We start from the raw sequence: 72,089 nt of genomic DNA, 5'->3' as shown, positions 1-72,089 counted from the left end.
TAAAAAGGGCAATGCTGCGAGCTGTTCTTTCCTAAATGTGCCTGTGAGTCAACAAGTTTAGAGATTACATTATACAAAAATTGTTTTCAGTGTTTTAAACTGGTGCTACTCTTGTGTTGTTAGCCTGTCTTTGACTCAAATTGAAGGGATATAGATGAAGATGTTTGTTTCATTGCTCTTATATGCAACTGTGTGCCTCTCAGGGTCTAAAAACATGCTTTACAGTTGTAAAAACTATTTTACAACTCGAGACTATTTTCAAAGTCATTAACAATTACTCAATAGGTTTTTTTAAGTTTTATTTAAGGAGAAAAAGAAAAAAACAGAAAAAGGGTACAAATTATACAGAATTTCAAAAAAACAGTAGGAAATCACTAGCTAATAGATTACATATTGTCATCTTAGAAATAGTTGTTCAACTTACAAAACTAAAGCATATAAAGTGGACATTCAAACAGTGAGACTGCAAACAGTCTGTTCAATGATCCAACAAAAACTCAGTAATATGGTTATCTATCTTATATGCTTAAATATACATGCAGTTATATCCTTTAGAGCACTTTCTTTTCCACTCTTTTTTACAATGACAGTTACACATTTTGGGTTTTATTACTCCCACAGTTCTTATTACTTTATTTGAGAATAAAACCAAATGTGACATAACAAAACAGTCAGTCAAATCAAAAGAATGGACATAGTACATAATGTACAAACAGAACACAAGGTGATCAACAGTGGTTACCATAATGCCTCTTGCTATCTTAAAAAGAATTGCCTATATCATCAGTTATAATAAAATTGAACAAAACAGTAAAGAACAAAACCAATAAAACCAAAACATTGTAGGCATTACCGGACTTCAAAAGAAGATAATAGTCTAATCAGAATGGGCATCGTAGTGAATCTTATTGTCTTCACAGTTGTTGCCTATACTCTCAAACTTAGTACTATCAAGCAAAACAGAATAGAATAAAATCAGTCAAAACAAGATGGTGAGAGCAACACAGGGTTTCAAATCAATTACATAGGAAATCAAAGTGGGTTACTACAATATATCCTATTTTTATTTATTTTTTTCCATTAATTAAAAAGATAAAAATAGGAGATCCAGAGAACATGGTGGACAGATAGCAGTGGCTATGCAGGCTCTCTGCAAGACCCAGCTTAGAATCCAGGAATGGTGCACAAGGAGGAATCCTAACCAAGAGGAGATATACCCTGCTGACCCAAGAATGAACGGGGCTGAGAGATACCAACTGGGAATGCAATCCTGGTGCTATAACAGGAACAGATAAAGGCTGAGCATGGAAGCTGGAGCCCATGCCATTGAAAGCCATGATTTAGGCTTCCTGCTGCTGCTGCTGCATCTGAATCAGCTCAGCATGGAGAGAGATGTGCAAAAGCACTGAGAACAGGAATCGGTGAACGGAGTTAAGAGGTGGGCGGGCGGGGAGCCATGCATCTACTCTGGTGAGCGAGGGAAACTGGGACTCTCCCATGGTCTAGGAGGTGCCAACAGAGGACATTCTGGGACCAGGCAGACTTGCTGGAATAGGGAGCTGTAGTGACTTCAGTCACATATCCCCTCTCAAGCAGGATTGGTAAGCAGTGCCTAGCCTACATGATGCTGCTGGCTGAGACCCAGTAGGCTAGCACAACCCAGGTCCCAGTGCCTGAAGGTGTACCCTAGCAATGAAGCCTTTTGGTAGGTTGACCTGGAGGGGCGGGCCCCACATGGGCTGCCCGGTCAGTAACTCCCTGGTGTGCTGCAGTGGGCAAGAACACCTAGCTGGTGCAATTCAGTCAGACTGTGGCTGACAGGGAAGGAAGCTGGGCCTCCTATATATGCTTGCATATATAAGGAACAAAGAATGTGGGAAAAGGGAACAACAAGAAATGCTCCTCAGCCCCCAATCCTGAGAAACAGGCAATAGCAGACACGCCACCAATAGACATAAAAGGCTATCTCCAGAGCCTCATAGACGAGTTCAGGAATGAAGTTATTAATGACGTGAAGCAAGATATAAGCAGAACAGTCAGAGAAATGCTAAGCACCACCCAAGAAAAAGCAGAGGGTGGAATGGAAGAACAGGAAAAGAGGGTAGAATTATTTGATGGAGAAAATAGAGAACATGTAGAATACGTGAAGCAGGTTCAAAGAGATTACCAGGAAACTAAAAACTCTATTGAAAACTGACAAAACAGCTTGAAAGAAACTAAGGACAGTTTATCTGAACTGGAAGGCAGATTTGTAATATGGGAGCATGAAATGAAAAACTTCTTAAAAATAACAAAAAAAACCAGCAACAATACAAAAACTAGAAGATGATAAGAGAATCTATAACTTAAGAGTTAAGAACATAAGAGAAGAAATGGGGACACAAACAAATGGACTACAAAAGCTATTCACAGAAATAATCCAACAGAATTTCCCTAATTTAGCAAAAGGTAAAGATCCTCAGATATATGAGGCATACAGGACTCCAGCTACCTACAACCCAAATAGACCTACACCCAGGCATATAATAATCAAAATTCCAGAAATCCAATATAAGAACAGAATATTAAAAGCTCTCAGAGACAAGAAACAAATCACTTACAAGGGAACACCCATCAGAATTACAGCAGACTTCTCGGCACAAACCATCAAATCACAAAGAGCGTGGGAGAAAATAATTCAAGCTTTGAAAGATAATAACCTCCAGCCAAGATTGAGATATCCTGCACAACTATCCCTGGAAATTGATGGAAAAACAAGGTGCTTCCAGGATAAAGAGGACCTAGGAGAATATGAAACCACCAACTCAACTCTACTCTAAAAAAGAAAAATATGAAGAATCCAGAAATAGTGGCAGAGAGGCCACAATAAATGGAGTGGAAAACAAAATGAAGAAGACAAACTGACAACTAATGACAGAAAAAGAGCTCAACAGAAATGAGGCAGAGAAGATTGGATGATAGAAACAGCTATCTTGGAGAAAACGACGTCATAATAGGTAATGCTGATTTGGTATCATCTTATTTTGAAGTCCCATCAAGCTTTTGTTCTTCTGTCTCCATAGGTCATTGTATCTTATTGGATTTTATTATATGTGATAGTATAAACAAAAACTTTATAGACAAGGAGATTATACAGAAACCATAGTTCATTATCTGTTAGTTGATTCTAAATACCCTGTAATACTGTCATTCTCTTGAATGGTTTTACATTGCATTGATATATTTGATGCTACAGTATATGAAGTTATACTCAAAGATTTCAAGGAAAGAGACAATATGGTAGCTACTTTTATGTTGGGATTATCTTGAGGGGAAACACTAATTTGCTTAAATGGTTATGTATTGATCTGCACTGTTTAGTTGTTACGCCCTCTTTCATCTCAATCTCCATTTGATTATTTACTTTTTTATTTTTATCCTTTTAATTAAAGGAAAAATAAATTTTAAAAAGCAGGATATATTATAATAACCCACTTTGATATTCTATTAACTTGATTTGAAGCCCTGTATTGCTCTCACCATCTTGTTTTGACTGATGTTCCTCTGTTGTCCTTTGCTTGATAGTACCAGGTTCGAAAGTTTAGGCAACAGCTGTGAAGATAGTGGGATTCATTATGACGCCCATACTGGTTGACTATTATCTACTTTTGAAGACCTGTAATATCTCCAATGTTTTGGTTTTGTTGGTTTCGTTCTGTACTGTTTTGTTCAATTTTATTATAATTGATGATATAGGCAATTCTATTTGAGATAGCGGGAGGCATTATGGTAACCATTGCTGATCACCTTGTATTATGTTTTTACATTACCTATTATGTCCACCCTTTTGAGTTAACCAACTCTGTTCTGTTAAGCCACATTTGGTTTTACTCTCTTCCAAAAAAAGTAGTAAGAACTGTGGGAGCAATAAAACCCAAAATGTATAATAGTCATTGTAAAAAAAGAGAGGAAAAGAAAGTGCTCTAAATGGTATAACTGCTTGTAAATTTAAGTGTATAAGATAGACAATGATATTACTGAGTTTTGTTGGATCATTGAACAGAACTGTTTGCAGTCTTACTGTTTGAATGTCCACTTTATATGCTTTAATCCGTAACTTGAACAACTATTTCTAAGATGACAATATGTAATCCATTAACTAGTGATTTCCTACTGTTTATTTTTTTCTGAAATTCTGTATAACTTGTACCCCTTTTCTGCTTTTTTCCCTTTCCTCCTTAAATAAAAAAAATAAGATAAAAATAAAAAATAAATTATAAAAAGGAGATTGAGATAAAAGAGGATATAAACAACAAAACAACACAGGTCAGAACATAACCATTTAAGCAAAACAGTGTTTAACCACAAGATATCCTGACATAAAAGTAGCTACCATAGTGTCTCTTTCTTTGAAATCCTTGAGTATAACTTTGTATACTGTAGCATCAAACATATCAAGACAATGTAAAACCATTCAAGAGAGTGACAATATTACAGGATATTTAGAACCAACTAACAGAAAATGAACAATGGTTTCTGTATTATCTCCTTGTCTATAAAAGTTTTTGTTTATATTATCACATATAATAAAATCCAATAAGATACAACATGTTAAGACTGATGCAGACAAAAGAACAAAAGCTTGATGGGACTTCAAAACAAGATGATATTAAATTAGCACTAGCTATTATGATGTCTTGTCTTTTTCACAATAGCTGTTCCTACCATCCAACCTTCTCTGCCTCATTTCTGTTGAGCTCTTTTTCTGTCATTAGTTGTCTGTTTGTCTTCTTCATGTCGCTTTCTGCTCCATTCATTGTGGCCTCTCTGCCACTGTTTCTGGAATCTTGGTATTTTTCTCTTTTAGAATGTCCTGCAGTATTCTCTGTAGACTTGAATTGGTGGTTGCAAATTCCCCTGGTTCCTCTTTATCCTGGAAGCAGTTTGTTTTTCCATCAATTTCTAGGGACAGTTGTGCAGTATATATCAATCTTGGCTGGAGGTTATTATCTTTCAAAGCTTGAATTATTTCCCCCCACGCTCTTTGTGATTTGATGGTTTGTTATTACAACAATGTCATGGAGAATTCCCTCTAGGTTGTCTTCATGTCTTACGTTCAAGTCTTTAATCCATTTTGTGTGGATTATTTTATGTGATGAGAGATGAGGTTTCTAGTTCCTTTCTTCTTCACATGGCTATCCAGATTTCTCAGTACCATTTACTGAAGAGAATTTTCTTTCTGCAATGTGTGTTCTTGGTACTTCTGTCAAAATCATTTGCATGAATTTCATTCTGAATTCTCTATTCTGTTCCATTAGTGATCACACTTTAATAATCATACAGTCAAGACAATGTTTGACAGATTTCTGCAGTGTGAAGTTGCTCCATATTCTCCCAACAGCATTTGGTGTTGATAATTCTCTAGATGTTGTCCATTTCAGTAAGTATGTTATAGGTTCTTATATTTATTAAGCTTGCATTTCCCTTTAATGTAGAGCAGGAAACTTTTATACTTTAGAGTAGCTCATTGCTCATGTGCTAATGGCCATTTGTATATCTTCTTGGATGAGGTATTTGTTCAAGTCTTTTCCTCAGATTTATATTGCTTTGCTCATTTTTAAATTGAGTTTAACAATTCTTTGTGTATTTAGGATAACACTCCCTTGTTAGCTAGGTTTTGGCAACATTTTCCCCTAGTTGTGGACTGTCTTTGGTTGCACTGAACAGCAGAAATTTTAAATATTTTTATAGTGCTTGGGATTGAGTGCAGGACCTTGCTACTGTGTTTGTCCCAAGCTTGCTTTCTCTCTCTCTCTCTCTCTCTCTCTCTCTCTCTCTCTCTCTCTCTCCGTCTCCGTCTCCATCTCCGTCTCTGTCTCTGACTCTGTCTCTCTCTCTTCCTGTTTTTATTGATATTTTAAGAAAGTTTTCTGCTAAGTCATTAAGGTACCCAGGCTTCGATTCAATTTGTAATCCTTCTGCCTCAGAATTCGGGAGTCCTGGGTTTACACGCTGATTTATATATTTTAATAAGATCCAACTACTCTACCGTTGCTTTCAGGAAACATAATTTTTATATTATCTATGTCTCAGGTAATTTTCTCCACTGCTGAGACAAAATACCCAGCACCCAAAGTTAAGGGATGAAGTTTTATTTATCTCATAGTTTATAGCGGTTTCAGTCCATAATCAGCTTATGCTAAGACAGAGTGGCATGGCAGAAAAATATCACAGAGGAGAAAAAGTTCATAGAAGACACGTGGTAGCAAAGCAAGCAAGGGACCATAGCAGCTTCTCTCTGTTTTTTTTTATATTCCATCTGAGCTACTGGGCTTAGAGAAGTTCCAAACCAATGTGTAGACAAATTTAGTAATCACACCAGCATCAGATACTCTAGATCCAGCTACCTCTGAAAATACTCCCTCCTCTCGTGACTACACGAAGCTTTGACATCTAGACATAAAGCATATTTTGTTCCTGGTCCCTCAAAGATTCACATATATTCCTTTACCCAAAAGATATTTTTCCCACCTCTACTGCTTGATAAATTTATAACACTTTCAGAATTGATGAAAAGTCCAACTCCCAAGTCTCTGAGATTTAAGGCAAACTCTTAGTTGTGAGCCCTCGTACAAACTAAAAGAAGATTAAACACTTCCAACACTCAATGCCATGAGATAGATAATTCCATTCCAAAAGTTACAAATAGGGGTGTACAAAGGAACAGGGCCAAAGTGCATCAAAAATTCAGCAGGACAAGCATTATGTCCTGTAGTTCCATGTGCAGCATCCAAGGCAATATGTTCCAAGAGGCGAACTCCAAAACGCTGCTCCAATAAGCGCTATCACCATGGCTTTTCTCTGGGGAATGCTCCCTTCATGTAGTTTTCCTCACGTGATCAATTTTTCTGGCTTCTTTAGACTTCTGGGGTCTCCAATGCACCTCTGGTTCCACACCTACAGCTCCACACACACACCTTCTCAGGGGCATGCAGCCTGGCCTCCCAGATCTTATTCTGAAATCTGAGTAAGCCTCTGGCCAAACAACTCTTGAATTCTGCATGCACTTAAACTGATGCCAAGGTCTGCTTCTACCAGACCAACATGCAGGCTTCCCTCTCTCTTTGCTATAGGAATTGAGCAGTTTGGTCACTGAGAATTCTGAATTCAACACTGAGGAACAAATTCCTCAGGAAGAAACAGCCTAGTAAATTCCCAGAAGACAATTAACAAGGCCAATATGGCTAGAGTGGAAGCATGTAGGTATAGAGAAATCTTTAAAGGTCAGAGAAGGGCAGGGGTCCAATCATGTAGGGCCTTTGTCACATGATATTTAAAAAGGCATCCAAGATTCATGAGCTTGGAAGGTGACAGGATCATAAAGGTGCCACTAGGCATGTAGCTGAATATACTGTTAGGAAGTGGGGCCTGTTCAGAAGAGGGAGTGTCACTGTTGCAGAAACTCAGTAATGAAACTAAAGACACTTGACACTGAGGAGTTCAGAAGGTGATGATTTATTATGCTAGTGGGATGGTGGGAATCAGTGCTAAAATATTAGCCCTGACAGAGACTGAAAGAGAATATATATATATATATATATATATATATATGGATATCTATATCTATCTATCTAGATCAGAAAATACAAAAGCTCATAGCAATTTATAGTATAATTAATTACATGAATTAAGTCATACATTGTCAGACAGAATAAGCTAAAGGGAATTGTTTATTATGAAGCCGGGAAATTCTAGGAGTTGGGGTGCTGAGCAGGTGGGTAGAGTTAAGTGTATCCTTGACAGGGTATCTTGTTGGGCAGTCTTTGAAAATACAATACAGAGGGTACCGGCAGTTCAGATGGATGCAGTCAGACTAAGCCAGGACAAACACTCTCCAACTTGCAGCTGGCATGGTCAGTAAAGGCTAAAAGAGACTAATAGTCTAATGTTCTACCCATGTGGTGGGTTGAGCACATCTTATCTTAGTATGGCATCAGACTGTTGATTTTTCATATTACCTTTGAGCACACAAGAGGAAGTATGTATCTCTCTCCTCAGTTTCTCTTTTCACTCTGCTTCTTAGCCACCATGAGAAAACCTTTGTCTTGTGGCAAGGCCTTCCACCATGCCTTGGAGTGAGTCAATCATGGACTGAAAGTGTGAGCCCACATAAAACTCTTCTTTAAATTCTGGATGTTGGGTATTGTATCTCAGCAAAAAGAAAATGACTAAGATAAATGAATAAGTTTGGATTTTTATGGAATGAAACATATGGATGGGTGAGAACAAAATCTTCTATATGTAAAGAAAATGTGAGCTGAGGAGTTGGGAAGTAACTATAGCTCTACTTCCTGTGAAATTTGCAAACAAAGTGGCAGAAAATAGTGTGATATAGCAGCATTAAAGATTTAGAAAGCTTCTGTAAAAGGTGGAGGTGTTCAAAGAGGTCTGTGATGATTGGTTTTCTCCCATAGATCAGTAGACGAAGATGAAGCAGAGGAGACAAGGGATATATTTGCAGAAGCAAAATTCTTGAATCAGCAATGTGATGTGGATTCCAGCATGGACATAAATATAGAAAGAGAAAGCTCTACCTAAGACAAGAGGTAAGAAGCCACGTAGCAGCTAGGGTGTGTGAGTTTAGAGTCTTGGTGGTGATTAAAGTGACCTCTTTATTCTCCGATTTATTTGACAATCTCGGTGAAATATTTGAGGCCATTGGTAGGGCAGGGCAATATCCTGACATGAAGCCATATGGTTTGGAATCCTCTGTGTGATTCTCTCAGTACAGTGTTCACTGTTTATAGAGAGTTTATCTAATGGAATACCTTCAAAGGTTACATATCTTGCTTTAGGAACTTCATGGAATGAGTTCATAAACTTTGTAAGCTTTCCTGTATTTTGTTTTGTTTTGTTTGTTTGTTTGTTTGTTTTTTGGAGGGGTTTTGTCTTTTTTTTTTGTCTTTTTCCTTTTTATCAGTACTGGAGATTGAACTCACAATTGCCTGCTTACAAGGCAGGCACTTATGCCACTGAGCTAAATCTCCAGCCCCCAGCTTTCCTGTAATATTGCATGAAAGATATATTTCTCAGTAATATAAGAAATCAGCCAGAAGTGGTGACACTGGCTGGTAATCCAAGGACTCATACAGCCAAGCAGGAGGATCACTATGAGTTCAAGGATAGCCTGGGCTTAATGGTGAATTTAAGGCCAGGATGAAAGATATACAAGGACCCCATCACAAGCAAGCAAACAAACAAAGAAGTAATAATCATAAAAGGGAATTGTAGAATGTGTTTTGTTCACTGATTTTGAGGTGATAATGAAAGGTGTTTAAAGGCAATGTAAGACAAATTCTTACATTTATTACAAGGATATTCTGTTTTTCAACTTTTCATAAGATCCTGGTGTGAAATTTGGTAATTCACATGATTTTACATTTTGTCAATTTCACTGAATTGTTGCATGAAAATAGATTTTATTTGTTACCCTATTCTTTATGAAATTTACACATCTGCAGTCAGTTTGACTTTCTCAAATTTGCAGTTGATTTTTTTATAAAAATAGAATTACAAAAATGTTATGCTATTACATACACTCTTAATATGCTCCAGGAACCAATAACTCAATGTTATAAACTAGATAAACTTTCTATTTTACCACTCTAAGAACATTATTCAGACTGACAGACAGAACAACTTTCATTCAATCTATTGACAGATTTCTGCTCCAGTAGAAGCAAAGGAGTAATTGCATTTCAAATGCCAATTTTTTTTTACTAAACTTCTCTATTAAATGTCTACCAATGTTAACAACAAATCATTAAAAAGATACTAATAAGTCATCTTAAATTGCAAGATTACTAAGATAAAAATAAAGAAAACTGTAAACCAAGTGATGCATTCCTACATTTGGAAGAATTATTGTCAATTATAAGTCGATATGGTAACTTGACGTTTAAGTAGTTCAATAATTTGATATCTGAGAAAGAAATCTTGAAATTTAAATCTGGAACCATTTAATTCTTTACAGTTTTTGTCTATTGTTCTTTCCTAAACTAATTAGGAAGAAGTTGGGAAGGCAACCTCTGATTTGCCTTTAATGTTTATCACTTCTTTGACCTTCATCTTTTAAGGAAGTCATTATTGGTACCTTCATTTCATAGTTGAGAAACTGAGGCTTTGAGAGTACTAAGCATTTTGCTAAGAGTCCAGAACTAGCAAGAGAAACAAGAGTTAGGGCTTAAACCCAAGCATGAAGGATCTTCCTTGCCTCTTAAAATCCATCAAGCTGCCCCTCTTATACAGTACATCAAAACTTAACAAACCATGGCAGAGGAAGTAGGGAGGGCCAGGATTGAGCAGCAAGTATTCTGGGGACAAGAGGCCTAGAAGGCCATGAATTTCCCTAGAAAGCAGAATCCATATATATATATATTCCAATATATATATATTAGAAACGTGGAGGACTCCTCAGGTTCAGAAACTTCCTCAGATATCTAATATTATCTTTGTTTCCCTAAAAGTACTACAACTTTAGTAAAACATGTGGTAATAACTAAAAATTTGAGCATGTCTTACAGAATTGGGGAAAGCTGGGAACAGCAGAAGCATTTCACATGACAGCAGCTCTGTGGATCCAAGAGGGAAGCTCGCTGGGGAAACCAGTGAGAAGGGGTCCTGGTGTTCTCATTTTGAGCACTTGTGGCCCTCAAAATCCAAACTACCCCTTAACCACAACGAGGGCGGTAGGGAGGGAGACAGAGACAGCAGTCAAGAAGTGCATGCTGATCATTTTATTAGGACAGTGAAGACAGGGATATGATGACATTGTCCCAAAGACATTGGTAACTGGAGGATGCCATCTTGTCATTCCTTTTCTGAAACACACAAATAAACAAACAGGTAAACAAAAGCATAAAAAGCTTTTATCTAAATGGCCATGGCAGGAAGTTTCTCACCCCTTGCTGGGCTCACTGGAACCAGATGGGTGAGAGCACATCCCTCTCCCTCTTTCCTTCCCCTCCCTTCCTTCCTACCAAATATCTTTTCTTCACTCTTCTTAGGCACCTACCAGATAATGGGTACCAACTTGTTGCTGGTAAGATGGAGGGAAAAACCTGCTCTTAGGTTGTTGATCTATCAATTTCTATCACAGATGTTCAAGTTACAAACTTGTAGAAACGCTTAGTGCAAACTGTCCTATATTGGTGAAAACTGAAAGCAGCTTAAATGTCCAGTGACAATGGATTGGTTAAAGAAAATCTGGAGTACTGCACACTGGACTAATACAGCATTGGAGAATTTAGAAAAAGTAATACACAAAATTGAAAACAAGAAGATCTGAAGCGGTCCATAAATCTATGGAGCAATGTGAACACTTTCCAAGAAATGACTTAATGTGAAGAGTAACATATACATTAGCACATAACTATGAGGTTGTTCATGATAAGAGGAGCAGAAGTACTGGTTCTGCGAGTGTGAGGAAGGGCAGGCATCAGCAAAGAGTGGGTGAGGCAGACACAAGAGGGACCTCACTAATTTCTGAGTAACAGAAGAAAGATGAAAAGGAAAATAATGATATCTTGCCACAAAGCAAAAAAACTTCAGCCGGATAATCTCTTGGAAAGTGGAAATTGCAAAACAATGATGCTTGAAGTTGAATGACCGGAACAGCTTACAAAATCGACTAGATATGGCCACACTGCCCGACAAGCCGAAGCAGAAGATTTTAGAAATGGCATCCGCATACTTTCTTGGTGATTAGCGAATTTCCACAAGATTTCAGCTGATTGGTAGTCACCCTAAATTTAGAGACAGGCAGGAAGGGCAAGGCACGCTAGAAGGTGCATGAGGAACATACCTGCCATGGATATCCAGATTACTGCAGTGATTGTCCTTAAGATCCTTGCTGGTTTGGAGGAGGAGGAGGGCGAGGAGGCCCCTGGCCTGGTGGTGGTGGTGGGCCTGGTTTCCTCAAGGAACGAGTGAGGCGATCTTGCTGCTCTCCTTCTTCAGGTGCCTGCTCACTACCAGGAGGAGGAGGAGGAGGAGGAGGAGGGCGAGGAGGCCCCTGGCCTGGTGGTGGTGGGCCTGGTTTCCTCAAGGAACGAGTGAGGCGATCTTGCTGCTCTCCTTCTTCAGGTGCCTGCTCACTACCAGGAGGAGGAGGAGGAGGAGGAGGAGGAGGAGGAGGAGGCCCCTGGCCTGGTGGTGGTGGTGGGCCTGGTTTCCTCAAGGAACGAGTGAGGCGATCTTGCTGCTCTCCTTCTTCAGGTGCCTGCTCACTACCAGGAGGAGGAGGAGGAGGAGGAGGAGGAGGAGGAGGAGGGCGAGGAGGCCCCTGGCCTGGTGGTGGTGGTGGGCCTGGTTTCCTCAAGGAACGAGTGAGGCGATCTTGCTGCTCTCCTTCTTCAGGTGCCTGCTCACTACCAGGAGGAGGAGGAGGAGGAGGAGGAGGGCGAGGAGGCCCCTGGCCTGGTGGTGGTGGTGGGCCTGGTTTCCTCAAGGAACGAGTGAGGCGATCTTGCTGCTCTCCTTCTTCAGGTGCCTGCTCACTACCAGGAGGAGGAGGAGGAGGAGGAGGAGGGCGAGGAGGCCCCTGGCCTGGTGGTGGTGGGCCTGGTTTCCTCAAGGAACGAGTGAGGCGATCTTGCTGCTCTCCTTCTTCAGGTGCCTGCTCATTACCAGGAGGAGGAGGAGGAGGAGGAGGAGGAGGAGGAGGGCGAGGAGGCCCCTGGCCTGGTGGTTTTGGGCCTGGTTTCCTCAAGGAGCGAGTGAGGCGATCTTGCTGCTCTCCTTCTTCAGGTGCCTGCTCACTACCAGGAGGAGGAGGAGGAGGAGGAGGAGGAGGGCGAGGAGGCCCCTGGCCTGGTGGTGGTGGTGGGCCTGGTTTCCTCAAGGAGCGAGTGAGGCGATCTTGCTGCTCTCCTTCTTCAGGTGCCTGCTCACTACCAGGAGGAGGAGGAGGAGGAGGAGGAGGAGGAGGAGGGCGAGGAGGCCCCTGGCCTGGTGGTGGTGGTGGGCCTGGTTTCCTCAAGGAACGAGTGAGGCGATCTTGCTGCTCTCCTTCTTCAGGTGCCTGCTCACTACCAGGAGGAGGAGGAGGAGGAGGGCGAGGAGGCCCCTGGCCTGGTGGTGGTGGGCCTGGTTTCTTCAAGGAGCGAGTGAGGCGATCTTGCTGCTCTCCTTCTTCGGGTGCCTGCTCACTTCCAGGAGGAGGAGGAGGAGGAGGAGGGCGAGGAGGCCCCTGGCCTGGTGGTGGTGGGCCTGGTTTCTTCAAGGAACGAGTGAGGCGGTCTTGCTGCTCTCCTTCTTCAGGTGCCTGCTCACTACCAGGAGGAGGAGGAGGAGGAGGAGGAGGAGGAGGAGGAGGGCGAGGAGGCCCCTGGCCTGGTGGTGGTGGGCCTGGTTTCTTCAAGGAGCGAGTGAGGCGATCTTGCTGCTCTCCTTCTTCGGGTGCCTGCTCACTTCCAGGAGGAGGAGGACGAGGAGGAGGGCCTGGAGGAGGCCGTGGTGGTCGACCTTGTGGTGGTGGACCTTGTTGCTCTACATATATGGGGACAAGGAAAAGTAGAGCTTAGAGTTTCAAGTGAGACCCTTCTTGCACTGCAGTCTGATTATGTCATTCAATGCTTTTCTCCCAGAAATTATTCTCATTTGCCAATGTGTCTCGTAGCCCCCTCTGCATTCCGGGTTTTCTAGTGTTGGTGTATTTTTTGTTACAAGGATTTATGGCTTTCACGAACACAATTCTGACATTATGTGCAGCCTAATTTGATCGTTTGCAGCTTTCCGTCTTTCGTCTTCTGCCTCTGTGTGAAGAACTCCTAGAAAGCTCTACTCCTATTGAAATCAGTGCCTGGTTTTAAGAGTCTGGAGCAAGTAGCTGTCTTTAAGTTTGCAGAAAGGAGGTTTTCAATGCTGTACCATTACTCAGAATGTCTCTGAAGATGTGAGACAAGCATCATGAAGGGATTTTTAGTGTCAATCTGCCTGCCAGCTCTAAATGAGCATATCATAAAATACTGTTTGTGAACACAAGACAGGCCACCTAAATCCTAAGTTTAAGCTGGATCTAATTTCTGAGGACCTAAATTCGTGAAGTAAGATTCTAAGAGAGAGAGAGAGAGAGAGAGAGAGAGAGAGAGAGAGAGAGAGAGCGCTAGCCACACAGGATTCATGGAAATGCTTTGATGAATTGTTACCAGCTGTAGAGACAGAGTGTAGTAGAGAAAAATGCAAAGAAAATGGCCCCAGACACACTACTGTGCATTCCATCCTAAATCCTTAGGATTCCAGAGAGGAGCATCAGGCAAAAATGAAGGCCTTGAGTGACTGTCAGTATCAAGGAGGACACAAAATCAGTACACTTGCCATTTGTGGGTCCCCTTGTGCATTTTTTTCTGCCAGGGGAAAGGACATGGCCTCCACTTTGTCACTGATGTAAGCTTCTCTGTTTTTCAGGTTGGTTGCCCTGCTTGAGGTCACTTGAATCATAGTTAATGGTAAAGTTGTTCCTGTGCATTTCAGGAAACTAACATTCACCTCTTCCATGTATAAATCAAGGGCAATATAATGATGGAGCCCTGAAAATCTCCCAAGGAAACCTGGGAAGAGAATGTTGACTGAGGATGAACTTGACCTTTCCTGCTAGTTTGGTGGAAGAAAAGTCATAGATGAGCTCTGAGAAGTAAGATTAATGCTAAATGAGTCACAAGCCTTTCAAGGTTGAAAAATGTCCTATGGGGACAGGTGACTTCCAGTTTCAGCCTGCACATTCTCTGCATGACGTCTTCTCACTTCCCCTGTTGTGCTGCTGAACACTTACCTGGGATCTGCTGTGGAGTTTCAAGGGGACCCGAGGGTTCTTGCTCTGCTAAGGGCAGCCTTAAATCCAATTGATCCTTCCTAGGATTTCTCTTGCTTCTTTGCTCTTTTGTGTTAAGTCTTCTGAGCATGTCAGTGCTCCAGATCCACTGGAGTCAGGTAGCCTGACTCTGACTTTTACTGTTGTTTTTCCTTCCTTAAAAACTAAAACATTAAACTTACCTTACCTTCTCAAAAGGAAATGCCCAGAGTAAATGTTTGGATGCACCCATGTCCATTCTGCTCAAAGAGCGAATGACATACTGCAACTGGATGATGGAAAAATGATCATCATGCGCCCTGATCTTTGTATGTGTACTGCATAGAGTCAAATTTATTATCCCAGTTTCTCTCTTGATGTGTGTTTGTCTCCCTCCTCTGTCCTTGATATAATATGTGGCAAGGGTGCCAGCTTTCTAATCTTTTTCAGAGCATGTCTCCCTGTGTCGTCCAGACTGATCTTGATCTCTTCATGAAGCCCATGTTGACCTCAGACTCACTGCAGTCCTCCTCATCAGCCTCCCAAATTGCTCAGATTACAGGTGTGGGCCACCACACCAGCTTTCACTATCCACTGTGATTCCAATCATAAGTTCACAACTGGACTTCACTGTTCAGCGTTGTCATCTATGGTTCCTTCCTTGATGTATAGCACAGAAACAATTTAGCATATTAAAATATGCTTAATTACCTTATTATTCCCCTATCCCATTTAATGGTATTAAAAATGTGCTTTAAAGAAAATCTAAGCATTGAAGAGTAACACAGACATAACTTACAACTGTTCTAAGAACTCTATAGCCCAGTGTTCCTTCTCATCTCCTGCTCTTCCTTCTCCCCTCTATTTGGGCAATGTGGTCTCCTATGTCCCAAGCATGGTCACATCACAACCTCAAGCCCAATTCTTGTACCTTGAATTGAGCTCTGAACCGAGCTCAGGGCCAGCAGGGCCGCTGTCAGCAGGACCACCAGCATCTTGCAGGAGGCTCCAGAGGCTCCCGGGTCTGTCCTGGGGAAAGGACGAAGCTGGCTTTATAAAGAGAAGCAGAACAATAGCAGCATTGGCTCTATGCTCTTTGGATTGCACATGTGACTGTCTAGGATGCTTTGCATCCCTGACTCTTCTCTGGGACCATGGCCCACCAGGATGTAGTGGGATGAAGTTTGTCACTGTCTCAGATCTATGAGATTCAATGCAAGCCAGCCCTAAAGAATGAAGGGAATAGTGCGTAAACATTAAACATGGATAGTATATTTAAACTTTAATTGATATTTGAATTTCAGGCTTTTCAGTGAGAATGTAACTCCTTTTATTCTGCTCTGTGTGTGTGTGTGTGTGTGTGTGTGTGTGTGTGTGTGTGTATGCATGTGTTTGTGTCTGATTGGAGGAGGGTCCATGTGCCCACAATATGTGTGTATTAGTAGTCACTTTGAAGCCCAAGCTGAAGGTGATCAGTATTCCTAAAGATTTTACAGTAAAACTCCATGGATCATGATATGTGTGCTCCAAAATGTATGTTTCCAAGATTTTTTTGTTACACATGTCATTTCTGTTCAACTCTGTAATGCATTCAGGTACCACACTTCGACCAATGTAACACAGGTTTGATCCCCAACCTGTTCATGCTTGTGCTCCTGAATATTTGCCAAGGTTTTCTGGTGCTCACTCTAAGCATGGAGGCCTTGTTGAAGAGACAGAGAACGTGAGTCATTTAGTTCTTAGTAGCCTTATGAGTTATTATTTTGAATACATTCATAGAAGTCCCACAGAATTTTCACAGCTGAGGAACATGAAAATACATTTCTTAGCATGAACCCTGCTATTTTGGATTTCCATGAATTTTTTCACACTCCTTTCCCCTCCCTGCATATTCTGTGAGATCGAGCTTGGGCCTTCTTTTGTGCAGGAAATATTTGGATAACTGCCACTATTTGTTGTTTGACCACAAGTATCCACTGGAATCAGGTAGCCTCACTGATTTTAAGACCTTTTTAAGACCCCACCGCATTGCCCTCCAATTCTGTTTTACTGGAGGATCCTGTGAGATTTCTCAGCTTCCGCTTCAATCCAGAGGATTTTGTCTGCAATATTCTATTCATGTTAATCTCTCCTCGTTGCTCATTGCTTTTTATTCTGAATTAATCTCTGCTCTATTTTTGTCCTCTTTTATTCGTTTGTGGGTTATTGCTTTATTTCTTTTCTCTAAATCATTTATACCATGCACATATTTGTGTGCATGAAAAGATGTGTGTAGTAGCACTAAATATTGCATCTATATACCCTGTGGTACATCCCAAGCCTTTTCCAATTTTTATTTTGAGTTAAGGTCTCACTAAATTATCCAGGCTGACCCCAAACTTGCAATCCACTCTCCTGTCCCTGGCTTTAATATATATACAAGTATTGACAGATGCCACCATGTTGAGCATTCTAATCCATTCTTATTTTAAAATTTTGATAACGTACTATGTATATTTTCTAAGGTCATTTCTGATACCTAAACTGGTAGCTCTCTTGTCAAGTGGTATTCATGCTCATAGAATCAGTGTTCACTTGTACATCCTTTCATAAAAATGTAAATAAGTCAGTAAAACTAGGTGTCTGTCATCATTGCATATCATTTGTTGGTCCTATGTAATGGTTAGCACAGGCTGTACATAACTTGAGGACAGTTTCTTTGGAGATATGGCATACAGAAGCATGTGCTTTGAAATCCTAAACATAGGTCCCTTGTACAGTGTGCATCCCATGTCTCCTGAGCCTTTCTTCAGGACTGAAAGTACTTTTCCTGGAAGTCTCTTAAAAAATGGCATTTATTGCAGAAGATGTGATTCTTGCAGGATGATAACCTGGGTATTTTTACCTGGACATGCATATGAATGTGCTCTTTTTTGTTTCAAGCAGTTTCTGACTCTGTAGCCTCATATTCATGAGGCTAACTTGAATGTCCCTAAAGGGGACCCTAAATGTCCCCAGAGGTGGGGTTTTGGGTGGGTGGCAACATGCCTTGTTGATAAGGGAGAAAACATTAGAAATTGGCAGTTCTTCTCTTGTGATTAGAACAGCAAAGAGCTCTGATTTTGTTTTGTGATTTTATGAAAGACAGAAAAGAATGAGTTGGTATTTGCATGCCACTGTACATTTTTCCATATGTGTTTTTCATTTTTGTAGACACCACAAGATCAGGAACCTGGAAATGAACACTTTGATCAGATAGCATATGGTAGAACTTCAGATAGAAAGGGAAGGTCAGAGAAAAGGCACAAAAGATAGAGTCAGGCAAATGTGTTCTTATTTTGTCTGGAGCAGCAAAAGCGGAAGTCCAGGGAAGTCAGCCTTGTCCTTGACTTACTGGTCCTTGAATAGAGCCTCTGATTCTGTGAAATGTCATCCAGTACAAGACCTTTCTCTGACAACTCAATAATGTCAGCAATGAATGATGAGATTAATACTTCATGAAAGGAAAATATCACAGTGGATTCACCAGATGCAATCATAACAGTCTAACATGACCAGAGAAGAAAACAATCAGTTGTGGGGAATGGTTTGGAAGGAATGAGAACCCTGTGGCAGGCAGGCAGCTGGAGCCCACTGAGGTGAGAGGAACACCTTCAGTCATACTTTTATTACGTATTTCAAAGTTAATATGCCACGATATGACCTTTTAATTTCCACATCATCAACTCTTCTGTCTCTCATATTAGTTTTCTGTGGCTACAAAAAAAGAGAGAGAGAAGAGCTAAAAAGAAAAAGAAGAGATTCACAGACTCTGTGGTATAAAAACCAGAAACTTACCCTAACACATGTTCAGAAGCTAGTAGTCCAACGTTCAGGTGGCAGCAGTTTCACTGTTGTCAGAAACTTCATGGCTTCCAGAATGTCACCTCCTTGCTGTGTCCAGGATGGGGTCTCTAGGGGCTGACAAGCTAAGTCAAGCTTAGCGGCATAAGTGCCTGCCTTGCAAGTGTGTGGTCGTGAGTTCGATCCCCAGTACCGATAAAAAAGAAAAAGACAAAAAACAAAACAAAACAAAACCCAAAATGGGGCCTCCTCTGGACACATAAATCCTGCCTGTCTCTCTGTGGTGTGTCCAAATGTTTTCTTCTTGTAATTATGACAGACACTAGATTATGGCTACATTTGCAGCCATGATTGGACTAAATCATCTATTAAAGTTGTTGCTTCCATGTGTAGTCCAGTTTGAACACAAATAATCCCACAACATCTCCCTGCCTTTTCTTACTTACTGCCAGTTTTTTCAACCATTTCCTAAAGAAAATACAGGATTAATTTTTGTCTTCTCTCTCATCAAGTCTTCCTTAATGTGGGCTAAATTTTGGCTCTTTAATCATTATAAATGTAGAATGCCAAGGCACATAAAATCAAAGATGTGTATATCAGAGTGTGTATTCTGTGTTACGTATGTTGCTTTCAGACTCCTTTCTGGGACCATCTCCCTGGTGTAAACAGTGGTGTTACTTCTCTAGAAGTTTCCAGTTGGAGAACTGCTCACTGTCCCATAGGAAATGATTTTAGCTCCATTTCCTTTCTTTCTTCTTTCCAGAGCAAATTTAGGTAAATTAGATGAATTTATGTATGTGTACAACCTCTTAAGATTGGCGTCATGAAGAATTAGAAAACTGGAAGAAACCAAGGACAAATAATGAGATGTAGGTAATAATAAAATTCTGACATCAAAGAAAGCCTCATTTCTGGAAATAAAGAGCAGTTGTGTGTTTTTTATCCACATACTGCCAAAGTACAACACCATGGCAAAATTGGTCACTGCTTCTTTCAAGTGGTCTAATCTTTGATTCTTTAATTCTTATATATCTAAAGTGCAAAGACACATACTGATCAAACAGTTGTATATCAAAGCATATATCTGAATATTACTTTTGCTGTTTTTGAATTCCTATATGGGAATATCTCCAAATGTCTTTGTCTCATCATTGATGCTGCTTCCCAGGAGCTGCAGTTGAAGAATTTCTCACTGTTCCATGAGAAGTAGTTTTAGCTCTATCTCACCTCTTTCTTTCTTTCTTTCTTTCTTTCTCTTTCTTTCTTTCTTCTTTCTTTCTTTCTTTCTTTCTTTCTTTCTTTCTTTCTCACAGCAAACTTAGACAAAGTAAATGAAGTTATGTATGCATACAGCATACCAAGATTGCATTACAAAAAATTAGGCACCAGGAAAATAACAATAACAAGTAAGAGATTAAGTAATAAAAATCTGTATTAATGACAGTTTCATGTCCAGATAGTGTCACTGATGAATTTTTCTCAAGCTTTTAACAATGAGCTAATATCTAACTTTCTAAAACTGTCAAAATTTGGAAGGGGAAGATTCTTAAACACACATTGTAAATTGCCACAATATACTACTGCAAACAGCAGGACACTAAAAAAACAAAAAAAACCCAACATTCCTGAAGCAAGTTGATGCAAATTTCTCAGACTATAGCAACCTTAATAAAATACCACCAAGAAAGAATTATATGCAGTAATTATAACATAGTTTTCATAAGGATGTGAGAATTGTGGAACATAGATCAGCAGACATACTGTGTCACATTAACACAATGAAGCAGACAATATGATCACCTCATTAGATTTAGGAAAAAATCATTTTTGATATTTTTAATTTTTCACTTCTTTGTGTTGGTTTATTGTATTTCACTGTTATGCATCTGTGGAGAAGCAGTGCTGAACCAAAAGTTGTTGAGATACCATGAAAGACATCAGTCATGCCTACTTTGATACTGTTAGTTTTCTGGTTCCTCATGCATAAAAATTTTCCTGCGTCCTCATATTTCTCTATTCACACCAGAAAACTCTGACTTGGTTATCCTTACCCTGTGCAGAATTGTACTTTCAGGAAGATGACAGAGTGTCAAGCAGCAGTAAGTCAGCCTCTCAACAATTGGTAGTCAAGACATGAATGTATAGAATCTTGGGGCAGAGAAGAAGGTGGGGAGCAAATTCTGAAGAGTGAATTTGAAGACTTTGAGACAAGGAAGAGTGAAGTGACAGACCTTGAGACGAACTGCTTCCTTCCTTACTCTCGACTCTTGAGCCAACTCTACATTCTCCCTCACACCTGGTTCTTTGCATGTGAGAGAAGACTCTAACCAACAGAAGTGAAGTGACAGTGAGGAACCCTGGAGGCCACTAGTGAGAAAAGTGGAGCAGAGCCCTGAATCAAGTGGGCTGCAGCAACCGGTGAGTGACTGCATGCCAAGTGTCCCAAGGACAGTGTAATTGATTCAGTGCCATTTTGAGTTGGGGCTAACTGAAGCTAGGACATGAAGCATCTGTGTGTTGGCCCCATCTCAGCGATACCAGTGTCTGTATGAGGCACAACCCTGAGAGAAATTCAGTGTCAGTGAGCCAACATGGAGCCAGAAAAAAAAAAATACCCACAGTGTTGTGGGATGAACAACCCTGGTCACATGCCCAAAGCCAGAGATCATGAAGAGCCTGAATGTCTGCAGAACTGGACTGATACTCCACACTTTTTCTCCTGCAGCCTTGTTGGGATTACACAGCAACCCACTGTAATCCTACTACAGGCTTGCTCAGATCATAAAATATGGTTCTGGAGTTTGTTTGCTGACTTTATCTGCCACTTACAGCAGAGACACACTGTGAAATGGACACACAAAACTGTAGCCTCAAGAAGATAACCAAAGTTTTGAAATCATGGAGAAATTTCTCTCTTTCTCTCTGTCTCTCTGATTATTGAGATTGTTTCTTATGGTGTATTCCTGGGTTTTGTACATTAATAACTGCATTGGTTTTGGTAGAGGGCAAAATCAGTATATCAAGGGGATATTTAATGTATATGAATTTCTGGACGGCTTTACATTTTGTTATGTAACTATAAACTTTGCATATGGTTAAGGGCGGCAAATCACTAGTTACCACAGCTTATTATTTTCTAGGTAATACTGGATTCTGTTGTTATTACTGATTGTACTGGTATAACCAAGGTGACACAGGTATTCTAATTGGTTGTTTTCCTTGTATGCCAAGACTGAGATTGTCTGAGTCTCAAAAAATACTACACTCCACACCAATGAACCAGCAGACAAATAGGCTTAACATCTCTAACACATTGAAGAGGTAGAATATGGCAACAGACTCAGAAGCAAAAATCAAGCTACCCCTGGGTTTCACTTTTGAAAATTTGGCACTTCCTTGATATGGTAATAAAACTACATACCATAAACAATTTACAAACTTAAGTACCAATAGTAAATTTTTAAAAAACAAAACAAAAAAAAAGAAGGTAGGTAAGTAAGATGTAAACCCAGACTTTCATTTTGCCTAAGCAAATGCAGGAGGTGGTGAGGTGGAATAAATCAAAAATTCATGACCTGAACTTTCTGAAACAGTAACAGTAGAAGTGACAAAACACATGAATGTGGCTCTAGGGAAAAAAAATCAGAAATACTTTTACAGATACAGAAGAGATGGCCATAATGAAAGACATGTTTAATGAATCTAGAGTCACTATAGATTAAAAAAAAGTAGAGGAGTTTAAGAAAAAGATGAAACCCATAAATGTGATACACAGGTAAAAAATAGAATCAGTGAAACAAATTCAAACAGAAATCCAGGAACTTAAATTCATTTTGAAAGTATATGCAGCAGAATGAATGTGAGGCATAATATCAGATTTAGAAGCCAGGCTTGCTGTTATTTATCATGAAACAAAACACCTCTTGAAAATAGGAAAGGCCATGAGCAATCAACCTAACAACTGCTAAATGATGCAAAGAATACCATATAATTGACCAGAATCAATGAAAAACCAGCAGTTAGTGCAAAGACATAAAAATCCTATTCACAGAAGCAATGGCAGAAAACTTTCACATACAGCTAAGTGGGACATATAAAACTTCAATTCACCATGTCCAGAACAAAATCAACACCAAAGTGTAAAACAGTCAAGGTTCCACATGTTCAACACAAGAATGCAACATTAAATGTTGTTAGACAAAAAATCCTCTGTAAAAGAAAACTGTTTAAATCACAGCAGAACATCTCAACACAAACCTTTACATCAAGGAGAGATTGACGTGAAGGTTTTGAAGCCTTAAAAGAAAACAACTTCCAACCCACATTGGTCTACCCAAAAAATAATATTTCAAAATTGATGGAGAAATAAGCTACTTCCATGAAAAAGAATTCCCGAAGATCTTCACGACCACCAAATGAGTACTCTGAAATGATCTAAAGGATATTTTAGAAGGAGGTAACAAAGACTATGATTTCATGACCTGAAATAGAATGGATCCACCAGGGAAGGCATGCAATTTAACTAGAGGAATGAAAGGTAACCGATAAGAGGAAACTAACATGAGAAGGGAAAGTCAATGCCTATCGGTTATACCCACTACTGTTAATGGTCTCAATTCACCAATCAAGAGAGACAAATTGGCAAAATGGGTCAAGAAACAAGATCTAACAATAGATGGCATATAAAAAGCAAGTTTAACTCAAAAGTCTTCATAGACTACAAGTCAAAATATTGAAAACAATAGTCCATGTGACAGGAACCTCCCCAAAAGAATGGGTAGCTCCTGTGTTTACAAATGCAAGTCTGAGGGTATAGGCAACTAATTTGAAGGCAATAAGATTCACAAAGATGCCCATTCTGGTTTGACTATTGTCTCCTTTGGAAGTCCTGTAATGTTCACAATGCCTAAGTTTTATTGGTCTTGTTCTCTACTGTTTTGTCCAACTTTATAATATCTAATGAGATAGACAATTCCGTTTAAGGAAACAAGAGACAACGGTGATAACCATTGTTGATAACCTTGTACTCTGTTCTACATCATGTGCTATGTCTATCCTTGGTTTTGACTTACAGCTTTGTTTTGCCATATTTGACTTTATTCTCTCCCCACCCCAAAAAGGTAATAAGAACTAAGGAGTAATAAAATCCAAAATGTGTAAATTTTGTTGTAAAAAAGAGAGGGAGAAAAAAAAAAAAGAGCTCTAACGGATATAACAGCAAGTGTGTTTAGGGGTGTTAAATAGCTGACTATATTAATGTTTTTGGATCATTGAACACAGCTGTTTGCAGTCTCTCTGTTTGAATGTCTACTTTGTATTCTTTGATACTGTGATTTGAGCAACTATTTCCAAGATGATAATATGTAATCTATTAACAGGTGATTTCTTACTGTTATGTTTTTTTTTTGTAGTTCTGTATTATGTGTAACCTTACACTACTTTGTTTTGTTTTGTGTTTTTCTCTTTTTCCTCTTAAATAAAAAAAAAGAAACTAAATGATGACACGAAAAAAAACCAAAAAACAAAAAACAAATAAAATAGATCTCAGTCAAAGCTTCAAGAGAGCCAAAGAAGAGCCATGGCTTGAACAAGCAGTGAGCGACCCAGGGAGAGAAACAGCCAGCCAGCATCTCCTATATCTGTGCCATGTTGGAACTTAGGGTGCTGGGCAACAAAGCAACCCACTCGCCTCCCTGGTAGGCTGCCATGAGCCTACCAGCACGTGGGCTGATAATCAAAAATCCCCCTCCCCATTAGCATATGTGAGTCAGAGGTCTGAGCATCTCTTGGCAGGGTGATCATATGCAATATAGCAAATATGGGAGATATCCTTCTACCATCTCTTTGAAGGCAAATATTGTTATCACTGTTTTGCTTTGTTTTGATTAATTGTATTACTCTATTCAAGACTCTGTTTAGATAGACTTTATGCTCTTCTGTATTTGGTTTGATCTTGCTGGACTTGATTGAAAGGACAACTATTGTGAAGATAACAAGATATACTGTGGTACCTATTACTACTATCCCAATAACCTGCTGTGAAGTTCTGTACCAATTTCACTGCTTTGTCTCAATTGGCTTTATTCTGTCTTGTTCTGCTGTGTTTTACTACCTTCAAAATAATAAAAAAGATAGAACCAAAGAAGGTCAATACATATTTGCTAAGAGAACAATTCAGGAAGGAGCGATAACAATCATTAAAAACATATGCAACGAACACTAGTGTACCCAACTATATAAAACAAACATTTAAACACATAGGCATCAGTACAGTTGTAATGGGGAAACTCTACCTCACTGTCACAAATAAATACATGAACTTGACAATAAATCAACAAAGAATTATCAGAATTTAACTAAACCTGAAAACAAATGGACGTTGGGAGACATCTAGAATGTTCTACCCACCAACATTGAAGCTTCTTAAAACTACACATGATACCTTCTTCAGTAGAGACTAGCTAGTAGTTCATTGATCATGCTTAAGCAAATGCAAAGGAATTGAAATTATGCAATGCATATTATAGACCATAGTGCAATATAATTGAACATCAATACCAAAATAAGCTGGAAAGCTTCATAAATACACGGAAATTAAATGACACCCTGAACAACAAATAGGTCACAGATAAAATGAAAAAAAAAGTTTCTACAATTAAATGACCATTCTACTATTATAGGCTCAAAGCTAATGGGATGAAATGAAAGCAAACCTATGAGAGAAATTTATGGTTGTGAATTCCTATATTAGAAAAACAGAACAAGCTCGAATAAACAATTTTGAAAATCCAGCTTTTGAAAAAATCAGAGTAAGTCAAGCTCAAAGCTCATATGAGGGATAAAGTTATAAGAATTAGGAATAATACAAAGAATCAATAAATTGAAGGCTTTACTTGAAAGATTAAATAAAATTGACACACTGTTAGCCAACCTTATGAGCAAAGGAGGGAAAAGACACAATTTCATGTAATTAGGAATGAAAATGGTGAAATCACGATACCACCAAAATTCAGAATATCTTTGATGTCTGCTTCATGAACCTGTAAACTATTTTTTTTTATTTTTTATTTTTTATTTTTTTTTTATTTAAGAGGAAAAAGAGAAAAACACAAAACAAACCAAAGCGGCGTAAGGGTACACGCAATACAGAACTACAAAACAAAACAAAACAAAACAAAACAAAAAACCATAACAGTAAGAAATTACCTGCTAGTAGATTACACACTATTTTCTTGAAAATAGTTCCTCAAATCACAGTATCAAAGAACACAAGGTGGACATTCAAACAGGGAGACTGCAAACAGCTGTGTTCAATGTTCCAAAAACATTGATAAAGTCAGCTATTTAACACCCCCAAACACACTTGCTGTTATATCCGTTAGAGCTCTTTTTCTTTTTCTTTTTTTTCCCCTCTCTTTTTTACGACAAAATTTACACATCTTGGATTTTATTACTCCTTAGTGCTTATTACTTTCTTTGGGGGGGGGGGGAGAATACAGTCAAATATGGCAAAACAAAGCTGTCAGTCAATACCAAGGATAGACGTAGCACATGGTGTAGAACAGAGTACAAGTTTATCAACAATGGTTATCAACGTTGTCCCTTGTTTCCTTAAAAAGAATTGTCTATCTTATTAGATATTATAAAGTTGGACAAAACAGTAGAGAACAAGACCAATAAAACTTAGGCATTGTAAACATTACAGGACTTCCAAAGAAGACAATAGTCAAACCAGAATGGGTATCTTAGTGAATCTTATTGTCTTCAAAGTAGTTGCCTATGTCTTCAAACTTGATACTATCATATAGAATGGAACAGAGTCTAATCAGTCAAAACAAGATCGTGGGAGTACTACAGGACTTCAAAACAAGTTAATAGGAAATCGAAAAGAGTTACTATTTATATATCCTAAATTTTTTGAATTTTTTCTTTAATTAAGACAAACATAAGAAATGACTAAATAATTTTTTTTGAAACAATAAGGGGGAGATTGAGATAAAACAGGACATAACAATATAACAATAGAGGTCACAGCATGACTGTTTCAATAACCTAGTACTTCACCACCTTATAACCTGACTTAATAGTAGTTACCATAGTGTCTTTTTCCTTGAAATATTTGGGTAAAACTTCATATACTCTAGCTTCAAATATTTTCATATCAAGAAGCCCAGAATAAAGCCTTTCTAATTAATGAGTGAAAACTTTATAAGGCTTCAAGGCCACCTAATGGGGAATCATGATTACCACATATTTTTATATATTTGAATCATTACTTACATTAGGGAAACTATTCGGTATTCACACATGCGAGATTGATTTATTTCACTTATGAGTATGGTCTCAAGCTGTGCCCATTTATTGATAAATATCTCAATGTGATCCTTCTTTATAGCTGAATAATACTCCATTGTATAGAAATACCACAACTTTTTTATCCATTCCTCAGTTGATGGGCACTTGGGTTGTTTCCAAGATCTGGCGATTACAAATTGTGCTGCTATAAACATAGGTGCACATATATCACTGTGGTATGATGCTTTCAGTTCTTCTGGGAATATGCCTACAAGTGGAATAGCTGGAATAAATGGGATTTCCAGTCCCAACTTTTTGAGAAATCTCCAGACAGATCTCCACAAAGGCTGTACCAGTCTACACTCCCACCAGCAGTGCAGGAGAGTTCCTTTTTCTCCACAGCCTCTCCAGCATTTGTTGTCGGTTTTCTTGATCCTGGCCATTCTTTCAGGAGTGAGATGGTATCTCAGTGTGGTTTTAATTGGCATTTCTCTAATGACCAATGATGATGAGAATTTTTTCATGTATTTATTTGCCATTTGCATTTCTTCATCTGAGAATTGCATATTCATCTCAGATGCCCATTTTTGGATTGGATCTTTGAATTTCGGAGGTCTGAGTTTCTTTAATTCTTTGTATGTTTTAGACAAGAGGCCCTTGTCTGAGAGAGAGTTCACTAAAATCTTTTCCCAGTTTGTGGGTTTTCTTTTCACTATGCTGGAGATTTCTTTTGACATGCAGAAACTTTTTAATAAGAAGTGGTCCCAGTTATTGATTCTGGGAAGTATTTCCCGTGCGGTTTGAGTCCTGTTCATGAATTCTTTTCCTACTCCTATGTCTCCAAGGTTTCTACCTATTTTGTCTTCCAATAGATTTAGTGTTTCTGTTTTAATATTCAGATCTTTGACCCATTTAGATTTTAATTTAGTACATGGTGATAGACATGGGTCTAGCTTTAGTTTTCGGCAAATGGAGAGCCAGGTTTTCCAGCACCATTTATTAAAGAGACTGTCGTTCTTCCAGTGAACCTGCTTGGCTCCTTTATCAAAAATAAGGTGGTTGAGTGTGTTCGTAGTTGTGGTTGTATCTTCTAATCTATTCCACTGATCTTCAGCTCTGTTTTGATTCCAATACCATGTTGATTTTACTACTGTTGCTTTGTAGTATAACTTCAAGTCAGGGATTGTGATGCCTCCTGCTTTGTCTTTGCTGCTTAGAATTGCCTTTGCGATTCTAGGTCTCTTCTGGTTCCAGATGAAATTTAGGAGTGATTTCTCTAGATCTATAAGGTATGTTGATGGTATTTCTATTGGGATTGCATTGAATCTGTATAACAGTTTTGGGAGAATGGCCATTTTCACAATGTTTGTTCTTCCTATCCATGAGCAAGGGATGTCTTTCCATTTTCTGAGATCATCTTCAATTTCCTTTTTCAGTGTATTATAATTTTCACTGTATAAGTCTTTCACTTCTTTCGTAAGAGTAATTCCTAAATATTTCATTTTTTTGCTTGCTAATGTGAATAGTCCAGTTTCTCTTATTTCCCTCTCTGTAATTTTGTTGTTCGTGTATAGGAATGCTATTGACTTCTGAGTATTGATTTTGTATCCAGCCACATTACTGAATTTATTTATTGTATCTAAGAGTATTTCAATGGAGTTTAGGGGGTCTTCTATGTAGAGTATCATGTCATCTGCAAACAATGATAATTTAACTTCTTCTTTTCCTATCTTTACCCCTTTTATTTCTCTTTCTTGCCTAATTGCTCTGGCTAGTACTTCCAGTACTATATTAAATAGGAGTGGTGATAAAGGGCATCCTTGTCTTGTACCCGATTTTAAAGTAAAGGCTTTCAATTTTTGGCCATTTAGTATGATGCTGGCTGTTGGTTTGTCATAAATGGCCTTTATTATATTGAGGTAAAGACCATTTATTCCAATTTTCTGTAAAGTTCTTATCATGAATAAGTGTTGGACCTTATCGAAGGCTTTTTCTGCATCTATAGAGATGATCATGTGATTCTTATTTTTGGCTTTATTGATATGGTGGATTACATTTATTGATTTGCGTATGTTGAACCATCCTTGCATTCCTGGGATGAATCCCACCTGGTCATGGTGTATAATCTTCTTGATGATTTGCTGGATCCTATTTGCCAATATTTTATTGAGGATTTTTGCATCTGTGTTCATTAGGGAGATCGGTCTATAGTTCTCTTTTATAGTTGGGTCTTTCTCAGGTTTTGGTACTAGAGTAATATTTGCTTCCAGGAATGACTTAGGAAGGATTGCTTCCCTTTCAATTTCATTGAATAGTTTGAGGAGTGTCGGCATTAGGTCTTCTTTATATTTCTTGTAGAATTCTGCAGTGAATCCATCTGGGCCTGGGCTCTTCTTGGTGGGCAAGGACCCAATTATATTCTCAATTTCATTAGCAGAGATTGGGTTATTCAACAGTTTTATATCCTCTTGATCTAGCTTTGGTACTTCATATGCTTCTAAGAATCTGTCTATTTCTTCTGTGTTATCAAACTTTTGAGAGTAGAGGTTTTCGAAATAGGTGTTGATGATCCTCTGTATTTCTATTGGGTCTGTAGTGATTTCTCCTTTTTCATTTCTTATTGCATGAATTTGAGCTTTTTCTTTCCTTTTTTTAATAAGGTTGGCTAGGGGCTTATCGATTTTATTTATTCTTTCAAAGAACCAACTCTTTGATTCGTTGATTCTTTGGATTGTTTTCTTAGTCTCTATTGCATTGATTTCTGCTCTGATTCTTATAATTTCCTCTCTTCTTTTGGCTTTGGGCTTGACTTGCTCTTCTTTTTCTAGCTGTTTGAGGTGTAGCATCAAGTTATTTATTTGTATTCGTTCTGTTTTCCTGATGTGGGAACTCAGTGCAATAAATTTTCCTCTCAGAACGGCTTTCATTGCATCCCACAGATTCCGGTAAGTTGTATCTGCATTTTCATTTTCTTTTAGGTATTGTTTAATTTCTTCTTTAATTTCTTCTGTGACCCACTGATTACTCAAGAGTGTGTTATTTAGTTTCCATGTGTTTGCGGAATTTTTGCAGTATCCTTTGTCATTAATTTCTAATTTCAGAGCGCTATGATCCGATAATATGCAAGGGATGATTTCAACTCTTTTGCATTTGCTTAAATATGTTCTGTGAGCTCATATATGGTCTATTTTAGAAAATGATCCATGTACTGCTGAGAAGAATGTGTATTCTGATGTTGTTGGGTGGAACATTCTGTATATGTCTATCAAACCCATTTGTTCACAGGTGTGATTCAGTTCTGTTATTTCTTTGCTCATTTTCTGTCTGGTTGATCTGTCCCTTGGTGTCAGTGGTGTATTAAGGTCTCCTGTTACAATTGTGTTACTGATAATTTGAGTTTTCATTTCTGTTAATAATTGTTTTATATAACTGGGTGCTCTGGAGTTTGGTGCGTATATATTTAAGATAGTTATCTCTTCCTCTTGGAGTTTTCCCCTTACGAGTATGTAGTGACCTTCTTTGTCCTTTATGGTCATTGTTGGTTTAAAGTTCACATTGTCTGCAAACAGAATGGCTACTCCTGCCTTTTTTTGGATTCCTGCTGCATGAAGAATTGTTTTCCATCCTTTGACTTTCAGTCTGTGAGTATCCTTCTGGGTTAGATGGGTTTCCTGTAAACAGCATATGGTTGGATTTTGTTTCTTGATCCATTCTTCTAGTCTGTTTCTTTTGATTGGTGCATTGAGACCATTTACATTAATGGTTATTACTGTTAAATGCTGGTTAATTGTAGGAATGTTATCTCTCTGCTGTTGCATCTTTATCTTTCGGTTCTGTTTAATTATTTGCTTTGCTTAGTGGTTTTTTCCTTTGTGTATCTAAACTGTCTTTCAATATTTTTTGCAGGGTTGGTTTGGTGTTCATGAAGTTCTTCAGCTGTTCTTTGTCATGGAAGTATCGTATTGCACCATCTATTTTGAATGATAGTTTTGCAGGATATATCAGTCTTGGTTGGAAATCATTTTGCTTTAGGATCTGGAATACTTCACTCCATGCTCTTCTTGACTTTATCATTTTTGCTGGGAAGTCTGCTGTGATTCTGATAGGTTTTCCTTTATAAGTGATTTGTCTTTTCTCTCTGACAGCTTTTAATAATCTATTCTTGTGTTGGATTTCTGGGATGGTGACTATTATATGTCTGGGTGTAGTTTTATTTTGGTTATGACTATTTGGAGTTCTATATGCTTCACTGATCCTGATGTCAGTTTCTGATCTCATGCTTGGGAAATTTTCAGCTATTACTTCTCTAAATACCCTCCTGACATCCTTCATGTTGTCTCCCTCTCTTTCATTATTCCCTATCATTCTTATGTTATTCTTCTTTGCATCGTCTTGCAGTTGTTGAATTGTTGTTTCCTGGTTCCTTGTTATTTTCAAAAGATCTTTCCTTTCCTGTTCACTAGCTGCAATCCTGTCTTCAAGGTCTGAAATTCTATCTTCACTTTCATTAAGGCGGTTTTTACAACTTTCAGTGGAGTTTTTTATTTCCTGTATATCTCTGTGCATCTGCATTAGGTATTCTGTTTGTTTCTTATATTGCTCGTCTAGGGATTCTATCTTTTTGTTTAGTTCCTCCAATTCTTTATCTGTGTTTTCTTTAGATATATTTAGAATCTCTTTCATTTCTTTTATCATTTCTTCTTTTATCTGGGAGATTATTTCGAGTTTGAATTTCTTTAAAGCTTCCTGGAGTTGCTTGTCAATTTCAGTGGCTATTGTGTCCGATATATGAGGTGGATGGGATATATTTTCTTCTATATACATCGCTTCTAGGGTTTCTTGAGATGGGCTGGAGGTTTTAGGTTGTAATTTGGTCTTTCGTTTTGTCATTTTCCTATATTTCTGTGTTTCAAGTGTTACTTGAAAGCTTCCTCAGGATCTGTTGAAAATCCCCTTCTATGTTTGGAGCTACTGGGACTCTGGCGCCGCGCTACTCCAAGCCATTAGGCCTACAGAACCAGTGGCCCTCCTCTGCCTGCTCAGAGCTCCGCAGTTCCAGACAAGCTGGGCCTCAGGGACACTGTGCCCTTGGACACCTGCCCCTTGGAAGCTCCACAGTTCTTCAATCGCAGCCGGGTTAGGGTACTCACCACAGGCCGCAGTGCTTCAGGAACCTGTGGACCCTCCCTGGTTGCAGAGATATCCACAGTCCTCCAGACACGCAGAGAGGCCAGTGAGGGCACCCCAGATCTGCCCAGCTCCTCCTCTGCAGACCTGTGGCCAGGCGAGGCAGCTAAACAGGCTGGGCTAGGCTGGTAGTGTGGGCCAGCCCACCTTCGGGAGCTCAGCAGGTCTCCAAATGAAGCCGGGAATGGGGAGGCTGATGTGGAAGCCTTAAACCCACCTCTCTCCTTCACTGCACCTGGAAGCCTGCGGGAACTCCAGCAGTCTGGGCGCAGAAATCCAGAGTCCTCCAGACACGCAGAGAGGCCAGTGAGGGCACCCCAGATCTGCCCAGCTCCTCCTCTGCAGACCTGTGGCCAGGCGCGGCAGCTAAACAGGCTGGGCTAGGCTGGTAGTGTGGGCCAGCCCACCTATCGGGAGCTCAGCAGGTCTCCAAATGAAGCCTGGAATGGGGAGGCTGATGTGGAAGCCTTAAACCCACCTCTCTCCTTCACTGCACCTGGAAGCCTGAGGGAACTCCAGCAGTCTGGGCGCAGAAATCCAGAGTCCTCCAGACACGCAGAGAGGCCAGTGAGGGCACCCCAGATCTGCCCAGCTCCTCCTCTGCAGACCTGTGGCCAGGCGCGGCTGCTAAACAGGCTGGGCTAGGCTGGTTGTGTGGGCCAGCCCACCTATCGGGAGCTCAGCAGGTCTCCAAATGAAGCCTGGAATGGGGAGGCTGATGTGGAAGCCTCAAACCCACCTCTCGCCTTCACTGCACCTGGAAGCCTGAGGGAACTCCAGCAGTCTGGGCGCAGAAATCCAGAGTCCTCCAGACACGCAGAGAGGCCAGTGAGGGCACCCCAGATCTGCCCAGCTCCTCCTCTGCAGACCTGTGGCCAGGCGCCGAACCTGTAAACTATTGCAATGGAAAATACAAAAGAAATGGACAGATTCCTCGATAAATATGAATTACACAAGCTAAAACAAGAATATATATAAATTTTAATAACCCAGTTCAGTCAATAAATTGTCCATGCAATTAAAACCTACCAACCAAGAAATGCTTGGGCTCTGATGGATTCACTGCTCAATCCTCTCAGAACCTGAGAGCTCTCATGGGCACTACTCCTCAAACTCTTTAATGGAATTGAAAGGGAAGCACTACTCGGAAAATTATTCCTGGAAGAAAACATTACTCTGATACCAAAATCAAAGAACTAATTGTTAATCTCATTTATGAACATAGTGCAAAAATCCTCAATAGGATACCAGCAAACAGAATGCAGCCAATCATCAAGAAACATATACAACATGATCAAGTAGGATTCATCCCAGGATATAGGGATTGTTCTACATATGAAAATCAATAAATGTGGTAAATCACATTAACAAAACTAAGTACAGAACCCATACAATCTACTCAACAGATTCATAAAAATATTTGACAAAATTCAACACCCATTTGAATTTAAAACTCTACAGAAATTGGAGTAGATAGTCTTCATCTTAATTTGATAAAGGTCATTGATGACAAATCAACAACTGAAATTTTTCACTCCAAAACCAGGACTAAGACAAGGATGTCCACTACCATCACTCTTCCTCAATATTGTTCTATAAATATTAGCCATAGTATTTAGATAAGATAAAGAAATAAAAACAATAAGGATAGGAAACTCAGAAGTTAAAGTATCATTATTTGAAGATGACCTGATACTCTTCATAGAACACTTACAAAACACCAAAAGACTTCTAAATTTAAAAAATAACTTCAATTTCATAGTGGATGCAAAGTCAACATCTTAAAATCAATAGCAATGTTGTGCACACAAAAAAAATCTCACTAGGAAGAATAAGCAAAATCACACCTTTCTCTATAGGGAAGGGAGAGAGAGGGAGAGAGAGAGAGAGAGAGAGAGAGAGAGACAGACAGACAGAGACAGAGAGAAAGAGAGAGAGAGAGACAAAGAGAAAGTATTCAGTCTAAGAAAGGAAATAAAAATTTTTACAAAGAAAACTACACTGCTCTGAAAAACGAAATTGTTGTTGGCTTTTGTGTAGATGTTCTCATAAAGCTTCATACACGGAAAGGAGGCATTTCTCATAGGTGACTGGATCTACAGCATGTGACCCTTGGATTGATTCACACTGATATGCTAGGACTAAAGGTTCTAGGATATGGGTGTGAGTGCTATGTACCATGGATAAGATATAAGTGAGAGAAAGAGGCATGTCTTATCCATTTCTGGCAGTTTTGGAATTCTTGTGTCTGTCATGAACAGTTTTTCTTCTCTGATGCCATTTTATCATGCCACCTTGCCATGAAGGCAGCTGTTTATGAACAGAAATCTTTTCATAGTGTAAGCAGAAATAAACCTTTCCTTTTCATCTTTGGGTGTCAAGTATTTCATTTTAACAATGGAAAAAGTAACTAAGACAGAGATCACAGGTATGTCAGAAGGTGGAGAGGTATCCTTAACTCTTGGGTATAATTCAGGAACATAGTCAAAATGGCCAGATTTTCAAAATGTGATACAGATTTAATGCAATCCCAATCAAAATATCAGTAACATATCTAATGAAATTAGAGAAATCAATCCTAAAATTTACTTACTACTAGAGGACACATAGAATAGCAAAAGCAAATTTGGACAATAAAGGCAAAGCAGGGGACATCACAATCCTAAACTTGAAATTATACTACAAAACTACTGTGATTAAAAATACAAGCAAGAAAACAAATAAACCACTACCAGCAACAAAAAGTCCTGGCACAGTACTCTTAAAAACAACAATGAAACCAAAACAAAACCAAACAAAACTAGACAAAGATCAGTGGAACAGATTAGAAGATGCAGAAAGAACTCCTAACACACTCAGCTAACTTATTTTTGACAAAGGTTCCAAATATCTTCACTATAAGAAAGATACTGTCTTTTATAAATGGTATTGGAAAAACTGACTCCACATGTAGATGATTAAACCTAGACTCATATCTCTTACCATGCACTTAACTAAAATTGAAATGGATCAAAGATCTAAGTATCAGAAAAGAAATATTAAATCTTTATGGAAGGTGGAGTACATATGACTCTTGAAGATATATGTGTGGGCAAAGAATTAATGAACAAAACCCAATTGCACAGGAAATATCAATCATTGGAATCTTATTTTATTCAAAAGATTTTACCCTGCAGAAGTAACCACCAACAAAGCACAGAGATAAACCAAGAGTAGGAAAAAAATTTTGTTAGCTGTTCGTTAGATAAAGGAGCAATATCTAGAATATACAAAGAACTAAAAAATAAGGCCCTATTTATTAGTGGGTATCCCAAATGAATAGACATTTCTCTAATGAAGAAATACAAACATCAAATAAATACATGAAGAAGTGTTCAACATCTCTGGTCATTTGAGAGATGCAAATTGTAACAACTCTGAGATTCTATCCCACTCCAGAAAGAACAGGTATTATCAAGAAATCAATGACAAGTGCTGGTAGGAATGTGAGGGAAAAGGAAATCTTCACCACTGTTGGTGGGAGTGTAGACTGATGCAATCATTGTGGAAATCAGTTTGGGGATTCTCCAAAATATTAAAATTAGACATTCCAACTGACCCAGCAATTCTCCTTGGTATCCTCCTGAAGAAATTAAAAGTATCATGTCTCAGAAATTCTAGCAACACAATTTGAAATAGCTAAATCTTGGACACAGCTCAAATGCCCATCAACCAATGAGTAGATAAAGAAATGTGTTTTTTTAAATTGAATTGTGGACTGCTTTGAAATACAGAAGAATATACTTGAGACATTTGTATATAAATGGATGAACCTTGAGAATATATCCTTAAGTGAAATAAATGAAACATTTATGTTTCAATATCAGATTGTCTCTTTGGTATGAAAAAGTAAAATATATAGTAGGCAATGGGAAACAGGAAGAAAATATTCAAATCAGAAGTGAAACTAGAAAGAGGGAGGGGGAAAGAAAAAAGGGAAAAAGAGTAAATAAAATAAAAGGAAATAAGGAGGGAAGGGAAAGGTTGGGTAAGAAATAAGAATCAAGTAATACTCTGTACAAATACAAATCCCTATGATGAATGTGACTGCTATGTGTATCTATTTATTTATTTATTTTTTTTGGTCTTTTTCATTTTTATCGGTACCAGGGATCGAACTCACGACTGCCTACTTGCAAGGCAGGCACTTATGCCGCTGAGCTAAATCCCCAGCCCCTATGTGTATCTAAAATGTGCCAATTAAATTAGATAATAAAAAATATATAATTTTGAGATTCTTTCAAAACTGTTATTTAAATTGATGAATAGTTTTAAAATGTTTTCATTTTCCGATCTCTATGAATTTCAGTATATTTTTTAATGTGAAATTTAAAATAATTTCATATGTTAAGAAATTTTACTTATAAATCTTTCTGTTAATGGACTTCAACCTACTGTTGTTCTTACTCAGTGAGTTTTCGTATCAGGCATAGTTTTTTAAATTTCAGTTTGCTTTTGTTGTTTTGTTTCTATCCTGTCTATTGTTAATGCACATGGCTTTGTCTTTCTCACTTCTATGCAGTATAGGTACAGAAGTATGTGAAACATGCCAGAATTAATGTGGTAACTGATATCAATAAAAATAAAAGTATTATTAAAATTTCATATTCTTTCATGCTAAACATTCTTATTTATAGATTGTACATATCTCTATATAATAAAAGATATTTATGCCAAATTTATAAGCAATAGTATATTGAATTTGGAAAAAATAAAATAATTTCTTCTAAGTTCAGTAGAAACACAAGAAGGTCTACATAGATAAAATGGGACAGCATAGAAAAGTCCAAAAGTAAAACCATGTTGTGGAGGAACCTTGTGGCTTCCTGGTATACTGGACCAGCACGGTGGGTCCTGAGTGGGCCTGCAATGGCCTCCCCACTGCAGGCAGTGCTTGGTGGACTCTGGAGTTCTGAGCAGGCAAGTGGTACCATCCATTCCTGAGGCTGGGCAGCCTGGTGTAAGTGCCCTGTGCACTTTCCCCCGACTCCAGCTAACTTGGGACTCTTGCTTGGCCCCAGACAGGGAACCTTGTGGCTTCTGGGTGCACTCGACCAGCATGGTGGGTCCTGAGCGGGCCTGTAATGGCTCCCTGCTCCCAGTCATGCTTGGCGGACTCTGAAGTTCTAAGCAAGCAAGTGGGTGCCATTGGTTTCACAGGCTGGGCTTTCCTGTCTCAATTCAGGAAACTAGGTGGCCAGAGTCCCAGGACCTGAGAGCACAGAAGAGGATTTCCAACAGAACCTGGGGAAACTTTGGAATAACACTTGAAACACTTGAAACACAGAAATATAGGAAAATGACAAAAGGAAAGACCAAATTACAATCTCAAATCTCCAGCTCATCCAAAGAAACCTTAGAAATAATTACATAGAAGAAAACATATGCCACACACCTGAAATATTGGACACAGTAGCAACTGAAATAAAGAAGCAATTCTGGGAAGCTTTAAAGGAATTCAAACTAAAATTAATCTCCCAGGTAGAAGAAGAAATGATGAAAGAAATGAAGGAGATGCTGAACATATCTAAAGAAGACACAGTTTAAAAATTGGAGGAACTGAAAAAAAGATAGAATCTCTGGATGTGCTCATCCAGAGAAGAAACAAACAGATTACATAAAGCAGATGCAAAGAGATATACAAGAAATCAAAAATTCCACTGAAAGCTGTAAAAACTGCCTCAATGAAAGTGAAGACAGAATTTCAGACCTCGAAGACAAGATTGCAGCTAGTGAACAGGAAAAGAAAGATCTTTTAAAAATAACAATGAATCAGGAAATAACAATTCAACAACTGTAAGATGATGCAAAGAAAAACAACATAAGATTGATAGGTATTAATTCAAAAGAAGGGGACAACATAAAGGATGTCAAGAGGATATTTAGAGAAGGAACAGATGAAAATTTCCCAAACATGAGATCGAAAGCAACATCAGGATCAGTGAAGCATATAGGACTCCAAATAGTCATACCCAAAATAAAACGACACTTAGACATATAATAATCACCATTCCAGAAATCCAACATAAGAATAGAATATTAAAAACTGTCAGAGAGAAAAGACAGATCACTTATAATGGAAAACCTATCAGAATCATAGCAGAATTCTCAGCAAAAACAATAAAGTTGGTGGATATCTCCGCCCAGACTGTTGGAGTCCCTCCAGGCTTCCAGGTGCAGTGAAGGGGAGAGGTGGGTTTGAGGCTTCTACATCCGCCTCCCCATCCCGGTTGCACTTGGAGAAGTGCTGAGCTCCCGACGGGTGGGCGGGCCCACACTATCACCCGAGCCCAGCCTGTTTTGCTGCCGCGCCTGGCCATCGGTGTGCAGAGGAGGGGCTGGGCAGATCTGGGCAGATCTGGGGTGCCTTCATCGGCCTCTCTGTGTGTCTGGAGGACTGTGGATATCTCTGCAAGCAGGGAGGCATCAAAGGTTCCTGAGGCTCCGCGGCCTGTGGTGAGTACCCTAACCCGGCTGCGATTGAAGAACTGTGGAGCTTCCAAGGCGCAGGTGGGCGCACAGTGTCTCTGAGGCCCAGCCTGTCTGGAACTGCGGAGCTCTGAGCAGGCAGAGGAGGGCCACTGGTTATGCAGGCCCAATGGTTTGGGGTAGCGGGGTGCCAGAGTCTCAGTAGCTTGCAAACATAGAAGGGGATTTTCAACAGATCCTGAGGAAGCTTTCAAATAACACTTGAAACACAGAAATATAGGAAAATGACAAAACGAAAGACCAAATTACAACCTCAAACTTCCAGCCCATCTCAAGAAACCCTAGGAGCGATGTATATAGAAGAAAATATATCCCATCCACCTCATATATCGGACACAATAGCTACTGAAATTGGCAAGCAACTCCAGGAAGCTTTAAAGAAATTCAAACTCGAAATAATCTCCCAGATAAAAGAAGAAATGATAAAAGAAATGAAAGAGATTCTACATATATCTAAAGAAAACACAGATAAAAAATTGGAGGAACTAAACAAAAAGATAGAATCCCTAGACGAGCAATATAAGAAACAAACAGAATACCTAATGCAGATGCACAGAGATATACAGGAAATAAAAAACTCCACTGAAAGTTGTAAAAACCGCCTTAATGAAAGTGAAGATAGAATTTCAGACCTTGAAGACAGGATTGCAGCTAGTGAACAGGAAAGGAAAGATCTTTTGAAAATAACAAGGAATCAGGAAACAACAATTCAACAACTGCAAGATGATGCAAAGAAGAATAACATAAGAATGATAGGGATTAATGAAAGAGAGGGAGACAACATGAAGGATGTCAGGAGGATATTTAGAGAAGTAATAGCTGAAAATTTCCCAAGCACGAGATCAGAAACTGACATCAGGATCAGTGAAGCATATAGAACTCCAAATAGTCATAACCAAAATAAAACTACACCCAGACATATAATAATCACCATCCCAGAAATCCTACACAAGAATAGATTATTAAAAGTTGTCAGAGAGAAAAGACAGATCACTTATAAAGGAAAACCTATCAGAATCACAGCAGACTTCTCAGCACAAATAATAAAGTCAAGAAGAGCATGGAGTGAAGTATTCCAGATCCTAAAGCAAAATGATTTCCAACCTAGACTGATATATCCTGCAAAACTATCATTCAAAATAGATGGTGAAATACGATACTTCCATGACAAAGAACAGCTGAAGAACTTCATGAACACCAAACCAACCCTGCAAAAATTATTGAAAGACAGTTTAGATACACAAAGGAAAAAACCACTAAGCAAAGCAAATAATTAAACAGAACAGAAAGATAAAGTTGCAACAGCAGAGAGATAACATTCCTACAATTAACCAGCATTTAACAGTAATAACCATTAATGTAAATGGTCTCAATGCACCAATCAAAAGAAACAGACTAGCAGAATGGATCAAGAAACAAAATCCAACCATATGCTGTTTACAGGAAACCCATCTAACCCAGAAGGATACTCACAGACTGAAAGTCAAAGGATGGAAAACAATTCTTCATGCAGCAGGAATCCAAAAAAAAGGCAGGAGTAGCCATTCTGTTTGCAGACAATGTGAACTTTAAACCAACAATGACCATAAAGGACAAAGTAGGTCACTACATACTCGTAACGGGAAAACTCCAAGAGGAAGAGATAACTATCTTAAATATATACGCACCAAACTCCAGAACACCCAGTTATATAAAACAATTATTAACAGAAATGAAAACTCAAATTATCAGTAACACAATTGTAACAGGAGACCTTAATACACCATTGACACCAAGGGACAGATCAACCAGACAGAAAATGAGCAAAGAAATAACAGAATTGAATCACACCTGCGAACAAATGGATTTGATAGACATATACAGAATGTTACACGCAACAACATCAGAATACACATTCTTCTCAGCAGTACATGGATCATTTTCTAAAATACACCATATATTAGCTCACAGAACATATTTAAACAAATGCAAAAGAGTTGAAATCATCCCTTGCATAGTATTGGATCATAGTGCTCTGAAATTAGAAATTAATGATAAAAGATACTGCAAAAATCCCACAAACACATGGAAACTGAATAACACACTCTTGAGTAATCAGTGGGTCATAGAAGAAATTAAAGAAGAAATTAAACAATACCTAAAAGAAAATGAAAATGCAGATACAACTTACCGGAATCTGTGGGACGCAATGAAAGCCGTCCTGAGAGGAAAATTTATTGCACTGAGTTCCCACATCAGGAAAACAGAACGAATACAAATAAATAACTTGATGCTACACCTCAAACAGCTAGAAAAAGAAGAGCAAGTCAAGCCCAAAGCCAAAAGAAGAGAGGAAATTATAAAAATCAGAGCAGAAATCAATGCAATAGAGACTAAGAAAACAATCCAAAGAATCAACGAATCAAAGAGTTGGTTCTTTGAAAGAATAAATAAAATTGATAAGCCCCTAGCCAACCTTATTTTAAAAAGGGAAGAAAAAGCTCAAATTCATGCAATAAGAAATGAAAAAGGACAAATCACTACACACCCAATAGAAATACAGAAGATAATCAACACCTATTTTGAAAACCTCTACTCTCAAAAGTTTGATAACATAGAAGAAATAGACAGATTCTTAGAAGCATATGAAGTACCAAAGCTAGATCAAGAGGATGTAAGGATTAAGAACATAAAAGAAGAAGTAGGGACACAAACAAGTGAACTACAAAAGCTACTCACAGAAATAATCCAGGGGAATTTTCCTAATTTAGCAAAAGGTAAAGACACTCAGATGTATGAGGCATACAGGACTCCAGTAACCTACAACCCAAACAGAGCAACACCCAGGCATATAATAATAAAAATTACAGAAATTCAATACAAGAACAGAATATTGAAAGCTGTCAGAGACAAGAAACAGACCACTTACAAGGGAACACCCATCAGAATTACAGCAGATTTCTCTGCACAAACCATCAAATCACGAAGAGCGTGGGGGGAAATAATTCAAGCTTTGAAAGATAATAATCTCCAGCCAAGATTGAGATATCCTGCAGAACTGTCTCTGGAAATTGATGGAAAAACAAGGTGCTTCCAGGATAAAGAGGAACTGGGGGAATTTGCAACCATCAATTCATCTCTACAGAGAGTTTTGCAAGATATTCTAAAAAAAGAAAAATACAAAGAATCCAGAAATAGTGGCGGGGAGGCCACAATGAATAGAGCAGAGAACAAAATGAAGAAGACAAACTGATAGCTACTGACAGAAAAAGAGCTCAACAGAAATGAGGCAGAGAAGATTGGATGATAGGAACAGCTAATTTGGAGAAAATGACATCTTAAGAGGTAATACTGATTTAGTATCATCTTGTTTTGAAGTCTCATCTAGCTTTTGTTCTTCTGTCTCCACTGGTCTAAATAGGTTGTATCTTATTGGGTTTTATTATGGACGATAGTATAAGCAAAAACCCTTTAAAGACAAGGAGATTATACAGAAACCATTGTTCATTTTCTGTTAGTCGATTCTAAATACTCTGTAATGCTGTCATTCTCTTAAATGGTTTTACATTGTTTTGATATACTTAATGCTACAGTATACAAAGTTGTACTCAAGGATTTCAAGGAAAGAGACAATATGGTAACTACTTTGAGGTCAGGATTATCTGGTGGTGAAACACTATTCTGCTTAAATGGTTATGTTTTGATCTGCACTGTTTCGCTGTTATGCCCTCTTTTATCTCAATCTCCACTCCATTATTTACTTTTTTATTTTTATCCTTTTAATTAAAGGAAAAAAATAGCAGGATATATTATAGTAACCCACTTTGACTTTCCATTATCTCAATTTAAAGCCCTGTATTACTCTCACCATCTTGTTTTTGACTGATGTTCCCCTATTCTGTTTTGCTGGATAGTATCAGGTTCGAAAGTCTAGGCATCAGCTGTGAAGATAATGAGATTCATTATAAAGCCCATTCTCGTTGACTTTTATGTACTTTTGAAGACCTACAATGTCTCCAATGCTTTGATTTTGTCGGTTTTATTCTTTACTGTTTTGTTCAATCGTATTGTAACTAGTGATATAGGCAATTCTATTAGAGATAGTGGGAGGCATTATGGTAACCATTGTTGATCACATTGTATTATGTTTTTACATTATCTATTATGCCCACCCTTTTGACTTGACCGATTCTGTTCTGTTATGTCACATTTGGCTCTACTCTCTTCCAAAAAAGTAATAAGAACTGTGGGAGCAATGAAACCCAAAATGTGTAATAGTCATTGTACAAAAGAGAGGAAAAGAAAGTGCTCTAAACTATATAACTGCATGTATATTTAAGTGTATTAGATAGGAAATGATATCACAGAGTTTTATTGGATCATTGAACAGAACTGTTTACAGTATCATTGTTGGAATGTCCACTTTACAAGCTTTAATTTTTGTGACTTGAACAATTATTTCTAATATGACAATATGTAATCCATTAACTAGTGATTTCCTACTGTTTATTTTTTTTCTGTAAATCTGTATAACTTGTACCCTTTCTCTGCTTTTTTTTCTAATCTCCTTGATTAAATTTAAAAAAAAGAGGATGTAAAACTGTTGAATAACCCAATCTCTGCTAATGAAATTGAAAATGTAAGTAAGTCCTTACCCACCAAGAAGAGCCCAGGCCCAGATGGATTCACTGCAGAATTCTACAAGAAATACAAAGAACACCTAATGCCAACACTCCTCAAACTATTCAATGAAATTGAAAGGGAAGCAATCCTTCCTAAGTCATTCCTGGAAGCAAATATTACTCTAGTACCAAAACCTGAGAAGGACCCAACTATAAAAGAGATCTATAGACCGATCTCCCTAATGAACACAGATGCAAAAATCCTCAATAAAATATTGGCAAATAGGATCCAGCAAATCATCAAGAAGTTTATACACCATGGGCTTCCTGAGAACATGGCGGACAGACAGCAGCAGCTACTGAAGGCTCTCTAAAGGCTCGGCTCAGAGGCCAGGAATGATGCGGACTAAGGAGATACGAACCAGTAGAGATATGCTCTGCTGACTCAGGAATGAACTGGGCTGAGAGAATCTAACTTAGAATACAGTCCTGGCACTAAAATAGGAACAGAAAAATCTCGGTGTGGAGGCTCGACCCCGTGCCATTGGAAACCGCGGTTTGGATTTCCCGCCGCCCGGCGGCTGGCTGCCTCCACAGCGGCTCGGCAAGGAGAGACGCGCAGAAGCTCGGGAACGGGAGTCTGCGAACGGAGTCGGAAACAGGTCGGACAAGGAGGAAAACTGACTGGTGGCAAGGTGAGCGAGAAACTGACTCCCTACCACAGTTTGACTCCAGCGGAGGTTTCTCTGGGCTCGGGCAGTCCTGTAAGAGCAGGGTGTGGTGACAACTCCAGCTGCACATTCCCCTCTCGGACGGGATTGGTGAAAGGTGCCTGGCCTGAGAGACGCTGCTGGTGGACTCCCTAGGCTGGCCTAACCCAGATCCCAGAGCCTGATGGTGGCCCGGAGGAGCGACCGACTCCCGCGTAGGCTGCCTCCTCCGCAACTCCCTGGGGCGCAGCGGTGGGCGGGAACAACTAGCCAGCGCAATTTGATCAGGCTGTGGCTGACAGGCAGGGAAGCCGGGCCTCCTATGTAAGATTGCATTTTATAAGGAACAGAAAATATGGGGAAGGGAAGCAACAAAAAAGGCTCCTCGGCCCCCAATCCTGAGAAACAGGCAATAGTGGACACCGCACCAATATACATTAAGCGCCATCTAGAGAGCCTCATAGACCAATTCAGGAATGAAGTTATCAATGACCTGAAGCTAGAAGTATGCAGAATAGTTAGAGAAATGCTAAGCACCACCCAGGAAAAAGCAGATGGTGGAATGGAAGAACAGAAAAAGAGGGGAGAATTGCTTGATGGAGAAAACAGAGAAAGCATTGAGTATGTGAAGCAGGTTCAAAGAGACTATCAAGAAATTAAGAAGTCTATCCAAGAATGGCATAACAGCTTGAAAGAAACTAAGGACAGACTATCTGAATTGGAGGGCAGACTTGAAACATGGGAGACTGAAATGAAAAATTTCTTAAAAATAACAAAGAAACACACAGCAATAATACAAAGACAAGAAGATGATAAGAGGAGCCATAACTTAAGGATTAAGAACATAAAAGAAGAAGTAGGGACACAAACAAGTGAACTACAAAAGCTACTCACAGAAATAATCCAGGAGAATTTTCCTAATTTAGCAAAAGGTAAAGATACTCAGATGTATGAGGCATACAGGACCCCAGCTACCTACAACCCTAACAGAGCAACACCCAGGCATATAATAATAAAAATTACAGAAATTCAATACAAGAACAGAATATTAAAAGCTGTAAGAGACAAGAAACAGATCACTTACAAGGGAATACCCATCAGAATTACAGCAGATTTCTCTTCACAAACCATCAAATCATGAAGAGCATGGGGAGAAATAATTCAAGCTTTGAAAGATAATAATCTCCAGCCAAGATTGAGATATCCTGCACAACTGTCCCTGGAAATTGATGGAAAAACGAGATGCTTCCAGGATAAAGAGGAACTGGGGGAATTTGCAACCACCAATTCAACCCTACAGAAAGTATTGCAGGATATTCTAAAAAAAGAAAAATACAAAGAACCCAGAAATAGTGGCAGGGAGGCCACAACGAATGGAGCAGAGAACAAAATGAAGAAGACAAACTGACAGCTACTGACAGAAAAAGAGCTCAACAGAAATGAGACAGAGAAGATTGGATGATAGGAACAGCTTTTTTTGGAGAAAAGGACATCTTAATAGGTAATGCTGATTTAGTACCATCTTGTTTTGAAGTCTCATCTAGCTTTTGTTCTTCTGTCTCCAATGGTCTAAACAGGTTGTATCTTATTGGATTTTGTTATGTACGATAGTATAAGCAAAAACCTTTTAAAGACAAGGAGATTATACAGAAACCATTGTTCATTTTCTGTTAGTCGATTCTAAATACTCTATAATGCTGTCATTCTCTTAAATGGTTTTACATTGTTTTGATATACTTAATGCTACAGTATATGAAGTTGTACTCAAGGACTTCAGGGAGGGAGTCAATATGGTAACTATTTTTGGGTCAGGATTATCTGGTGGTGAAACACTATTCTGCTTAAATGGTTATGTTTTGATCTGCCCTGTTTCACTGTTATGCCCTCTTTTTTCTCAATCTCCACTCCATTATTTACTTTTTTATTTTTATCCATTTAATTAAAGGGAAAAATATAGCAGGATATAATATAGTAACCCACTTTGACTTTCTATTATCTCGATTTGAAGCCCTGTATTACTCTCACCATCTTGTTTTTGACTGAGGTTCCTCTATTCTGTTTTGCTGGATAGTATCAGGTTCGAAAGTTTAGGCATCAGCTGAGAATATAATGAGATTCATTATAACGCCCATTCTCGTTGACTTTTATCTACTTTTGAAGACCTACAATATCTCCAATGTTTTGGTTATGTCGGTTTTATTCTTTACGGTTTTGTTCAATTGTATAACAACTAATGATATAGGCAATTCTATTAGAAATAGCGGGAGGCATTATGGTAACCATTGTTGATCACCTTGTATTATGTTTTTATATTATCTATTATGTCCACCCTTTTGACTTGACCGATTCGGTTCTGTTATGTCACATTTGGTTTTACTCTCTTCCAAAAAAGCAATAAGAACCGTGGGAGCAATGAAACCCAAAATGTGTAATAGTCATTGTACAAAAGAGAGGAAAAGAAAGTGCTCTAAACTATATAACTGCATGTATATTTAAATGTATAAGATAGAAAATGATATCACAGAGTTTTATTGGATCATTGAACAGAACTGTTTGCAGTATCATTGTTGGAATGTCCACTCTACAAGCTTTAATTTTGTGACTTGAACAATTATTTCTAAGATGGCAATATGTAATCCATTAACTAGTGATTTCCTACTGCGCATTTTTTTCTCCTGTAAATCTGTATAACTTGTACCCCTTCACTGTTTATTTTTCTTTCTTTTCTTTTCTCCTTAAATAAAATAAAAAAAAGAAGATTATACACCATGATCAAGTGGGATTCATCCCAGGAATGCAAGGATGGTTCAACATACGCAAATCAATAAATGTAAGCCACCATATCAATAAAGCCAAAAATAAAAATCACATGATCATTTCTATAGATGCAGAAAAAGCCTTTGATAAAGTCCAACATTTATTCATGATAAGAACTTTACAGAAAATTGGAATAGATGGTCTTTACCTCAATATAATAAAGGCCATTTATGACAAACCAACAGCCAGCATCATACTAAATGGCCAAAAATTGAAAGCCTTTACTTTAAAATCGGGCACAAGACAAGGATGTCCTTTATCACCACTCCTATTTAATATAGTACTGGAAGTACTAGCCAGAGCAATTAGGCAAGAAAGAGAAATAAAAGGGGTAAAGATAGGAAAAGAAGAAGTTAAATTATCATTGTTTGCAGATGACATGATACTCTACATAGAAGACCCCCTAAACTCCATTGAAAGACTCTTAGATACAATAAATAAATTCAGTAATGTGGCTGGATACAAAATCAATACTCAGAAATCAATAGCATTCCTATACACGAACAACAAAATCACAGAGAGGGAAATAAGAGAAACTGGACTATTCACATTAGCAAGCAAAAAAATGAAATATTTAGGAATTACTCTTATGAAAGAAGTGAAAGACTTATACAGTGAAAATTATAATACACTGAAAAAGGAAACTGAAGATGATCTCAGAAAATGGAAAGACATCCCTTGTTCATGGATGGGAAGAACAAACATTGTGAAAATGGCCATTCTCCCAAAACTGTTATACAGATTCAATGCAATCCCAATAGAAATACCATCAACATACCTTATAGATCTAGAGAAATCACTCCTAAATTTCATCTGGAGCCAGAAGAGACCTAGAATCGCAAAGGCAATTCTAAGCAGCAAAGACAAAGTAGGAGGCACCACAATCCCTGACTTGAAGTTATACTACAAAGCAACAGTAGTAAAATCAACATGGTATTGGAATCAAAACAGAACCGAAGATCAATGGAATAGATTAGAAGATACAACCACAACTACAAACACACTCAACCAACCTTATCTTTGATAAATGAGCCAAGCAGGCTCACTGGAAGAATGACAGTCTCTTTAATAAATGGTGCTGGAAAAACTGGCTCTCCATTTGCCAAAAACTAAAGCTAGACCCATGTCTATCACCATGTACTAAATTAAAATCTAAATAGGTCAAAGATCTGAATATTAAAACAGAAACACTAAATCTATTGGAAGACAAATTAGGTAGAAACCTTGGAGACATAGGAGTAGGTAAAGAATTCATGAACAGGACTCAAACCGCACAGGAAATACTTCCCGGAATCAATAACTGGGACCACTTCTTATTAAAAAGTTTCTGCATGTCAAAAGAAATCTCCAGCATAGTGAAAAGAAAACCCACAACCTGGGAAAAGATTTTAGTGAACTCTCTCTCAGACAAGGGACTCTTGTCTAAAACATATAAAGAATTTAAAAAAACTCAGACCTCCAAAATTCAAAGATTCAATCCAAAAATGGGCATCTGAGATGAATATGCAATTCTCAGATGAAGAAATGCAAATGGCAAATAAATACATGAAAAAATGCTCATCATCATTGGTCATTAGAGAAATGCAAATTAAAACCACACTGAGATACCATCTCACTCCTGAAAGAATGGCCAGGATCCAGAAAACCAACAACAAATGCTGGAGAGGCTGTGGGGAAAAAGGAACTCTCCTGCACTGTTGGTGGGAGTGTAGACTGGTACAGCCTTTGTGGAGATCTGTCTGGAGATTTCTCAGAAAGTTGGGATTGGAAATCCCATTTATTCCAGCTATTCCACTTGTAGGCATATTCCCAGAAGAACTGAAAGCATCATACCACAATGATATATGTGCACCTATGTTTATAGCAGCACAATTTGTAATCGTCAGATCTTGGAAACAACCCAAGTGTCCATCAACTGAGGAATGGATAAAAAAGTTGTGGTATTTCTATACAATGGAGTATTATTCAGTTATAAAGATGGATCACATTGAGATATTTATCAATAAATGGGCGCAGCTTGAGACCATACTCATAAGTGAAATAAATCAATCTCGCATGTGTGAATACCGAATAGTTTCCCTAATGTAAGTATTGATTCAAATATATAAAAATATGTGGTAATCATGATTCCCCATTATGTGGCCTTGAAGCCATATAAAGTTTTCACTCATTAATTAGAAAGGCTTTATTCTGGGCTTCTTGATATGGAAATATTTGAAGCTATAGTATATGAAGTTTTATGCAAATATTTCAAGGAAAAAGACAGACACTATGGTAACTACTATTAAGTCGGGTTATATGGTGGTGAAGTACTAGGTTGCTGAAACAGTCATGCTTTGACCTCTATTGTTATAGTGTTATGTCCTGTTTTATCTCAATCTCCCCCTTATTCTTTAAAAAAATTATTTAGTTATTTCTTATGTTTGTCTTAAGGGGAAAAATTTAAAAAAATTAGGATATATAATAGTAACTCTTTTTGATTTCCTATTAACTTGTTTTGAAGTCCTGTAATACTCCCATGATCTTGTTTTGACTGTTTAGACTCTGTTCCATTCTGTATGATAGTATCAAGTTTGAGGGTATAGGCAACTACTTTGAAGGCAATAAGATTCACTAAGATGCCCATTCTGGTTTGACTATTGTCTCCTTTGGAAGTCCTGTAATTTTTACAATGCCTAAGTTTTATTGGTCTTGTTCTGTACTGTTTTGTCCAACTTTATAATATCTAATGAGATAGACAATTCTTTTTAAGGAAATAAGAGACAACGTTGATAACCATTGTTGATAACCTTGTACTCTGTTCTACACCATGTGCTATGTCTATCCTTGGTTTTGACTGACAGCTTTGTTTTGCCATATTTGACTGTATTCTCTTCCCCCAAAAAGTAATAAGAACTAAGGAGTAATAAAATCCAAAATGTGTAAATTTTGTTGTAAAAAAGAGAGGGAGAAAAAAAAAAGAGCTCTAACGGATATAACAGCAAGTGTGTTTAGGGGTGTTAAATAGCAGACTATATCAATGTTTTTGGATCATTGAACACAGCTGTTTGCATTCTCCCTGTTTGAATGTCCACTTTGTACTCTTTGATACTGTGATTTGAGCAAATATTTTTCAAGATGATAATATGTAATCTATTAACAGGTGATTTCTTACTGTTATGTTTTTTTTTTTTTGTAGTTCTGTATTACGTGTACCCTTACACCGCTTTGTTTTGTTTTGTGTTTTTCTCTTTTTCCTTTTAAATAAAATAAAAAAAAAACACCAACAATAAAGTCAAGAAGAGCATGGAGTGAAGTATTCCAGATCCTAAAGCAAAATGATTTCCAACCTAGACTGATGAACCCTGCAAAACTGTCCTTCAAAATGGATGGAGAAATAAGATACTTCCATGACAAAGAACAGCTGAAGAACTTCATGATCACCAAGCCAGCCGTGCAAAGAATATTGAAAGACAGTTTAGATACACTTAGGAATAATCCACTAAAAAAAAGCAGATAATTAAACAGAACAGAAAGATAAAGATGCAACAGAAGAAAGATAACATGTCAACAATAAACCAACATATAACAGTTATAACCATTAATGTAAATGGTTTTAATGCACCAATTAAAAGAAACAGCCTGGCAGGATTGATCCAGAAACAAAATCCAACCATATGTTGTCTACAAGAAACCCATCTGACCCCAAAGGATACTCACAGACTGAAAGTCAAAGGATGGAAAACAATACTTCATGCAACAGAAAGCCCCCAAAAAGTGAGAGCTGTCATTCTGTTTTCAGACAATGTGAACTTTAAACCAATAATGATCAGAAGAGATAAAGAAGGTCACTACATACTGGTTAGGGGGAAACTTCAAGAAGAAGAGGTACCAGTCTTAAATATATCTGCACCAAATTTCAGAGCACCCAGTTATATAAATCAAGTATTAACAGAAATGAAAAACCAAATTAGCAATAACACAATTATAACAGGAGATCTTAACACACCATTGACGCCAAGGGACAGATCAACCAGACAGAAAATCAGCAAAGAAATAGCAGAACTGAATCACATCTGTGAACAAATGGACTTAATAGACATATACAGAATGTTCCATCCAACAACATCAGAATACACATTCTTCTCAGCAGTGCACGGGCCATTCTCTAAAATAGACCATATGTTAGCTCACAAGCATATTTAAATAAATGCAAAGAGTTGAATTTATCCCTTTTATGTTATCAGATCATAGTGCTATGAAATTAGAAACTAATGATAAAAGAAACTGCAAAAATCCCATAAGCACATGGAAGCTGAATAACACACTAGTGAGTAATCAATAGGTCACAGGGAAAATTAAAGAAGCAATTAAACAATACCTACCATCAAACAAAAATACAAATACAAATTACCGGAATCTGTGGGATGCAAAGAAAGCCGTCCTCAGAGAAAAATTTGTTGCACTGAGTTCCCACATCAGGAAAACAGAGCAAATACAAATAAACACTCTGATATTACACCTCAAACATCTAGAAAAAGAAGAGCAAATCAAGCACAAAGCCAAAAGAAGGGACAAAAATATAAAAATCAGAGCAGAAATTAATGCAATAAAGACTAAGAAAACAATCCAAGGAATCAATGCATCAGAGTTGGTTCTTTGAAAGAATAAGTAAAATTGATAAGCCTCTACCAAACCTTATTTTAAAAAGGGAAGAACAAACTCAAATTCAAGCAATAAGGAATGAAAAAGGAAAAAATCACTACAGATTCTGTAGAAAGACAGAAGATCATCAACATCTATTTTGAAAACCTCTACCCTCATAGGTTCGATAATAGAAGAAATTGACAGATTCCTGGAAACATATGAAATACCAAAGCTAGGTCAAGAAGATGTAAAACTATTGAATAACCCAATTTCTATCAATGAAATTGAGAATGTAATTAAGTCCTTACCTACAAAGAAGAGCCCATGCCCAGATGGATTCACTGCAGAATTCTACAAGAAATACAAAGAAGACTTAATGCTGACGTTCCTCAAACTCTTCAATAAAATTGAAAGGAAAGCAATCTTACTTCAGTCATTCCTGACTTAAGCAAATATTACTATAGTACCAAAACCTGAGAAAGATCCAACTGAAAAAGAGAACTACAGGCCAATCTCCCTAATGAACACAGTTGCAAATATCCTCAATAAAATATTGGCAAATAGGATGCAGCAAATCATCAAGAAGATTATACACCATGACCAAGTGGGATTCATCCAAGACATGCAGGGTTGGTTCAACATACATAAATCAATAAATGTAATCCACCATATCAATAAATCCAAAACTAAGAATCACACGATCATTTCTATAGATGCAGAAAAAACTTTTAATAAGGTCCAACATTCATTCATGATAAGAACCTTACCGAAAATTGAAATAGATGGTCTTTACCTCAATATGATAAAGGCCATCTATGACAAACCAACAGCTAGTATCATGCTAAATGGCCAAAAACTGAAGGCCTTTACCTTGAAATCAGGCACAAGACAAGAATGTCCTTTGTCATTGCTCCTATTTAATTTAGTACTGGACATACTAGCCAGAGCAATTAGAGAAGAGAGAGAAATGCAAGGGAAAAAGATAGGAAAAGAAGTTAAATTATCATTATTTGCAGATGACATGATAGTCTACATAGAAGACCCCCAAAACTCCATTGAAAGAATCCTAGATATAATAAATATATTCAGCAATGTAGCTGGATACAAAATCAATGCTCAAAAATCAACAGCATTTCTGTACACTAACAACAAGATCACAGAAATTGAAATAAGAGAAGCCACACCCTTACATTAGCAAACAAAAAAATGAAATATTTAGGAATTATCCTCACAAAACAAGTGAAAGCTTTATATAGGAATAATTATGATACATTGAAAAAAGAGTGAAGAGGAACTCAGAAGGTGGAAAGACATCCCTTGCTCATGGATAAGAAGAATAAATATTGTGAAAATGGCCATTCTTCTAAAATTGTTATAGAGATTCAATGCAATCCCAATAACCATCAACATACCTCATAGATCTAGAGAAGTAACTTCTAAAATTTATCTGAAATCAAAAGAGACTTAAAATAGCAAAGACAATTCTAAGCAGCAAAGGCAAAGCAGGAGGCATCACAACCCCTGACTTGAAGTTATACTACAAAGCAACTGTAGTAAAATCAACATGGTATTGGAATCAAAACAGAGCCAAAGATCAATGGAATAGATTAGAAGATACAACCACAACTACAAACACACTTAACCACCTTATCTTTGATAAAGGGGCCAAACAGGTTCATTGGAAGAACCACATCTCTTTAATAAATGGTGCTGGAAAAACTGGCTCTCCATATGCTGAAAACTAAGAATAGACGCACTCCTATCACCATGTACTAAATTAAAATCTAAATAGATCAAAGATCTGAATATTAAAACAGAAAAACTAAATCTATTGGAAGACAAGTTGTGTAAAACCATAGGGGACATAGGGGTAAGTGGAGAGTTCATGAACAAGAATCAATCTGCATGAGAAATACTTCCCAGAATCAACAACTGGGATCATGTCTTATTAAAAAGTTTCTGCACCTCCAAAGAAATCTCTAGAATAGTGAAAAGAAAACCTATAAACTGGGAAAAAAAATCTTAGTGAACTGTCCCTCAGACAAAAGTCTTCTGTCTAAAACATATAAAGAATAAAAAAAGTCAGACCCCCAAAACTCAAGGATCCAATCCAAAAATGGGCATCTGAGATGAATACGCACTTCTCAGATGAAGAAACACAAATGGCAAATAAATACATGGAAAAATGTTAATCATCATTACTCATTAGAGAAATACAAATTGAAACCACACTGAGATTTCATCTCACTCCAGAAAGAATTGCCAGGATCAAGAAAACTACCAACAGCAAATGCTGGCTGGATTGTGGGGGAAAAGGAACTCTCCTGCACTCCTGGTGGTAATATAGACTGGTGCAACCATTGTGGAGGTCAGTCTGGAGATTTCTCAGAAAGCTGGGATTGGAGATCCCATTTGTTCCAGCTATTCCATTTCTAGGCATATTCCCAGAAGAACTGAAGACTTCATACCACAGTGATATATGTGCATCCACGTTTAAAGCGGCACTATTTGTAATAGCCAGATCTTGGAAACAACCTAAGTGTCCATCAACTGAGGAATGGATAAAAAATATACAATGGAATATTATTCAGCTATAAAGAATGATCACATTGAGATATTTATAAATAAATGGACGCAGTTTAAGACCATACTCATAAGTGAACTAAATCAAACTCACATGTATAAATACTGAATAGTTTCCCTAATGTAAGAAATGATAAGAATACAAAAAATATGTGGTAATAATGATTCCCCATTACATTGCTATGAAGACTTATAATGCTTTAACTCATTAATTAGTATGGTTTTATTCCGGATTGTTTGATTTTATTGCCTGTGTTGGTGTGAACAGCTATTTTGAAGAAAACAAGACATTATAATAGCTAGTGATGATTTAATATCATCTTGTTTTGAAGTTCCACCAAGCTTTTGTTCTTCTGTCTCCATTGGTTTTATCATGTTGTATGCTACTGGCTTTTATTATATGTGATAGTATAAACAAAATTTTTTGTGCACAAAAAGATATTATAGTAGTCTTTGTTTGTTTTCTGTTAGTTGATTCTGAATACCCTGTAATACTTTCATTCTCTCGAATGTTTTTACATTGTCTTTTTATGTTTTATACTATAGTATATACTCAAATATTTCAAGGAAGGAGACACTATGGTAGCTACTGTTCTGTTGGATTGCCTTGTGGTGAAACACTATAAACACTTGCTTAAACTGTTCTGTTCTGAGCTGTGTTGTTGTGTCTTTTTTTATCTTCATCTTTTTTTAAAATAAAATTAAATTAAAAATGAAAGAATTGCTGTCCCTAAGAAATTAATCAATAATAAATGCTGTCAGGATCATGGGGAAAAAGGAACACTTTTCCAATATTGATTAGAGTGTAGTATGATAACATCACTGTGGAAACTAATAAGTCCCATTCAATTCAGCTATTACCCATCTGTGTATTTTCCCAAGAGAACTGAAAACATCACACCACTGCAATATATGTGCATTCTTGTTTATAACAGCACAATTTGTAATAGGTAAATCTTGGTAACAACTCTAATGTTATCAATTGTGGAATGAATAAAAAGATATAGTATCTTTATACAAAGAAGTACTGACCAGCTATAAAGAAGGATACATTTGAGATTTTACAGATTAAAGGGATGCAACTTGAGACCATACTTATAAGGGAAATAAATCAGAATCATGTGTAAATATTGTAATGTCTTGCTAGAGTAAGAAACTGAAACAGTAAATAAGATCCAAAATGTACAATAGATAATGTGAAATTGAAAGGTAAGAAAACTGCTCAAAAAGAAAGAATAACTGATGTAGAGAAAAGCGGAAAATAAAAAAGGAAAAGATAATTTATCTATATACACAATATAGATAACTATACTACTATTGTCTGTTAGTTTATCAAAAAAGGTTTGCACCTTCATTGATTGTTTGATTATTTTTTCATATCTATGCCTTGTAACCTGAATAACTACATTGAAGATAACAGTATGCAATGCATTAACCATTATTAATCTTTATTTTGCTTTGAAAAAATAAATAAAACTCAGCCTTAAAAAATGTACCCATAACTTTTTGGATATCCATCCTGTTAAATCAGGACATTTGTGACTATGATATATATATATATATATATATATATATATATATATATATATATATGTATGTGCTCCATAATGAATACCCTGTGCCTTTCTTTGCCTTCTCGGAGGTTTATGATACATGCTGTTCTGCTTTCACAGTTATTGACAGATTTGTTTCACTCATCATTCAAGTACAGTGTAAATATAGTTTAGTATAAATAAGTAATTGTATCATGCTGGTCATTTCCCACCTTAAACAAGCAATTTGGCATTGTACCTATATCTTAGTGTATTTATGGAGGGTCATGAAGCATATGTTGGTGGGAAGTGAAGGAGATAGTTAAAGTCTGAGGGTCTTTGGTATTGATGGAAGAATTAGCCTAATTGAAGCATTGAATAAGATGGATTTTTGCTGTATGAACTAATTTATTCATTTCACAGACTGCTTATTTGCAAAACACGGAGATTTCTACCACCTTTTACATACACAGAACAAAAATCACTGAATATTTTATAATGTATAATATATACTTGATACCATTTTCAAACAATAGTTTAACAGCTGTCACAACACTAATCATGAGAGACATACATAATAAATGATAAATAAATAAATAAACTGAAACAACCAAGTGTGAAAAAAAGGAGATCAGATTCAAATAAGTACGTGCTTATAGAGGAATATGTGTATGCATGTTTTTTAAATAAGTAAATTATAAATATTTTTCAGCACTGAGAATTTATGATATAAAGACACACTGACAACATTCATCCTGCTTATCTTCTCCCTGTGGAAACACCTAAAGAGGATGGGGCACAGTTAGATAACTGATAGTTTATAGGAACAGCATGGCACAGCTCATGCATAAATCCTTGTACAGTTTGAATTTTGAAGTCTGAAGAAACTCAGTGCTTAGGAATTTTCTTGTGCTGGTTAAATTGTTCTTCTTTTCTGTATATCTTAGAGTTTTGTTATGGTGTGTGCCAAGAACTGAGGTAGCCAGACTCAGTTATAGAAGTAAAACGAGACAGCTTAACAATGCAAATAAATATCATCATGTGAATGTTAGCAGATGCACTTCACTGTTTTTCTCAATATGAACTGAAAATACTCAAAGATGCTGTGGGTAAAACACACAGACAGTATCTACAAAAAGTTCAGCTGGGCTTCTGAGGAAATACAAGATTTTCATGCAGAAAATTATAAAGCCACTCACTGGATATCTTTATGTTTACCTGTTTAGTTGATGTTCCTTATGCAAATTGTTTAGGAAAGCATGTTCTGAATTTTCAAGAATAAGACACACATCATTTCATCTGAACACATTAACAAATCTTCAGCAGTGTTTTTAGACATTGGAACTTTTCTGACAGACAATGCATGGTCTTCCACAGAACATATTGGCAATCACTTTGCGTGCATAATAGGAAATTTAGGAAATGGATCCATAACAGTGGTAAATTTCATGTACTGGGCCAAGAAGAAAGTGATTTCTTTAATTGATAAAATTCTCACTGCTTTGGCAATCTTCAGAGTTGGTTTTCTCTGACTACTATTCATAAATTGGTGGGTATCTGAGTTTTACACAAATTTTACTAATGACTAGAGAGATGTTACAAATGATTTTTGTTACCTGAATTGTGGCCTGTCAATTTAGCAGGTGGCTTGCCGCATGCCTCAGCATCTTTTATTTTCTGAAGACAGCCAACTTTACTAATTCTACTTTTCTTTACCTAAAGTGGAGAATTACAAAGGTAGTTTCAGTGCCCTTGCTGGTATCTATAGTTCTATTGTTTTTGAATATCTTACTAATGCAAATATATATTAATGAATGAATTAGTGACTACAAAACAAACATGTGTTACAGTTCCAGTTCAAGTAATTCTACAGAGTTTTCCAGAAATCTTTTGCTTGTATTCATAATCTTTTGCTTTTACAGTATTCATACTGATACCCTTCTCTGTGTCCCTGACAACATTCATCCTGCTCGTTTTCTCACTGTGGAGACACGTGAAGAGGATGGGGCACAACGTCAAAGGATCTAGAGATGCCAGCACCAAGGCACACATAAAAACTTTGCAAACTATGGTTGCTTCTCTGCTATTGTACATCATTTTTACCTTTTTTTAATATATTAATAACTCTAAAATTCAGAAGAAAAATCTCATTTTTTTTCTCCTGTCATCTATTCTGATAAGTTCTCTTTGGGTCACTCAGTTGTCTTGATTCTGGGAAGCAATAATCTCAGACAGGCTTCTATCAATGCTGGTGTGGCTGAGGTGTTGGTCTAAAGATGTAAAATCCTTGGATCCATAGACATTTCAGAGACCATCTTGCATGTTCTAAAAGAAACTCAGATATTTCTATATTTATAAGCTGTACTTTCCAAATGTTCTTCTTTTACCTGTAAGTGTGGAATTTACAACAGTATGTTGGAATAAGAACTATCTAAGTAATTTACATCTTTAAGAATAGATTGAAATACATATATATATATATATATATATATATATATATATATAGTCAATGTAGAACACATACATGGAAGAAATTTTGTTATAATTTTTTGTACCTGGGATTGAACTCACAAACTTGTGCTTGCCAGGCAGATGCTTATACCACTGAGCTAAATACCCGGCCCCAAAATAATGTTTTTCTCAATTAGAATATTTCAAATTTGAAAATGAGAAATTTATACTATGTAAGATACATGTGTATATGTACATGTAAAGCATAGCTATTAAAATTTCCTAATTTTTTATGCCACAAATATTTTTTATGTATAATACCTATTTTAGGTATTATACATATAATCTATAATTGAAAAATGAAAAATAAAATATAGACTGTTGAAAATCAATACATTAATTTCATAAGTTTAAATACTAGGCCTTAACTATAAATTAAATAAAACTACTTAGAATCATGAGGTTAGTTTTTGAATTGTCTATGTATAGTATTACTTTCACATTTAAGAATTCTTTAAGGATTTTATGTTTATTGTGAATAGCCATTTCATATTTGGGAGTATACTGTGTCTTCCATTTCTTTAATGAAGGACATTTTCACACTTCATTTTAATTTTAATGCTAAAGAATGCTGTGCTATAAAAATGTTCATCTTTTTTTGAGTACCATGTAGGGAAATAGATGTTTTTGTTACTTTATGCTATCACATATTCTTATTTTACTTGGTTGTAAAAAAAATCAAGTTCTTATAGGAGGAGAAAATTAAAGTAACATCAGATACAAGCACATAGTTAACATGAACTATAGTTATGTTATTAACATTTTTGTATGGTATAAAAGAGAAATAAAATAATCTTGTAAAATATTTGCAAATTTAAAATAAATTGAAGTCAAGAGGTGATAAAGAGAAGAAAACATTATTAAATACTGTGTTGAGTACTGTTAAATATTCAGTAAGATTAAATCTTATATATGTTTAAAGTAACATTTATTCATCTTTATTTTCACAAAGGAATGTTTGAAACTACTAGATTTATGTTTGGCATAGATTTTTTTGTTGTTCTCTAAGCACACTTCATTCCTTTGCTCATTTGTTCAAAAATTATACTATGAACTTTTTTCCTATGTGCATTGGAGGTGTCTTAATGTGGAACAGATGATCTGAAGTTACAATGTCAGCGGCTCCAATAGCTGCCTCATAGATTGTGTTATAATACTCAAATATCAGGTAATCGGTGTGTCTCATCTCTTCAGTCTTTCCCATTTTAATAATATTTATCATGTGAACCAACTGAGGTTCTGAGATAAGAGAGCCTTATTCAGCACAGAATGAGCCAGCACAAAGCTAGAGAGACTGTCCAGCACAGGGAGGTCGTCCCCTAGATTTAAATGAATCATCAAAAGGAAGAAGATTCACACATACAGCTGAATACAGACTGTGGTAGGAAAAACACGTAAAATAATAGGAACTTTTTTCTAATATTAAACATCCTTCATTTTTCTTTGATATTTGGTCTTGGTTAATGGGTACAAAAAGGTAGAATAATTGATTTCGTTAGTTGCTAAGCAGGTGTCAGTTGCCTCACTGAGCTATCACGTTTGTATTTCATCTCATTTTCCTGAGTATTTTGTTTGGTTTGCATGAAGAAGCTCATATTGTAGTCACATAATTATTTACAAGGGATATCCTATTGAATTTGATTATTTGTAATTCCATCTTTCTTATGTTGTATTATATAATAAAATGGTTTCAGCATTTGAGAAGATAAGAATTTGTGGCCTTCCTGGTGTCTATGTTTTTAAGTAGAAAGGTTGCTTATTTTTCATCAGTTAGTGTAATTTTGATGTACACATTAAAGAAATAGTTTTAGCGCTGGGATATAGCTGAGTGGAACAGTTCCTGCCTGGCAAGTATGAGGCCCTGAGTTTGATTCCCAGTAGTGTGTGTGTGTGTGTGTGTGTGTGTGTGTGTGTGAGAGAGAGAGAGAGAGAGAGAGAGAGAGAGAGAGAAAGAGAGAGAGAGAGAGAGAGAGAACTTTCAAGATTTTCTTCAGATAGAATCTTTCTCTTATTTTTGTGCATTTTGCACCCACCAAAGCCTGTGTTGTAGTTTCAAGTATTATTTTCTACCAACTGGCTTCCCTCTAGAATAAAGAAATCTTTAAAGTCATTTTTAAAGCACAGACAAAATGCAAAATATTTATATCAAAATTGTCATTGCTGTCAGTGTTAGTCAGGTAGTGAGGGCTAGTCCACCATTACTGGCCATCTGATCTATAAACGTGGTGAAACAGACAAAAAAAATTGAAAATTTAAGGAGGCTTCTGAGATGGGAAAGTGCTCTTCAAATTCTTTAAAAATGTGTGGGCTTTGGGCCAACTGTACATTAAATACTGAGTAAGTTATCATTGATATCTCACTTGGGAAATTTGAGATCAAAAATATTACATGATTGTTTTAGATGCCCTAAGACACTGACAGTTCATAGGCTCAACTTAAGCTAATTGTACTTTAGTGGTTGTTGGTACTTCAGTTGATTAATTTGAAATTGGCATCTCCAAAACTGAGAGACCTTTGAGCTAGCATGTGTGTGTACGCAAACATCCGCACCCACATACGCACCGCCCCCCCCACACAGTCATTAATAAAATGGATTTGCTGGAGTCACCTAAACGCTAAAGGAAAATCACATCTATTATGTTCAACCCTAATGCAGTAACATTTAAACCAGTTTATTGTTGAAACAATGATGAAATGTTAGAACTTTGATTCAAGGGATGGAAAGTCACCTACAAATGGCAATATTGGTGACACCACACTGCTGAAAGCTTTGCATTGCTTCCAACCACCAAACTGTCCAAAGACAAGACTTTGTGTTTGGTCTTCAAAAATGTGGACAAATTTGGTGGCATCAGAACTGTCTCTATGGTCCAAGTGAAGATGGGTCTTCTCAAATTTGGCATGGTGGTAACATTTGCTCCAGTGTCACAACTGAAGTAAAGTCTGTTCAAATGCACCGTAAGGTTCAAGTGAGTTTCTTCCTGGGGATAAGGTAGTCTTCAAGGACAAAAGACGTACATGTCAAAGATAGTTATTTTGGCAATATTATAAGTGACAGAAACCATTACCCACCAATAGAAGCATGTGGCCTTGTAACTGAAAGGTATTAATGAATTTTTAAGAAATTAGGAGACTTTAAAAAGGTACAGTACTTCTCTAGTTTTCTCATGCTGAGATTATAATCTACCCCCTTTACCCATCAACTTAGACAACTTGATTAGCAGAGAAGTAATGTCAGAAGGTAACATTTTCATCTGATGCAGATGCTGGCTCGAGTGGTTGAGGTGTAGTTTCATTTTGAGGAGGACAGGGTGAGCCGATAATGCCTGAGAAACAAAACAGTATGCGATTTTTATTATTCAGTGTGTCATCTTGTTCCTCTACTCCTCTTTACACTAAGTGCCCTTGTACACCTGAATCAGCAAAGAAGCCTCCTTAGCTCCTTCAGAGCTAGCTTTGAATAAACATTTTTCTTTCCACCAAAAATAAGTTTTTCTCCAAAATCTTTGGAGCATTAGTTGATAGTATAGATTTGAAGCTCTGGTAACAGTGTTAGTGTTGCCAAGAAGGGGAAAAAAAATACGAGTCTTGATGGCATAGCTGGATTTCCACCAAGAGGCAGCAGTCACTTGGGAAAGGAGACTTAACCGCTGATGTCTGGCTAATTTCATGACGTGGATTTCAGGAATGTCTGGCAGCTTCAAAATGACACCTTACTCTTGAGACTCTCTGTTCTTTCACATTGCTCACAACAGTGACCTATGAACACCTCGCACGAGAAAGAAAAAGATTTTGGTTTCAGGGGAGCCGATGGACTCCATCAGGGTATCACACAGAGTGTGTACAATAGAGATCTTCAATCGTTACCATTTTTGACTTTTTAAATTTTTGTTTGGGTCACCTTATAGTAGTGGTTCATGTGAGCTGAGCTATCTTTATTGTTTGGGGTTTAGGTAACCATCCCTCCCACAAGGCATTTTAAGGTACTGATGAGTTTGGGATAAGATTCAGAGGGTTAAATTTCCCAGCCGAATTTTGTTTGCTTGCCTGGAGAGTATCTTTTGTTTTGTGTTTATTTGTTTTCTTTTTTGTTTGCATTTGTTTTTCTTTCCTTATAACCAACTTTATTTCTAGGGTGAACAGCTGAGCTTTGTCACTGTTACCTGATTCTAGGGTACTGGGAACACTTTCTAGAGGAATTTTCTAGGTTATTTTTGTCCTGAACAAAGAAAGAGATAAGATAGAAAAAACAAGTAGAGAGGTTTTACATTAATTGAAGTTTGGAAAATAAATATGTTCTGCAGAGTGAGTCCAGGCCAATTGAGGTAGAGAAAGGAGTATAGTCTCTGGGGTAAGAGCACATCATTGTGAAACAGAGACTCATCATTTAAGCCTCTGAAATGATACTGAGCATAGAAAATGAATCTATCATATTTTGATACTTTTGTAGATGCCCTAAATTTAGGGTGGAGACATTGAAAAAGTATAATAGTACGGCCAAATTTTAAGAAAAATCTCCTAAGAATAGAAGTAAAGCAAGAGTATAATTGTTTTTTCAAAATAGCGTTTCACCAGGGGTTTAAAAATGTTTTCCAATATATTAAAATTTAGACACAGCTAGCCAAAAGTTTGCACATTTTATCTTTTTCTTTATTGCCCAAGGCCTCTAGTTTAATCTAACACCAAAAATCAAAGACAAGCCCATAGGAAAAAAAAAAGCATTTAAGGATATCAAATATTCCACACTAAGAGAATCACAAAGCCAAACTAATCTGGTTTAAGATTCTGACTCCCTATGGGCTTAGGGGCTGTGGGCTCACATTAAATAGGAAGCTGCTTGGCCAAACAAAGCATCTTGTCTAGTCATAGAAGAAAAACATTTTTGTACCTTACATTCATATAATGAAGGAGGCTCAGTTTCACAGGAATGCTCTTTGTCTTTCTTTGACATCGCTGAGGTTTTATGTTTTTTCTACCACCCTGGTTGTTGTTGCTGAATTTGTTCCATTTATGCTTTTCTTACTCATTAGGTATTGCCATGTTGCTTGTTTTCCATTTTGACCAGGGAGTCCATGGTCCTTCATGAAACTGGGTGCTTGTAAGAATAGTCATAGTGCACGTATTGCTGAGAAATGGTGATAGGTAATTGCTGAAAATACTGAATGTCTTCATACTGATAGAATAATGTGTCCTATTGCTCAAGGCAGAGGCAGGAAATGAGGAGGATTTTTGCTACGTGGATGAACTCTTTCTCCTCACAACTTCATAGGTTAGGAGAGAAATTGCAACCCTTTTTCACAGGAAATGTGAAAATAGTTCAAGCTCATTAGGCATTTAAATTTAATACTCTATAGTGCTTATTTGAAATTACTTTTAAACAGTGGGTCCAGATAAGTGCAGGTTTGCATGTGAGTGTATATCTCTGGGTTTGCATGCTTTTGTAAAAATTAAAATGCTCAGTACTATTCTTAGTATCAGTCATTTGAGAAACAATGATCTTCATGAGGTTGTTATGTAACTGAATGTATGGAGGACCTTCATAATGTGTACATAGGTCCCAGTGCAGACCAAAATATTGAAGTTTTTAAAGAATCCCAACTTAGATATGCATTTATATTCTTGTCTTCTTTTTTTATTAAACAAAAAGAATGAAACCAATAACAATAGAAGAAAATAATAAAGATCAGAAAACACAATCCCTTGTCAAACTGTCAACATATTTCAAGTAGATGAACATTTGATTCTTACATCTCTATAAAAATAAAAGACTCAGAATAGTTTTGTTATCTTCTGTATGTTAGTTTGTAAAGTTAGTTTGTATTGTTTCTTACCTGATAGTCAAGAAGTCAGTTTAAAGTATTTCTGTATTGCAAAATGAGTAAAAGAACATAAACAAATATGTCACCATTTGCATGCTAGCTGGTGAGGTGCTAGTGTTTCCTTCATCAGCTACAAAAGACTTCAAGCTGTTGTGCAACATAAATCATGTCTGGAGAAATCTCAGCTTGGCTTTCTCAGATATTTTCACTAAGAAAATGAAATCATTAGCAAATAGTGATGTTTGCTTGTTCAATGGTGTGTATTTAAGCTTTTAAGGACTTAACTTGCAGCTTTTCAAGACTCAGATGTACATAGCATTTTAGATGAATGCTTTAACAATTCTTTACCTGTGGTATTAGACATTGGGGCATTCTCTTTTAGATGATGGGAGATGTGCAGAAGATATTTACAATAATTTTAAATATGGAATTCATACTTGGATATCTAATAAATGGATTCATAGTCCTAGTGAACTGCACAGACTTGGTAAAGAGGAAAAAGTTATCTTCAGCTGATCAAATCCTCACTGCTTTGGCAATCTCCAGAATGGGTATGTTCTGGTTAGCATTACTTGACTGGTGGATATTTGTTCAGTGCCCAGCTTTGTCGATAACTAGAAGTATATTTAAAATGATTAATATTACCTGGACAATGATCAGTCACTTTAGCCTCTGGTTTGCTACAAGTCTCAGCATCTTTTATTTTTTGAAGGTAGCAAATTTTTCTAACTCTACTTTTCTCTACCTAAAACGAAGAGTTAAAAAGGTGGTTTTGCTGACCTTACTTGTGGCTTCAGTCCTCTTGTTTTTAAATATTATATTTGTAAATGCAGATATTAATGTCATGATTAATGCATATAAAGGAAATTTGTCTTATAGTTCCCATGATGCACAATTTTCCAAACTTCTTCCATTCACTAGGACTATACTCCTGTCCTTTCCCTTTATTGTAAACCTGACAGCTTTCCTCCTGCTCATCTTTTCCCTGATGAAACATTTGAAGAGGATGCAGAGCAATTTCAGAAGATTGGGAGACGCCAGCACCATGGCTCACAAAAAAGCCTTGCAAATCATGATGGCCTCCTTCCTTCTATATACCATTTACTTTCTGTCACTTCTTGTTAAAGTTTGGAATTCTCAGTTATTAATGAAAAACCTCACCTTTTTTCTTAGCCATACAGCTGCTCATGCTTTTCATTTATGTCACTCATGTGTTTTGATTTGGGGGAGTAGTAAACTGAGACAGGCCTGTCGTTCAGTGCTGAGGTGGCTGGGATATGGGTCCAATGATGTAGATCCTTTGGGTCTATAGACCATGTCGAGGATAATCTGGCATATTTCGCAGGAAATTCAGTAACCAAGATATTCTATGCTTATGATATTTTTCCTTTCCAAACACTTTTCTTTTTGTATAAATTAGTGAATTTTAACAAAGCATTGTTTCAAATATGAACTACTGAAAAATACTTTACTATTAGCAAAATATATAAATTACTTTGATATACACAGAAGTATATTGATGCAAGTTGCTGATATGTAAAAAGTTCATAAAACAAGCAATATAATAATTGACAATCATTTGCATTTTTAAAATCTAAACTGGCAATCTAATGTGAAATAAATATGTGTATATATGTATATGAATTGTAGCAACTAAAAGTAAAACTATAATTTTACATACATAAGAATAAAATTTTAATGTAGATGTGGCAAAAATATTAGGTAGGAAGTGAAATAAAAATATATAATTGGAAATAAAGTATACCAGATTTACAATTTTATGACTAAATTTATAAATTAAAAAAATCTCAGAATTACATAATTCCTTCTTTCTAGTTTTTTCTTTTTTCAAATTTTAAAATTTTGAGGACAAATTTTATCATTAGAATGCATTGTGCTAGCTAATGTACTTTTTGGATAGATACCACAATCCATTTTAATTATATTTCACATGAATAGAAAATCTAATAACTTTTAATTATATTCTACATGACTAGAAAATCTAACAGACTTTTAATTTAGTATCATAATGGAAAAGTTACATTTTGTTATGCTGTTTCATTATGTATATGTGCTTTACTAACATAGGTAATGTTCAGGTTATCAGAGGAGCATAAATTTAAATTGTCAACATAAAATTAATATGAACTTATGTTTATATGCTTTAGAATTGATTGTAAGGCAGAAAAATGTAAATAGTGAAATAAATGAAAAATTAATAACAGATGAGAAACAAGAGTAGAGACAAATGATAAGGAAACATGGACAAACACCTCTTGGTCAGTGTTGGGAGCCATTGAAGTTGGAAAATGACCATGTGTGCAAGGCTGGGGGATGGCCATCCCAAGAACAAAAGAGTCTGAGACAAGCCACCATATGAACAAGCTGCTGGAACACCTAGCCCCAACATGTTCTGAACAGTGAGTTGCTAGGACAACAGGCTGTCATGTGACATTAAGTTGTAAGATGCAACGTGCCTGCCGTGAAGGGCAGTTCCTTTCCTCTCATCTGGAGAGTAAGGGCTCCGCCTGACCCCAGCTTTGTTTCTTCTTTATTTTCTCATCCTCTTGTAGTCCTTCACCGAAGGAACCTCAAGGGCCATGTGGGTTGTAGCATATGACACCTGAACATGGACAAGATAAGAGACAGAGGGTGAGGGGGCATTTCTCACTTGCCCACAACTAGGAGGAGAAGTGTATGGAATGTAGGTCAGTATTTATCACTGGAGTGTATTGATATTGACTTCATCAGTTATAAAGATTTGTGCACTGAAAGAAAACCTTATTCTCTAGGGCCACAGTTATAAATGGGCTTGTGAGAAATACTTTCAGGGGGAGAGGAAGAAAGAGGTGAATTGATTTCACTAGTTGTATAATTATGGGACAAACAAGCCCTAAAGAATCACAAAGGGGTGGACCAGAGGTGGAGAGAAGGCCACACCAGAAACAAGTGCAGTCTTAAAACCAGCATCATGCACAGGCCACTGCCAGACTGGAGCAGATAAACCATAGCCTCTCCCTGTGATCATCACCATTTGTGGAGCACTGGTAGAGAGAAGAAGGCCACACCAGGAAGCAGGGCCAGTCTGGGAACCAGCAACATGTCTGAGCCACTGCTGGACTGGAGCACACAGATTTCAGCCTCTCCCTGTGAATCAGTGCCATTTGGGGACCAGGAGTAAAGAGAAGAAGGTCATACTGGGTGTTGTAGTCAGGGGTTGTACACGAGAACAATTCAGATCAGGACATGGAGTTTATAATATTTTTATAATGGTCAACAGAAGTTAACACAGGAGAATGCAGGAAATCCATCCACAACACCAACGACATAGATTATTTAGTCAAGAGTCTAAACCCCATGGCAATGTCCCACATGAGTCCAGATAAAAACCCAGAGCTCAGAACAACGCCTCCACGAGTCCAACTGGAAGTCCAGAGCCCACAAGAAGGACTCACGCCAGTCTCTTTTACGGATTCGTGCCGGGAAGACCCAAGGGTCAGAGGTGGAAGCCAGAAAGTCCATGCCAGCAGGATGAAAGAGCTGTGCTAGTGGGATGAGGGTTCTACACTGGAGCTGAGAAGTCACACTCACAACAAAGAGCGGGGCTGTCCTGAAAGGAACCACAGCTGTCCTCAGCGACACGGAGGCCCCAAGCTCCTCCGATGACAAGCACAGTTGGGAATGTGCCAGGAAGCAGCGTGAGGAGTTCACCCTGGAGACCAGGCAGCACATGTCTTCCCCTCCGGAGCCAGGAAGCAATGCTTGATGTGAAGACCAAAGCTTCTCCAGAACCATCAGCTCAGACAGCAACTTGTAGGAGAACTAACAATGCCTCCATAATGCCTCAATCCCTCTCCACACCTCTCTTCTTCTCCACCTATTTATCCTGGCAACCCTTCTCAGGTGGAGCATCTTCTCTCAATGCATGCTGATGTAATCCAGCTGGCATTAACTTGACCACTAGTTATCAAACCATAACACTGGGAAGCAGACCCAGTCTGGGAATCAGCACCATGTCTGGGCCCCCACCGGACTGGAACAGACAGACCTCAATCCCTTCCAGCTCATGGGTTGGCAAACAAGAAGTACCAACCAAGCCCCTGACCCCTCAGTGTGAGCAATACGTTTATGTAGAGAAACAGGCTATAATGATAACTATGGAGGTGAAATGCAACTGAAAACCTGTGGTGCTTTGGTGATCTAAGGCCAGTAGTCTGATCATAGGTTCAGAGGATAGCAGTGCACAGTGTGGCATCTGGGGGCAGGGGGAATCTCCTTCTGAAAGTTGCAGTCATTGTTGATTCCCTGTGGTCTTGTTTTGGAAGTTCTATATCATTTCCATTGTTTTGTTGGGTTAGGTTTTATTCTCTTTTGTTTTGTTTTATTATGTTAAATCCAATGGCAGGAGCAGCTGTTTCAAAGATAGCAAGAAATATTATGGTAGCAATTTTTGATTTACTATTGGCTTGTTTTGAAGTCCTTTATTGTATTCATTGTTTTGTTTTTATTATTTCTGTTCTATTCTGTTTGATTTTTATTATGTCTGAAGTTATCTGAAGCTACTTTGAAAACATAAGGAGGCATTATGTTACTATTACCGATTCTGTGATGTTTTGAAGTCCTGTCTCTCTTACACTGGTTTGTTTGATTGGTTTTATTCTGTTTTATCCTCTTTAAAATAAAAAAAAAATCACCAATGTATATGGAACTGTTTGTCATATGCTTGATTCTAATCCTTATGTTTCTTTTGTGGATTTTGATTAGGAAGTATCTTAATGATTATAAACCTATTGAATCAGCCATAAGGAAATTGACTTGGAGCCATATTTTAAAATGAAGCCCTGAGCAAGATGGCAGAATAATAGGAACCCCAATAGAGCCCTTAGGCTTTGCTCAATTGAATAAAAAAGGAGAGAGGATAACTTTTATCTACATGAGAAGAGCTTTGCTGCAAATTCTATTTTACAGTACCCAATATTTTTAATTGAGTCATAAACAGCTACTGCCACCTATGACCCTACAGGCCCATTTTTCCTGGGTTTTATAAAGCTTCTAAGATTATAGATTATGGCCCCAAATCAGTGGAAAGGACTAACTAAAGTATATTTAAGTCTGTGTGATTATTTATTGAGGATGGGAATTTTTTTTGAATTGTGCACAGATCAGGCCTCTCAGTGCTGCTCAGAATTTAGCCATTAAAAAAGATACATTAATTGGAGAAGGTGTCTTTGCTGATACAGGCAGTCAATTTGCTTTTGATATGCAAATATTTGACCATTTTAAAATAGCAGCTATGGGGGGATGGAGGAGATTTCCTATAATGAGTGAAATAGCCCTTGATTTGACTTCTCACCATCAGTGTCTAGACAAAACAATTCAGTATTTTGTCTTTAAAAATGCAGATAAATAGTATCCAACAGAGTTTCCCTGGGGCAGCCTAGCCTTGCTTGGCTTAGTGAGATGAGAAGCTCAAAAGGGACCTACTCTGCAAAGTTGGTGTTTGCTTGCCACTGCAGGTAGTGGTGGGTGGATGAAGGGATCAATGCCCAAATGGTCCTCCCCCTTCTCCGTTGTGCTGTGGATAAAATTCTGCCAGGACCTACCAAGACTTTCAATGGTCAGCCTGCCAGCTGTGCTGCAGCTTATGGCTTGAGGTCAGGAAGGTGGGATGCAGCTCTGGAGCACCCAAGGCGCTTCAGTTTTTTCCATCACCTGTGAGTGTGCATATCCCTACCATAGTCCAGGATTTTGATTCTGCCCACCCATCCCTGAGGCCTGTCTGCACATAAGCCACCATGCCCACCACCTCAAAGTGCAAAAATGGGAGCTGTAGACTGAGGTGGGAATGTTAGACAGCAAACAAGAGCTCAAAGTGCCAAAATACAAAATGCAGGATTTTTTTCTCTATACCTTATCACAGAAATTCCTTATAACTCCAGATCTAAAAAATTTTAAATGTGCTTACAATTTAAATTTTAAAAACAAAAAGGTGAGTTTACTTCATGGTAGATTTCATTTGGCACAATATACCATTTGAAAATTTTTAAATTCTAATGAAGATGGAACTACCACAGCAGAGAGATAATGCAATCAAATGAAGACTAAAGAGTCCTTTGGAAAGATCTTTATACTGGACAATAAAAGCACACAGTCAAGGGCTAATTTTGGGTCAAAGATAAGCTTATATTTTTCCTGGAAATGCTCAATGGCATATCTGAGTGTCATAGGTTGCTGTCTGCCTGTATCGTGGATCCAAATCCAGAGGAGTTGATTCCACCTCTCCAAGAAGCTGATGCTTAGGCCTATGACAGCGATGATTCAGAGACCACACCGCAACTCACCGAAAAGAATGAAGCTAAAACCAATATTAGCTGACCCAGGATGCCCAGGAGATAGTAACCATAAAAAGTAATCCAAAGGTCTGAATATATGATAAGAGTATATAGACATAACAAAGCTGAAAGATTAATAAAAGTGGGGGACACAAAAGTTGCTAGCATGGTTAAGACAAAATATAAAAATACATGTTATTATAAGTAAGATTTTGTCTTTTCCAAACTCTTTTTACAAGAGATCGCTGCTACTGACCTACAACAATTCTGACCAATGAATTTGTAGTTAAAAATTCTAGATTTTAAAAAATTATTATAATTCAACTTAGTTTTTGATTTTGTAAGATATTTGCCTGCCCATGTGTTTATTTGTCTGTTTGTAAACAGTTGCTGGCAGTCTGCTGAGCTAGTGATGTATGGAGTCAAAAGCACAAGTGTCCACCCAGGAGTGCCCAAATTGGCAAGGGGCACCTGAGAAATGCTTTGAGGCCATGGGGTTCTGGAAGTGAATAGGTATTCCAGCCCCCAAAACATGGAGTGTGTGAAGCCAGCTAGTTCAGCAAAGGGGCATGATACAAGTGTATGAAGAACCCCCCAGGAATTTAGAGCATTCTCACAGACACCTACAAGCTGTATGTTTGTTTTTTCGTCTGCTCCAATCTGTATAGATGACCTGCCCATGTTTGTTCATTTGTCTGTTTTGTTAACAGCAGATTTGTTTTGTTTTGTTTTTAGCTCAACAATGTTTTCTTTTTCCCTTTCACTTTTGCATTTTTGGACCATTTGACTGAAGTTTATTTCAGATCATAGACTTAAAAAACATGCTTCAATCTGGGTTGCCAGTTGGTCAAAATGATGCTAAAATTGGTTGTATAAATGCAATGTATTTTATTGTTTATTATGTATTTAAGAGTCCTTCCTTAAGAAATGAATGTATTAAATGTTATGATTGTTATGATTTTCATAATTCATCAAAAAATTATTAAAATCCTTAAATAAAAGTCCCTTAGGGTAAGAGGGATTGTTGGACAGGACTCCAATTAATGAATAAGAAATCAGCTGCCAGGTAACATTTAACCAATTCTTGTTCACTGATTGGAAGCCCCAACTAAAGTAATAAAAACATATTATTGCAATATCTTAACATGTCATCATCAAAAGAAATAATACAGTAAAGTTTTTGATTTAAAGATGCTCTGATACAAAGGTTTTCTTATGCCTATGACAGATTATTGCTATTAATATATTCTTTAACATATCAACTACCAAACAAACTACTGAGACAAATGCTAAATGGACAAAATAGAGCATTTTACATGATTGTGCTGTGGACCACTTCATAATGAGTTGAAACACTTCATATTTGAATTCTTGTCCTGCATGATTTTTCCAGGAGCATCCAAGGGAGAAGGTGATCTGTTAATAGCCCACAGAAGAGAAAAAGTAGCAGCAATTTTTACTCTAGCTCTTTTGTGTCTTATTATATTTATTGGCCAAACTTTTTCCAATCCAGAACTAATATCTACACTTTTCTGCCTTTTATCATCTAGTCCCTTGGTGGCATTTATAAAATAAAATATCAAGGTCACAATTGAAAGTCACATTCACTTTCAAAATGGAAGAATAATCTAGCTCATGCAAAGTTCTGATCAAGAAAACAGGAGACAGTGAAGGAATATGATGTAGTACACGAACTTACGTCCAGTTATGTCCATTCCTATGGGCCTCATATTCAGATCCTATAATAATGGTTGAGTTTCTGGGGGATAATCCTTGAACAAGTACGCAGGGCTTGGGTTAATTGGTGTTTTGCTCAGAAGCTGGGTACTCCTCTGTTGAAGAGGCATTGACCTTACAGGAAATCAGTAGGATTCTGGTCCCTCATTCTCATGTGAGGTT

At 37.5% G+C, this 72,089-nt stretch overlaps 1 protein-coding gene and 1 pseudogene across 1 annotated transcript; both read left to right on the top strand.

Annotated features, from left to right (window-relative positions):
* The first annotated feature begins 37,229 nt into the window (after nucleotides 1–37,229).
* Nucleotides 37,230–57,641, top strand: LOC100728051 (taste receptor type 2 member 14-like; annotated as a pseudogene).
* A 6,599-nt stretch (nucleotides 57,642–64,240) lies between these two features.
* Nucleotides 64,241–65,170, top strand: LOC134473574 (taste receptor type 2 member 14-like). Its single transcript, XM_063238289.1, has one exon. It carries the CDS (start codon nucleotides 64,241–64,243, stop codon nucleotides 65,168–65,170), a length of 930 nt encoding a protein of 309 aa, XP_063094359.1.
* Nucleotides 65,171–72,089: the final 6,919 nt, after the last annotated feature.

This window comes from Cavia porcellus, unplaced genomic scaffold, assembly GCF_034190915.1.
Source record: "Cavia porcellus strain 051 isolate PalLab524CR breed Dunkin Hartley unplaced genomic scaffold, mCavPor4.1 scaffold_27, whole genome shotgun sequence".
Classification (NCBI taxonomy): Eukaryota; Metazoa; Chordata; class Mammalia; order Rodentia; family Caviidae; genus Cavia; species Cavia porcellus.
This window is presented reverse-complemented; position numbering and strand designations above follow the sequence as displayed.

Excerpts from the sequence above, each read along its gene's own strand:
- LOC134473574 (XM_063238289.1), top strand. The coding sequence starts at position 64,241 with ATGATGGGAGATGTGCAGAAGATATTTACAATAATTTTAAATATGGAA.